A 72,089-nucleotide genomic window follows, 5' to 3' on the forward strand; every position below is an offset into this window, starting at 1 on the left:
CTGTCACAGAGAGCAGAGCTCATTGCTGCCCCTCCTTTCCCTTGAGGAGCTGCAGCTGCCATGAGACCACCCCTCAGCCTCCTCAGCTCTGAGCTGAACACGCCCCTCAGCCACTCCTCAAATGTCTCGCCCTCTAAGCCCTTCCCATCGTTCTCCAGCCTCTCGTCCCCCAGTCTGTACATCAGTCCAGGACTGCCCTGTATCAGATGTAGAATCCAGACCTTGCTCTTTTTGAACTTCATGTGGTCGGTGATTGCTCAGCCCTCTAATTTGTGAAAATCTTTCTGCAAGACCTCCCTACCCTCATTCATCTTCTAATACTCCCATTCATCTTTGAATGTCTTCTAGTCCAAAGCAGTGCAGGACCAGCTTTGAAATCAGATCAGTTGCTATGGTTTTGTTCAGTTGATTTTATAATTTTTTTTGTTTGAGACTATAATGCTTGACAGATTTTAAATGGGCATTTTGCAGAGAGGGTTCTTTCATTGCACTGCTTTCAAGGAAACTAAGAATATTTTTATCTTAACATAATCTGAGGGTGGTAATCTTAAAGCTTTTCTTTTTTTTTAATTATAAATGCTGTAGTCATTGTTGTATTTGGCAGGGTCATAAGGAAAGACAAATATGGCTGTAAACAAAATTTATGATAGTGTGTGAAGGGGTCAAAAAGAGCTTGGGATCCATTTAAGTCACTTGGCACTCTAAGACACCAAAGAGCCCTTCTGCTTGCTTAGAAAAACACTGCCCAGGAGTCCTTCCTTCCTTCCTTCCTTCCTTCCTTCCTTCCTCCCTTCCTCCCTTCCTCCCTTCCTCCCTTCCTCCCTTCCTCCCTTCCTCCCTTCCTCCCTTCCTCCCTTCCTCCCTTCCTCCCTTCCTCCCTTCCTCCCTTCCTCCCTTCCTCCCTTCCTCCCTTCCTCCCTTCCTCCCTTCCTCCCTTCCTCCCTTCCTCCCTTCCTTCCTTCCTTCCTTCCTTCCTTCCTTCCTTCCTTCCTTCCTTCCTTCCTTCCTTCCTTCCTTCCTTCCTTCCTTCCTTCCTTCCTTCCTTCCTTCCTTCCTTCCTTCCTTCCTTCCTTCCTTCCCTCCTTCCCTCCTTCCCTCCTTCCCTCCTTCCCTCCTTCCCTCCTTCCCTCCCTTCCTTCTCTGTACTACCATCATGACATTTAGAGAGCAGGTGACCAGTTTTGTCTTCAGTCTCTGCTATCATGTTAGTAGACTAATAGGTGCAAAATTCAAGAAATTTTCCAATTGTCGTGAATTCTCCAGAGCTGAGACAGACCACACCTCTAAACTACTTTGATTACTTTGAGACAAACCTCAAACTGAGTTGTGTAGTAAGAGGACAAATCCTTTTCAATGAAATGACATTTAAACATAGGATAACTTTCGCTCTACATATAAAAACACTTAACTCATAGCTACTATAGCATCAATTTTTTTGGCTTTTAGCAAAACTATTTATAGAAGAAAGGTTTTCAGGAGAAAAAAGAATGAATATAATATAATTCACTAGAAAGTTTGGGTAGGGAACAGTTTTAACAATTCTACTGCTAAATGCTAAAGCACCAGCAAGACAGGCATTTGTAGAAACTTAGGAGTAAATATTAAACATTGGCTTTACAGTATACAGTTGATTTTCCTGAAGGTGGGGTGACCATTTTCCAATGCTTATTCATATACAGTTGGCTTCTAAATTGATACAGCAGTAGAGAACATATAGAGTTCAAAAGGTTACCTGAATCTCCTTTTATTCTTTCTATTTGAAAGGATTTATGGAAACTGTCACTGACAATACAAAGAAGCATTTTCTCTGGGTATGTCTATGGCTTGTTTTGGCTTTCTCAAGATTGTGTGGGGAGAAAAGTAATTCATCAGTACTTTCTAGCAGAAGAATTACTGAAGGCTAGACAAAGAAAAAAAGAAAGGCTTTGAATAAAGTGAGACATTTCTTAAAGGTAGAGGATTAGGTCAAGTATGAAAGGAAGCAATCTTAGGCTCAAAAGGTTATTAGAAGATCTAAGAAGCTTGCTGCCAAAATCTCTGTAGCACTATTAATAAACATACTTCAATGGGTAAAATATGAAAAAAGATTATAAGGATCAACGTAGGAGAGCACAGATCCTTTGCAATAAGTTGTTTAATTAGAAGTGACATTACTCTTGATTCTAATGCATTGAAATTGAACATGCATGATGATAGGAAGTAGATTTTGTTGGTGTCAGGAAAGCTTTTTTCAAGAGATGTTTCATGTTGGCCTTTAAGACAGGAGTGAGGAAGTTTTGCAGTTCTGTTGTTAGTTACAGAATTTGAAGAGGAGATATTCTTTGATTTTTAGGTCTCTTCCTCTGACTGGTTTAATAGGACTTATGAAGTACAGTTAATAATGAGTGACAACTGCATTTGTTAATATTTTTAGCCCTATTTAAAGCAAGAGGCAGATTTTATCTGTTTAAAAGTCCTATGATTTTTCAACAGCAATACAGATCTATAATGGAGGAGACAAAAAGGAATATTTCATTGTATTTTAGATTTATTTCCAGCAGAAAACTTCAAATAAGTCTGTGATATTGCAAGATTGACTTGGGCCAAATTTTGGTTGAATATGAAGAAACTGGAGGGAGGTGGGAGTGAGGGAGATGCCTAAATAAAAATCATTAGTGTAATTGTTTACTAAGCTTGTTTTGTCAGGTATTTAATTAAGCTTGAATCTATGCTGAACATTGAAATGCAAAGTAAAACTTCAAGGATATTGAATCCATGTATGTTAAATTGAGGAATATCTGAGAACAAGGAAGAAGTCAAAATGTAGAGAAAAAAGTGCAAAGAAAAGTGAAAGAAAAAGTGGAGAAAAATTTTTGACTTCTGGAGCTGAGGTTTAGATATATACTATGTTTGCTTTTGTTGACATAAGTCTTGCTGGAAACAGAAACTAATAGATAAAAAATAAAATGCATATGTATACTAAATGCAGTGCATATACATTCATATGTGAGGAAAATAATTATTTAATCATAATTAAGAAGAAATGTATATATATTGGTATATACATACACAGAGATATGTGTGTGTTTGGATTGAACAGGGACAAAATCCCCTCTTCTCTGCACCCTATCTGGCTAACCAGTTGCTCAGAACAGGAAACTTCAGGCTTCTCTTCCATGAACCAAAAACTGTGAAGTACAATTGTTTTGATGGACGCTTGTATATAAAGAAAGATTAAGTTTAATGGAACCATTATAAATAAGGAAACTTTAGCTATGTGTAGGATTGATTTAATGAATTCTTGATATCTTTATCCAAGCAAGTTGTCTATACTTCTTTTATAGTCAGTGAAGAGCAATGAACAAGCCTTAGAACATGATTCATCTCATGCCAAAGATGCACTAGCCGTGCAGTGCAATGTGAGCTATAACTGGATAGATTTGCATATGTCAATCTGTCCTTCTGTCTAGGTTTTTATGTTCTTGTGTGTATGATTACTTTTTCTCCCTACTATTTCAATTGTCTGTATCAATATGTACAAATGACTGCTGTAAGGATTTACTTGGCTTGGTATACGTCCGTGGATATCATGCGTGTCACTGTTCTTGTCTCTCTCTTGTGGCTCTTTTGCAGCTGTTTCCCTTATCCTGCAAGAAGTTACTCTGAGTTCAGGAACAATATTCCACAGGTTAAAACCAAAACAAAACAAAAACTAAGCAGATTTCAAATTGGCAGAATAGATAGTCTTGAGAATCCTGTTCTTTCACTTTTTTCCACATTATGCTGTTAATGCATTATATAAATCTAAAATATGGTGATAATTCAGGGTAGAATAAGAAAAGAATAAATTCAATTCTTAGCTAAACTGAATCATTTCAAAATGAGATTGCATGAGAGTATTCATTCCAGTATAGTTAGGGGACTGGCTGAAATAATCTCAAGTGCCATTAGTAATATATATATATATTTTTTTTTCCTGAGAAACTGATGAAGATAGAAGCAATTCCAAAGACTGGTAAGCCTTGTAGTGTACGCTAGACCAGTCCCTGGAAAAAGTCAGGAACATCTCAGAAAATAAATCAAGATACTTCAAGAATACAAAGAGGTGAATAGCATCCAGGGTGTTCTTGTCAAAAGCATGTAACATCAGAACAAGTAGATTTATTTTTATGACAGAATAGTGAGTCTTGTGCTTATGTTACCATCTCAGACTTTACAATGTCTGAGATGATACAGATTTAAGAAGGAGAAAAGTGTGGTTTGAAAAAATATCTTCTGTAAAGTGGATGCATAGGGATCTGGAGAAAAAATGTTCTGAAAATTGTTAGTGGTCCACATTTCCAATCAGACAAATGTGTCAGATGGTTTCTAAGATATGTCTGGTATTATTCATTATTAGAATATGAATTAGATGATAAAGTAGGTTATAAAGTACAGTGAAACAGAGAGTACAAATATTACATTACATGAAAGATGGGGGATGAGCTGCTGGAGAGGAGCTCTGCGGAGAGGGACCTGGGTGTCCTGGTGGACGACAGGCTGGCCATGAACCAGCAGTGTGCCCTTGTGGCCAAGAGGGCCAGTGGCATCCTGGGGTGCATTAAAAAGAGCATGGCCAGCAGGTCGAGGGAGGTGATCCTCCCCCTCTACTCTGCCCTGATAAGACCTCATCTGGAGTACTGCGTGCAGTTCTGGGCTCCCCAGTACAAAAAAGACAGGGATCTCTTGGAAAGAGTCCAGCGGAGGGCCACAAAGATGGTGAAGGGCCTGGAGCATCTCTCCTATGAAGAAAGGCTGAGTGAACTGGGTCTGTTCAGCCTTGAGAAGAGAAGGCTGAGAAGGGACCTGATCCAGGTCTACAGATATCTAAGGTGTGGGGGGCAGAATGGCGAGGCCGGACTCTTTTCAGTGGTGAGTGCAGACAGGACAAGGGGAAATGGCCGGAAACTGCAACATAGGAAGTTCTGCACAAATGTGCACAAGAACTTCTTTACAGTGAGGTGACGGAGCACTGGAACAGGCTGCCCAGGGAGGTGGTGGAGTCTCCTTCTCTGGAGATGTTCAAGACCCATCTGGACACCTACCTGTGTGACCTGGTGTAGGGAACCTGCTTTGGCAGGGGGGTTGGACTCGATAATCTCTGGAGGTCCCTTCTAACCCCTACAATTCTGTGATTCTGTGTGATTCTGTAAGTCAAATTGTGAAAGGGTCCTAAGTTAGAATTTAATGTATCTTGAAACATAGAAGAAACATCCTGTTATATTTCACTGTTGACAAAATGATAATTAAAAAAAAACCAATGTGAAACTCCGATTTGTGCAGTGCTTTCATACATGCTTGGAAAAATTATGAACAAACACATTTTAAAACAGTACTGCTGTAATTATGTTTCTTTTAAGTCACAGAATCATAGAATCACTCTGATTGGAAAAGATCTTAAAGATCATTGAGTCCAACCACTACCTAACCATACTACCCTAACTAACAACCCTCCACTAAATCATGGCCCTGAGCACCACATCCAAACAGTTTTTAAACACATCCAGGGATGGTGACTCAACCACCTCCATAGGGGGCGAATTCCAGTACTTAACTACCCTTTCTGTAAAGAAGTGTTTCCTGATATCCAACCTAAACTTACCCTGGTGCAACTTGAGGCCATTTCCCCTTGTCCTATCACCTGTCACCAGTGAGAAGAGACCAACTCTGCTCTCGCTTAACCACCTTGCAGACATTGGAAGAGAGCAATAATGTCGCCCCTCAGCCTCCTCTTCCCCCAACTAAACAGCCCCAGTTCCTTCAGTCTCTCCTCATAGGGCATATTCTCCAAGCCCTTCACAAGCTTTGTTGCCCTTCTTTGGACCTGCTGAGCACCTCTATGTCCTTTCTGTACTGAGGCACCCAAAACTGATCGCAGTACTCGAGAGAATGTTGTGGAAGACAGTGTCAAAGGCTTTACTGAAGTCCAGGTAGACCACATTGACAGCCTTACCTTCATCCACTAAGCAGGTCACTGCTTAATCAACATAAGAATGTTTTGGCAAGGTATCTAATTTAGCTTTGTTTCCTGTGCTTTTGTGTGCTCTTTGGTTTTGAGTCTTAAAATAGAACACTCTAATTATAATCTACTATGAGCTTTCTTACTATGGAGCAAATGAAAATGTCTTTCACTTCAATTTGTAGATTCAGTGAAAATAAAATGTATAGATGATCTTCTGATTGCTTTCCATGGCTGTATAACAATGTAAATGTGCAAGGTTATGGGTTATGAAAATATGGAGACCATAAACTAGGTTTAGACAGCCTGGTAGGATGCCCAATAAAGCAAATGAGTTTAAGAAAATTATAAGTAATGCAATTCCTAGGCTTGCTAAAGAGATGTAAATCAATTGCTTTCCTAAAACTGTTACAGCAATAAATGTAAGTAGATGGAACATTAATAGATAGGTCCTCAAATTATTCCTTTCATAATAAGAACTGAATTTGTTGCCTCATTAAATAAAATCCGGTTAAAAAAAATAAATGATCAGAGATCTGACAGAAAACACCTATTAGTATGGGAGAGGAACAGTCTTCGTGGTTTTCTTTTTTTTTCTGCTTTGCTTTTTGTTTTTTTCCTCTCCCCCCCAATTTCAAAAGATCTGAAACACTTTGAAAACTGTAGAAAATCTATCAAAAATGGTGTTTTTGTAACTAATTCACATGAATGTTCGAGGGTATAATGTCTGATGGTGTTGGAGATCTGTGTCAGATAAGAGAGGAGATTTAGACTGGATATGAGGAATTTTTTTTATTACTTTTTTTTTTTTTTTTTTTTACAGTAAGGGTGGCAAGGCACTGGAACAGGCTGCCCAGAGATGTGGTGAATGTCCCATCCTTGGAAACATTCCAGGTCAGGTTGAACAGGGCTCTGAGCAACCTTATCCAGCTGTAGGTATCTCTATGGTTCCCAATGGTTCATTGAAGGGGAGTTGTACTAGATGACTTCTAAATATCCCTTCCAACTCAAACAATTATATGATTCTATCCTAAAAAGAACCAGTTTACTTTAGTTTGTCTAGATTGCCTCCTATGCATAATGCTTTGCATCCCATGTAAAAATGTTTGCTAGGTGACACAGAACAAAGCCATGCTAGGAAAGAGCCTTAAAAGGACTATCAAATCAAATTTAAAAAGAAAAAGAAAAACAAAAACATCTGGCCATATTTTTCTTTAGCAGTAACTCAGGAAACAGCATAGATGTAATCCTTAATTTGAAACTGAAGGTATATTGTGAACACACCACTATGTGTTATTGTGGTACATGCATGTGTGATGTTGTTGCACATATGTGATATACAGCACTGAAGAGAAGAGATGCAACTCAACAAAGTAAACTAAAACTTTTTATTGTGGGTTTCATTTGTTTGTTTTCATAAACCAAAAATTTAGTCTGGCTATGCTCAGAACAAACTGGGCCAAAGTCCAATTAGGTCAAAGACATAAAATTCCATGCTAGAAAACTATGTACATCTACTCACGACAAACATTTGAGAACAAATACGTTAATTTTACACAAATCTGCTTTGCAATTATCATTATTTAAATGTGAATCTCAGTGAAATTGAAAGTGAATGCAGAATTGCTATTAAGCATGTTGTAAAAACAAGGGAAAATTTTAAAACTTATCTTAAGCCTAAATCCTACTGCCTTAAATAGTGCCTATGGATGTAATAAAAATACAGAAGAAAGCCTCTATTTGACTTTCCCTACTGGGATCACTGCTAACTGTCAGACTTCATGCCGTATGCCAGTTTTGTTCTGAATGTTTTCTCCCTGCCACATTAACTAAACTCTTGCACAATTATTTCAAAGAATGAATCAGAATTTCAATCACTTACATGCTGTATTTTCAGAGTGGCTAACTGCGTATTCAGTTGGACACATTAAATAGATACAACCACATCTAAAAAGAATGCTTTTTCCTGTGACCTCAACTGTCAGAAGAAGAAAAACACAGCTGGGAGCAGTATCACAAAGCAGATGATCTAGAGGAAGAGAAAGCTGCAAGCTGTGCCTCGGTAGGGCATGGACAGCTGCAGAAATGGAGCTGCAAAGCAGCCGGTTGGAGAAAGCCAAGCCAAGCAGCAGCGTCGCTATGATAAAGCTGTGGGGAAGCTTTTTGAAGCTCTGACATGACTCCCCAAGCTGCATGGTCAATTGAAAGAGTAGCACTGCCTAGGGCATGGTGGACTGTAGAAGCTCTGGGGAGGAGAGGTAAAGCACGTGCATGCCAAAGGGCAGGAGGCAGCTGGGCTACAACAGGCATTGAGAGGAATCACTAATGGTCTGCTGACCCAAATGGCAAAGAAGCAAAGGCAGGGCTGTGCTCAAACTCAGGGTATGAAAAGATTAGTAAGCCATTTATGTAGCTGGTGTGAATGTCATGTGGATGCAACAAGATAACAAGAAAGGGAGCAAATTGAACTTGACTTTTTTTTCCTTACTTTTATTTATTTATTTTTGCAAGGGGGAGTGTATTTCCACTGAAGATCTCTGGATGAGACTGGATAGGGACATGGAATACATGTCTGAGAGGAAGCATTTCAAGACTCAGCAGGGCAGTTTCTTTTCAGCAGTACACTCTCAATATCATCAGACACTAAGATCTAGCACTGAGCCAAAATCCAATCATAATACATGATAGTCCTGCCAGGCTTGATTTCTACCGTTATTAGATGCAAAGGTCCTTCCTATACTTGTAAAGAAAAAACGAGAAATGCAGAATGCCTTGAGGATCCAAATGGACAAATGTAAAAAGACTCTCCATGTGACTAGGATGGCAAAAATGTATTCAGACTAGCAAGTTCTGCTCAATGAAATTATAGAGATCCATGTCTGACTCCAGCCACTATAACAGGTGCATGTAACCTTAGCCAAACTGACCACGGAAAGGGTCAAACTCAATCTAGTAAAGAAATTAATCATTAATACAGCTATTCAAAGAAATTTTCTCTATCCATTCTTCTGGAGTCCCATCCCTGCTGATTTCTCTTCCTCATTTACTGTATAAACTGTTCAAAGCATGTTGCTTCATGTTTTTTTTTTTTGTTTTCTTTTTTTTGTTTCTTTGTTTTTGTTTTGTCCTGTAAAATACTGCATTGAAATGACATTCCGAAAGCAACAAATAGCAAAAATAATACCTCACCACCCTCTGAGTAAAAAATTTCTTTCTAACATCTAACCTAAATCTCCCCTCTTTTTGTTTAAAGCCATTCTTCCTTGTCCTGTCGCAAATCAGACTGTTTAAAGTCAGACTTCCTCCTCCTTGTAAACTCCTTACAAGTACTGGAAACTGGAATGCTGCAATGAGGTCTCCCCTGTGCCTCCTCTCTCCAGGCTGCAAAAGTTCAATGCCCTCAAGACTTTTCTTCATGGGAGAGGTGCTTCATTTTTATCATTTTCATGTCCCTCCTCTGGATCTGGTCCAACAGCTGCACCACATCCTTCCTGTACTAGGAGCCCCAGGCCTGGATGCAGTATCCAGATGGGGTCTCACAAGGGCAGAGTAAAGGGGGACAATCACCTCCCTCTGTCTACAGGCCACCCCTTTTTCACTGCAGCCCAGGCTACTGTTGGCCTTCTGGGCTGCAAGCACACACTGCTGGCTCATCTTCAGCTTTCCATCCAGCAGGACCCCCAGGTTTTTTACTTCAGGGCTTCGGGGCTGCTCTCAAGGAGTTCTTCTCACACTATGTATTCATATCTGGAATTGCCTCGACTCAAGAGCAATGCCTTGCACTTGGCCTTGTTAAACCTCATTAGATTCTCAAGTGCTCACTTTTTAAGCATGTCCAGGTCCCTCTGGTTGGCATTCCTTCCTTCTTATGTGTGAACTGAGCCACTCAATTTAGTGTCATCAGCAAACTTGCTCAATCCCACTGTCTATGTGGTTGATAAAGATGTTGAACAGTTTTGGTCTGGAGACCAAAATCCCTGTGGGATCCCCCTGTCCTCCTCTCATAGTTGTTATTTCAGTTGTGGGCTAGACAGATCACTGTAAATGAACAGCCTTTGAATGAACTCTGTATACTTACATAACTTTTAGAAATTTTTCAGCTAAAGTTCTGAGGGATCATTTTTAGTATAAAGTATAAAATCAAGGCTGGATATGTTAGATAGTAGCTTTCCCCTGAATTTCTTCAGTTTTTCTTTAATTGTTGTTAGAAAGTATATGACAATGAGACATTCCTTGTTATCTTTGCCTTAGATTTACTAACTTTTTCAAGTGTATTTTATACTTGACACATTTTTCTCTTTACCCATGGAATCATAGGTAAAATCAATGAAGAATAATAATTAAAAAAAAGGCCCAATCTAGGAAGAAAAAAAAAAAAAAGATGAGAGTTTAGATGGTGAGTTTTTTTGTTTCTCATATTTTTTCTCCTTTTTTTTTTTCCAGTAGGAATGAGATAGAGTAATCTATCATTTCCCTACTCACCTTATTATCTGTTGCTCTAAACATCACTGAAGTTTACACTATCTGAAAGCACCATCCTCTTGTATATTAATCACTATGTATTAAATTCAAAAATAAGGATTTAGAGAATATAGTTAGACCACCTAGAGAAGTCTGACAAATTTCATTCATAGCCTACTATGGCAACATGGTCAAGACAGGCTAGAATAATTGAATTATGTTTGCAAGAAAGTTTTTTGGAGAAACACCCTTAAACCAGCAGACCAAAACAGTCATTGTTGAGTCACCTATCATCGTTAAGACTATTTATATTTTGACCTAGATTAGGTTTAGTGTAGACATCTGATTCTAACATTTACAACACACATGTTACTTGAAACTGTCCAAAGGACCTAACAACAGATCAGAATTTTATGAGAATTTGCATTTTGCATGCACTTCAAGCACAGATTTCGATCTAGTTTCCTCTGAAAAGAATTGAGTTATTGCTCACCAAACACATGCATCTAGTAGACACTATTGGGGCATTTGCTTCAAACTATGCTACTAATGTGCTCCAAAATACCAACATATATGCCATCTCAAGCTATCTGTTTCTGCAGTTGTCAAATGTCATTCCTCATGCAATCAAGTAGTTACAAAGTCTGACTTAACCTTTTATAGAGGGCTGTTTAAATGTAGTTTGGTTTCTTGATATAAAAGATAGCATCAATATCAAATATATATAAAATATTTGCATCCTAACTTTCAAGTCTTAGTTAATTGCTAATCTGTATTTCCATTTCTATCATGAAAATTGTGTGCTGTATTAACATAGACTTCCTCCTTCAGTGTTTCTTACTGGTTAGCTTAAGTGGCTCTGCATACTGGCCTCTGAACCACATTCACACACATATACTGTTATGTACAGATTTTCCAGGGAGCCAATGTGATTCACTCAGATTTGCAGATTTTTCTTTGTCAATTATGCACTTATATCAGTTAATGGGTCTTGATATCTCCTAGTGTACTGGATTTCACTGTAAAGCAACCAATTCTTCTTCTCATCTTCAGATCATGTATGGCTGATTTAAGTCTGCAATAGCTGTGAATTGTTGGATTTTCAAGTCCAGTATCTTGTTTTGTATTGCTGTAGCTAGCAAAGACCTCTGTTTCTGCCATTGCCTTTTTCAATTCCAGTTTCATTCTTCAAGACATCATACTATCAATCAAACTTTGGATATTAGATACATCTGTTTGTTTTTAAATCCAGTGGCTGAATGTATGTAACTTAAGCTGCACTTGATATTCCAACATTCAATGAGTAATTGAAATTAATCTTTATCTTGAGGAATTTTTGCAAGGTAAGCTTGTAGCATATTCCGGAGTTCCTAGGTGATGACTGGGCTTCCACAAATATGTATCATGATAATAAAATGATGATGAAAACTGTTTTGAGAAGCAGTTTTCACCCATAAATGGTGTATTGGATCAGTTTGCTTTTGTGCATGTTTGGAAATGGAAAAGTCCCTTCCATTCCCATGGTGAGTACTAAATGGCAAAACTGATGTGTTGTAGTTCAAGTCATGTTTAGGGAAAAATCCACTCTGGATGATGTAATCTAGATCTATGTCTAATGAATGATGACAGCGGAAGCCATGCCAAGACTATTCTGCAGCAGATGAGCAAGGCAGCCAATGTTGCAGAAGTCTATTTTTACTAGACTATATCCTACTGAAAAGTATTCTGTAATAATATATACTGGATCTCTATATGTACATGTGAATGTTTATTTAGTTTTGTAACCCAAAATTGCTAAATATAAGCAAAGCCAAACATTGGTCTGACTAAGGATAAGAAAAAAACATCCAGAGTGCTTACTAATCATATTTGCTGATTATGAATTAAAAAACAATTTCTGTATTTTTTCAGATTATATATTCAAAGCTTCTGAAAAGAGATCTTCATATTATTAGAACATCTGAAGACAATTAGAGTTAGTAAAAAGAAATAAAGAATTGCTCATAAATCTGCTTGTGGAAGAAATATAGCCAAAAGGAAAATGTGCTTATCAATGCAGACTTACACATACTGTATGTACATGTGACAAACATTAATATCAATCCTACACAGAGATTTGCAGATCACTAACTTATTTTTATAATCTGAATGCAAATGTAGCAACCTTTTTTCAGGTTATGCATTAGCTTTCAGGACTTAAATACGCGTATTTTAACAACCTTACTTCACATAGTTTGTTTGTTTTTTTTATATATCACAATGCTATTTTACATTTGCTAGTGTGCTGTAAGAGCCCAGGTGCTGGCAGAAGTGGCTGCAGACTCCTCTGAGGTGAAGCTGGAGCTGCCTCATGTTAGACACAGCTTGCTCCAATGGCTCCACTGTGGAGCAGAATTGTCCCCAGCTGCCAAGATGGTGGCACCTCTAGGAAGTGTATTTAAAAAATGGCAGAAAATGTTGGACAAGCAAAAGTGGAGAAAATAAAAAAGAGTGAGAAACAGCCTGCGGACAACAAGGTAGAGAAAATGGAGGATGTGTTCCAGGTACCAGAGATGGTATTTCCCTGCAAATGGTAAAGAGCCCAATCTGGACAAAGGGAAAAGTATGATGAAAAAGGAACAGCATCAAGGAACAGTTATGGGCTGACCACAACGTCCCATTTGTCATTTCACTTGTACCACTCAAGGTGGGGAATGAGGAGCTGGAAATGAAGGAGTGAAATTGAGCACTGAGAACAAAAACAAGGGTAGGTGGTAGGAAGGTCTTGTTTAAGCTTGTTGCTTATTTTCTCTGGCTAAATCTATTTTACTTGGCAATAAATGCAAATAGTTTTCCTCATGTTGTGTCTGTTTTGCATGTGAAGGTAATTGGCAAGCGATCTCTCCATCTTTCATAAAATCATAGAATGGTTTGAGTTGGAAGTGACAATAATTCTGACCTACATCCACTTCCACTTCTGTGGGCATGGACATCTCCCACTAGAATTCATTGCTCAAAGTTTTTCCACTTTATTTTTTCAAAGTTTTTCCATTTTATTTTCTCCACCTGTATAGTTGAGGAAGCAGAGTGGGAAAGTAACTGTCTGGGCATCTGGAAGTGGACCAAAGTACACCCCCCATCTCAGGTATTTCTTTAACTGAATAGTTCAAACGTTCCGTGTAGTTAAAGAAAAAAACAAAACAGCTTGCAAGGATGAAGAGAAACTATGCCCTAGACTATCTGCCAGGGTTCAGAAGTAAAAAGGCACGTACAGGAATATGTATAAAACATCTCTTGTTTTAAGTGATTTTCAGTGATAAGGTAAGATCTGAAAATGAATGAATGAAGAATGCGTCATTATGCTCAGATCAGCCTGAGGACAGAGCTTGAAGCAGTCTGGAAGTTAGGACAGAGCGGAAGAAAAATACAGAAATAGATGTATGCATTAGACACCCAAAGTAGCTTTTTCTGTCCTTCACATTTAGAAATTTCCTTAAAATCACACTCTTCATGACCGGTATTGGAAAACATCGCTGCAATGAGCTCCAGTGTCTACTGACACTTAAACACTATGATAATAGAATCATAGAATCCTTAGCGTTGGAAGAAATTTCTAGGGCCATCTAGTCCAACTACTCTGCAACAAACAGGGACACCACAGCTAGATCAGATCGCCCAGAGCCTGATCCAGCTTCACCTTGAAAGTCTCCAGGGATGGGGCTTCAATGACATCACTGGGCAACCTCCCATCACCACCCTCACTGTAAAAGATTTTTTCCTTGTATCTAACCTAAATCTACCCTCTTTGATCTTGAAGCCATTTCCCCTTGTTCCGTCACAACACGCTCTGTTAAAGAGTCTGTCCTTTCTTACAGCCCCTTTAGATACTGAAAGGCTACTATCATGTCACCTGAGAGCCTTCTTTTCTCCTGGCTGAAGAGTCCCAGCTGTCTCAGCCTCTACATATAGGGGAGGCACTGTGGCACTTCTCTAGACGTGCTCTATCAGGCCTATGTCTCTTCTGTACTGAAGACCCCACATCTGGACACAGTATTCCAGGTGACATCTCACCAACAAAGGGTAGAGGAGCAGGATCACCTCCCTTGACCTGCTGGCCAATTCGTGAGTCCTCACTGTGCAGGAAATGCTAGTTTATTGCTCATCCAAAGCGGGAGTGAGAATACTAATTCACATGGCCAACAGGCAAAATTAGGAGTACTTTAAAACTGTTTTGACACAATCCAGCACATTTTAAGCTGTATTTTAGCCAAGACTTTGCACAGCACTGAGTTATTATAATGTCAGATATTCTAGCGAGGGTCCCGACAGGATTTGTCACATATATTCTATCATCAAAATACAAGGGACTTGTGTTTTTACACCTGCTTCCTAAGGTCACAGAATCACAGATTTCACTGTGTACTTCAAGGAAAAGAAACAACATAGATATCTTGCTGGAATCCAAACAGAAAGCAAAAAGATAGCTTTTAAACTGAAATTAAAAAATCTTGGTAAAATGTTAACATATCGAGGATGGAGAGAAATCACGTGCTGTTAAAGAAATGGAAAACTTTCAGAAACAAGGCTATGTTGAGAAGATGATATTCTTTACAAGCATTCTGGCCTTTGTACATTTTTAATAGATAGTTTAAAAAAAGAAAAAAAATAAATGCAGAGGACCCGTCTGTAAACCCTATAGCATCTGTTTAAGTTGTCCACAATATCTTTTATTATTATTAAAGGCTTACATCAAAGATATGCCTCATTTATCTTTGCATATTTGCATATTTGCATAAGTGGCCAGACATACCATTTAAAAGCTTGACTGGATATGTGTCAGATTCCACTTGGAGGAATCTTTTCACTTCCTGTAGGGGCATGTTACACAAATCTCTAGCCTGAAATCTTTCTTTCTAATTTTTTTTTTTTTTTTTTTTCAAAATAGCTTTCACTTAAGAAGGCTGTAAAAGTACTGTAGCAGTCATATGGTCATTGCACTTTTTAATTCTCTGCCTGTCATACAGTGTTGCGTTAAAGCTATACTGCAAGACCAAAAGTTCATAATAAATTATAATACGAAAATAATCTCATCTTAAAGAACTGGCAATTGAGATTTTTCTCCTTAGGATGACTGAGCCATCTACAGGAGAAAAACGGCTATCTGCTATTCTCATTTCAGATAAAATCCCAACTCATTTAATGGGAAATGTGTTTTGCAACCAAATGTGTGAAAATCAAGACATTCAGAGAAGATTACTTGGGAAAAAATGAAAACAAATTAATCTGAAAACACAGTGTAGAACTGAGTTTAAAAGTATGTATTAAAGCAGCTATCAGGGAATATATTTAGATTCCTTTCATTAAGTGCGTTTTCTTGTAAAATGATAGTGTAGGTGGTTGAACAATAGGGCTTATATGTAGCATTTCAGCATAGCTGCAACAAATAAGTAGTGTACTGTCACTATTAAGTGGATAGATACTGACGCAGGAATACCTGAAGATAACAAGACTGATTTCAGTGGGAGTTGGCATAGACCATTTCTGTGTTTCAACTGAAACCTTTAATTTAGCACAGAAGACTGAAGTTACTCAAAAGAAGAGTAAGGAATGTGTTGTGTATTACGTATCTGCTAATGACATTGGGAGCTGTTGCTCTTTTGTAGTTTTGAAAGAGAGCAAACAGAAATTAAAAATGCCATAAAAATATTCAAAGAAACTTAGTCAACCAATAAAATAGATTTAAGTCTTGCTTCTTCTTTGCACAACATTAACTTCTCCTTTCATCAGTAGAAACCATGAATAACTTCTTGGTAAGGGCATCTTAAAAGAGAGGAAATCCAGGAGAAAGACAGATAGAGCGTTGTGGTGGTTTCACTCATCTCTTTATTATTACTACTGACAGGTAACTGAATTTCTCCTTTGCCCGAAGCCATACCACCGGAGGTTCTAATCTTGTCAGATTTTATGTGCTAAGCATGGTTGAGAGAGCTCTAAGGAATTGCAGGTATAGCAGGAAATGGTTATTCTTCCTCTTGAGTAGAGATACTTGCCTGTGCAACACTGAAACTGTTCTCCAATGCAGCTTTTCTTCCCAGTGACTTATGCTCCTGAGAGTATAGTAGTAGCATAAAATAGTTTCTGTGATATGATCCAAAAGATAGGCCATCATATTCAAAATCGAAAAGTATGAGTTTATCTTACATTTCTGCTAATTCTGATTCGGTGCATCAGGAAATGACAACGGAGGAAGATCAAGGACAGTCACCCCTGTGTCTCACCATGGATGCCCTCAGATCTACTTTGGCATGCTACATAATATACCTACCATGAAAAGCTTATTTTCTGTTCTTTTTTGTTAAACTTTTAATGAATTTACAAACAAATACTGACTTTCTGCACTATGATCAAACTGATCAAAGTATGGACAAGTGAGTTCATAAAGTTATTTGGACAATGGGAAAGATGATTGAAGACCTGCAGTGTGATTTAACTTATTTTACTGCATCACTGTGACAGAAATTATTAAATAGACTTTTAATGATATTGATGTTTTTCCACCATGGCAAACAGGGATGATGTGTGTCGTTTATGTTTTACCAGGGTGACTACATTTGATGACAAGTTATCAGAAACTTTAGTTTGAAGCAGGGAGAAAGAATATGAGGTACTGTTTCTTGGACTGGTATTCTTACTGGAATCATGAACTCTGCTTTTCCTTTCCCCAGCTTTTCTCCATCATCACCTTTTCTTTCACACATTTTTATCCGGTTCTAAATTCTTCTAAGAAAATGGTTAACAAACCAGTTGCAAGTCTCCCATGAATCCTACTTCAGATTTCCACTTAACCTGCAAACCAGGTTTAATTTTTACTAGTGGGTTGTAAAGCATTCAAGAAACATTCACATAGTTCTTTCCACTAGCTTTGCCTTCAGATCAATAAACTCAGTAAGAGAGACTGTTATAAACAGCTGTAAGATATTTTAAACATCATACTTCTTCTTGCAATGATTATCTACACTCAAGCATGCTCCACTACCCCAACTTTTAGGATTTAATAGGAGAGCTATAAATCTGGAGTTCAATGGAGCCAAAACTCAGTTCTATTGATGGAAATAAAAGTGTTTCTGTCCTGAATTTTCTGACTATATTTTCTTTGGCTTAACTGGCCCTTGCATTTTAGATCACTTCCTTAAAGCTAATGAATATCATGTAATCTAGGAACAGGGAGAAATTTTACCAGCCCATTTTTATGTAACCTCTCAATTCCCACATGTTCCTTACTCAGTCTTCCTTATTCTATGCCTACTAGTGTCTCATAGACACCTTGGGAGTTAACTAAGATGCCTTCACACTCCCCTTTCCTGAGCTGTCATTTTGGTTAAGTGGTCAGCTCAAGTGATACTTACATCTTGTCATTTGGTTATTTGTTTTATACTATTTTGCAATAATTCTTGTCATAGTCTCATCAAAGACATAGTTGGCTTTGGCACTCCAAAGTCATTACCAATTCAAAACAATAAATACTGAAATGTTGGATCTCAAACAGAAACCAGTAGTGAGTATATACTATCCACAACTATAACTTCTTGTGCCAAGCTATAGGTATTGAATAAAAAGTGAAGATCTGCTGGAGATCCAATGCAGGATTTGAACTGTTGCAGCTAAGAATAAAGAGTATTCAACCTTGATGATTTGCTGAAATTAATTACTATTAAGATACAAATATCCCTCCTTGGAGAGAAAAAGATAAACAAAACAATAAATGAAGAAACAGGATATAAAGACAGGCCTGCTTTCCCAGACGTGAAAAATTCATACAAGAACTGAATCCTCAGCCAGAAAAGCATCTGAAGGATGTACAAAGTAGGTCTGTCTTAGTAGAAAGGAAAATATTTGGTGATATCTGTTACTTTATGATCTCTTTTTTTTTTTTTTTTTTTGTAAGCTTAAGAAAACTATTTGTACTGAATTGTTACAAATAACTTTCACTTACTTTTAACAAAGCTGGTGTTTAAAAGGAAGTAAGTGCAAGTGGTAAGTTCAAAGTTGTGATGATCCTAAGAACTGGGAATCTGAAAACAGATTGTCATGGCCCAGTACACAAAACATTTCTGAAGCATCATCAAAAGGTAACAGTACTTTCCAGAGTGGGTTATCCACTGGTAATGCAAGGGTCTCTGGAAGGATCTGCTGCAAGTTCAGTAGCTTCTTAGCATACAACAGGAGAGTGGGAAGACATCTTAAATCCTGAAGCAGTGTAAGTAAAAGCTGCCCACATAACAGTTCAACTATTCAACTATTACAGTAATATACAGTTTTATAAGCTCTGCAAATACAGCATGTGCATAACTGCTCTTTTATGTTTTGCACTCTTTACCTATGTTAGTAATTACAGCTGGTCTTCAGCTTCACAAAATGACCCAGACCCTACAGTCAGATCAACCCTGGCACATCAGAGTCCCAGAGGGGCTCCTCACTGGCACTACTGTGTGCTCACATGACTCCAAGTGACAGAATTAATATCATAATCTCATTGTGTTAGGTTCTTTCTATAACTGTGTTCCAATTCTCATCTTTCTGTCAAGCAATATCAAATACTTGGGACGTTGGAAAAACTGGTCATTAATGTAGAATTCTGTGATGGAGCAGTTGGGTAAACACAAAGTAGATTTTATTTCATTTAGGCATGCTCAACTCCTTTAATAGGGTTACTTACAGAGAGATACAGAAAATGCTTCTTTCAGGAAATGTTAGCTTTTATATTATTGCCTGGGGGTAATTCTGCAAAATATATTAGCTGAATGTAAAAATTTTAATGAAAGAAAAGCGTATGTACAAAGCAAAATTTTCTGCTGCTTAGACAGCTTTTCCTTCCATAAAGCCTAGCACCCACCCGTCTGATTGAAGCATGTCTTCCCCACACTGAAACCTTGTTCTCCTGCTAAAAAAAAAAATAAAAAAATGTAGATGATTATGTAACAGTGCCACCTGGTGCTACCTGCCAAAACAAAAGATTTAACATGGAATTACAACACAAACAAAAGGCATCAATATATTTTATGACATTAAACATATAATAATATGTGATTTCATCCTTTATACTCTGCAACAGACTCGTTTTCCATTTGTTATATGATTTACAGTGAGACCAATTTTAATGTCAATTTATACATTCTGAGGGAGAATTGCTATTAGTGTGAACTGCAAACAGACAGGAAAATCTCTGAAACCTCATAAATTTTGAAATTATATACTGTACTCTTGAACCAGTAATTATGTGTTCAGTTATTCCTAATATCTGAAATTTATTACAGGCCTTGATATCTAGTCACCAATTTATAAGTATACACATGGCTGGTGATAAAACAAAGGTATGTAAAAGTGTTTGGGAGGCAAATAACAGCGTGAACCAATTCAGCAAAAGTTTCTCATCATTTGAAAACAGAAACTTTATTTTTTCTGTTCTGTTTTAGCACAGTGTGGCAAAGTTAAAAAATGTTTCTTTATAAAATGTTTCTTACAAAATTTCTTGAAAAAGTAATTTCCTCTACGATCAGCTACCTTGGATTTACTTTTCTCTTATTTAAATATACATATTTATATATGCACACATAACCACACATGCACATGCAGAAATTTATATGCAACAAATGACCATTAGCCATTAAAATGTTACTACAACTCCTATTTACTTGACAACCCTCTTGACCTCCCATGGAAGCACCATCAGAACCACAGTAGATTTTTTTGTTTTCAGCCTTGGCTGTAATAACACAGAAGCACAGAAATACTTCATTCCAGGCACCAGATGGGCTGGTAAGTTTATTCTAGTCTCTTGCCACCAGCTTGCAGACACAACAGGCTACAGATAACTGTCACTAAAAAATACTTATTGGCTTTCAAATGATTGTACAAAATCTGTTACTGCAGTATGTTTCCATTTGTCCATAATTACGTTAAACCTTTAGTTCTTGTAATTGCAGAAACTTGAAAGGATTACATAATAAGGTCTTCCCGGGCCATAAGCTCCTGCTCTTGTCTCCTTGTATTTACAATGTTCATCTTGCATGGCATCAGACTGAAATGAGCAGAGCTCATTAGAAATGGCAAACAAGACATACTGACCTTAAAATAAAAGTTCTACATAGAGATATCCCAGCAACTTCCATATCCTGAAGGATTTTTTTTCTCTCTTTTTATTTTTTTAACCTCTGTGACAATATTTTCATCCACTCAGTCTATTGCTCTGATCTTTTTGAAGACTAACACCCTTTCCACACCTAGCATTCTCACTTTTGTCCTAATGTGAAAGAAGAGTAAAATGAAGTCAGCTGTGGAAGAAATATCCTCTAGCAGCTGACAGACTTGGGTATGTCCAGCAGCTGATCTATGTGCTAAGAACCAAGTCATATAGATTTGATTATCCCAACTCTACTGTTTTCTACTCCCAAATTCAAAGCTGACTGAACAGATATGAAAGTTGCATTTTTCAAAGACATTAGTAGCCTATATCCCTAAATTGCCCTTTTTATGATGAGGAAGGATAATGATTATATCATCTTCCCTGAAAGAATTGGTTTCGCCATTTTTCTTACTGGGGGTTAAAGCCAGAAATTCAGTGAAGGAGACAGTGATTGTGTATTCTTAACTCTTTCTGGATTAATAGCAGCTGGGGAGGCCCAACATCCAAGTATTTTTTTCTTCTACTTATAGACTGTATTCCTATCTTCTATTTTTTTTCACTGACTCCTGAGTTTTCATTATTCTTATAAATGGTTGTTGTTGTAGGATTTTTTCCATTTGGAATCAGTACTGGAAAATCACACTTAATTTTAAAATAACATTACGAATTTCAAGTCACAGTTGGTTTATGTAATTATTAAAATGGTCTAGTACTAAAGCTGAAAATTTTGGAGAAGGAAGAAAAACAACAGACAAGGTTGAAAAATGGGTTATTATTCAGGGATCACAGACCTCTAAGGGCTAATCACTGACTGCTTTTATTATGCAAAACGGCATCTGGTGTTCAGCTTCCACATTTGGAATAAGTGTTGTCTAATGAACCTGCTATTCTACTCTTGCTTTCTACTTTTAATATCCTGTTAAACACACTGATGGCTTATCTGCAGTAAGAATCAGGGTTTTAAAAGGAAATAAATGAATCCATCTGATGGTACAGAAATGTAAATCTAGTTGTTATTTAGGTCATTGACAGACTACCTATTAGTTTGCTTCTTTTTAGGAAGAGCAAGAGATGCACAGATGTGAAAGGGGAAAAATGTCACAGTTTTTATTTACTTTCCTTTCAGTCTTTTCAGCATGGCCTGTGGTGCTCTGTACACAGAAGGGCCAGGAAACCCAGTCCAATGAGAAGAGCCTAATTAAAGACGAAGATTGTAATGTCAATTTCCTTAAGCTTAAAGTTTGGGGTTTTTTTTTGTTTTTTTTGTTTTGCAAGACTTGCCATACCTACATGAGCTGTTGCAGGGGAGATAGGGGAGAGAGCTACTGACACTGGTGGTGGATTTTGTGATTTGATAACTCCAATGAAGGGCTTTCATACTTATCTTTGTTCTGCCCCCTCCTTCCCTCTTCTGATGTACAAGATATTGGAGAGCAGCGTTGAGAGCCAAGTGGGTCTCTCGTGTAGGACAGTAGGAACATGAACTGAATATGAGACAGATGAGCCAAGAGCTGGAAAGGAGATGCTGTGGCAGCACATGGCTTGCATGTTAAATGTTCAAGCCAAAAGCATCCACAGCACGGCTAATGTGAATGACTCTAGCTTGTACTTATTTGTCTGCCAGTGGGACAGTTTGCAGGAACTATTTCATGGAACGCACAGACAGGTCAAAAAACGATGTCAGACTTCAGTACTGTCCTGTGAAGACAAGTGGAATGTTGTTCTTGGTTCCTTTGGGAACAATTCTACTGAGCATGTACCTGATTACCTACCAGCATTATATGGGTTTCAGGTAAACTTAAAAAAAGGACAAAAGACACAGTGTACAACTTGAGTATGTAAGTTACGGGATGCAGGGGAGCAAAACAACTCTCTTTCTCCCTACTGACCAGTTTAGTAAAGCATCTAGACAGAGGTCTTGAACTCTCAGTGGGATTCATCTGACCAAATATAGATAACTAAATGCACTCATCTATTCGCGAACTGGTTGTTTTAATGGGTGCCCTGCTACCAAGTGACTCAAGTAGGTCAGCCAAATCCCCCTTTAAAAGAGTTTATGTCTCTCTATTGACTACAATTTAAGTCTCCAGTGTCTATTTCAGCTGTAGAAGTCTATATGGCAAATATCTGAAGTTAATGAGATGTATCTCAACCATAGGTGTCCTACCCAATTGGGAACACAAAAAGAGTTTGAAGGCAGCTTACTAAAATATACAAATTAAAGTGTTGTTCACATCCAGCACTCCAGTTCCAAGTGCTTCCAGCAGCAAAGATGTAAAGGATGTGAAGATCTGGAGAGGGCTAGTTTAACCCTTCCTAAAAAAAACTCTCACAATTTTGGACTGTTTTACACTGTGTTTTACACTTTTATTACTTGCAGAGTTCTGACACAGGGACAAGATTAGAACTGGGGGAATCAGCATGCTATTCTGACAGTCTTGATAATGTCACCTGATGGATTGAGATCTAGAACATTTTAAAAGAGGTTTTCAAATTAGGGAGAATTAACAGTATGTGATGTAAGCTAGCAGAGTTCATTTTTCCACTGGTTTCTTGCTAATCCTAGCTTTTTAAAACAGAGGAAATGTGAAGTAGTAGTTTCAGTGGTGTCTAGGAACATAGTTTAGTTTTACATTGGTTGTTAGTGGTTCAAAATTACCGACTTACTTGTGTTTTATTTAGTGGTGCCAACAGCGATTTTATTTTTTAATTAGGGTTTTTATTTCATTTCATCTATATTTCATTTTCCTAGTAAATTGAGAAGATGGGAAATTTGTTATAAATCATTTTGTGCTTTGGGGAAAGCAAGCTAAAGTTATATACCTTTTCATGAAATATATCCTAAAAGACAATTCGGTTACTGATGAGGCATAAATGTGTCTAATGGCATATTCTGTAGGGTGATTTGTTTTAATTGTCACAGTGGGACCTGTTATTACACAGTGGTAGAATGGGTCACTGCATTATAAAATTAAAGTTGATGCAAAGCATTCATTTTTAGCTTATTTGTAAATTTGAGTATTTGTGATGAAAATATGCTGCATATGGAGACAGTGTACGGCAACATGCACATCAGTGGCAAACGCCTCTTAATAATAAACAGCTGTGTGAGGTCAGATGTTAAAGAAATTCAAGGGACTGGCACACTGGGATTCTGTTGTATGCACATTAGCCCAAATGAAGTCAGGAGAAAAGTATCTGTGGGTAAGAGTAATTTCTATTACCAGAGGTTACTTTTCAAGGGCAATTAAATGTGCTGGCTCATATTAGCATCGCTCTGCCGTAGGATATGAAAAATAAGCCAGAATACTGCTGCTGATAGTAAGAATTGTCATTAATTCAAGCTGTTGTACCATCAGCCCATCAGATGACAAGCAGCCATTCCTGCACAGGCATCCCAGAGGGACTCACAGATGTATTGAACTGTGCAGAGAGAGACAATGACTCTTGGGGATGTACTGAGACAAAGAGGCTCAGCTAGAGTTTAAAAATTAATTGTTAATTGTTGTAGCAATGACAAAACTATTGGCTTTTCTGTTTTTGTGTGTCTGATGTTTGTGACTTGTGTTTATGCTCACTGATGGAACACAACACTCTGCACCCAAAGTCACTTCAGAAGAACACAGTTTGTTCAAGAGTCTCTTTACCTCAACTACACAGACTCTTTTGAATAAGGACCTCATATCTCAGTACCTTAAATGGTAGCACTGGTTCCTGTAATATCGCACAGGAACACTGTTTCATGCAGTGTTCAAAATTAGCGAAGATACTGATTTAATTTAAATCTTTTCAGCTGGCCTCAGAGAGGAAGGTCTTTTGACCCAAATTCAATCATTTTTTTTTAATGTATCATGACATGAGAAGCTGAAAAAATACCCTTGGAATTCATTTTTCTTTCAAAAAGTGAGTCTTGATTTCAAGTGTCTTTTTTACTCAGGTACAGTAAAGCTTTTGTGATAATTTATCACTGTTCAAATCACTTTTGCAACTGCTATTACACCGTCTCATTCAAATTCTGTCATTGAGTGCTATAAAGGAGTAATAAAAAAAGAAAAATGTTTCCAGTAGTACTTTTTGCTGGCCTTATTACAACTTTGGGTAAGAAGTAAGTGGAACTGGGCTGAGCAATGTAAATGTCACTGCAATCTGTGTTACGCCCTAAACAGTAGTCTGCAAATATTGTCCTGAGACTGTAAGCAATAAGTTAAGAGTAAGTCTCACCATTTACTATCAGGTGGTGGCTTTTATAAGGCACCACGAGTTCTACCCAAACCTGGAATAGAAATTTTGGCATCATATTTAAGCTATAAGTAGTATAGTTTCTTTATTTTACAGGAGTGCCGGGACAGCACAGTATAGAAATTATTTTCTTCCTTTGTTCTTTGTTAAGTAGGCTTGAAAATCAGTTTCTATAATTTAAGAGCTCCCAAACTCTACCAACTTCTTAGTTTCACTCATGCAATCTTGACAGGAGATACAGTTCTTAGTATTACAAATACTTTCAAAAATCTCTTCTCCCTTTCACATGAGATTTAATGTGTGAGAAGTGAACCTCTATTTTCTTTCTCTTCTTTTAATTGGGGATCATTTAGAAAAGCTGTGATTTCATTCTCTGCAATCCCTCACTTCAGTCTTGTCACAGAATTTCATTATCAAATTCATTTACATTTAGATTTGTTAAAATGTTGTTGAGTTCATTTACTGCTTTGTTGATTTCTGCTCATCTTTTTTTCTATGAAAGCTTCTCTGCCATAGCTAATCTTTGAAATTATTATTGCTTCTTCTAACATTCAGTATCTCAGCTTGCTTTTTCAGTTCTCTCCAATAGAGTAGAGAAAATTAAATAAAGGAAGTTACAATGATAATAACTATCTAGAATCTTCAGATAGAAACACTTTCTCGTTTTATATGACCTACTCATTGATGCCTACTTTAAAGGTAACTGACAGCTCATCTATTTTTTTTCTGAAGCTAGGTCATCAGACAGACATTACTGCCATGAATTTAGTCAGCTTTGTGGAACTGTTCATTGTGTCCACTGCACATATATGTATGTCTGCAGTCACCTTCTGTTTTCTGTCCTCACTTTCACTCATATTTTCAGGGGAAAAAAAAAAAAAAAAGATTAAATTTAGATATTCGCTGTTTCATTTTCATGCCCATATGCTTTTATTATTGCTCTATGTGGAGGGTCCAAAGTAAGCCTTTACCTTTTGTTTCAGAAGGCCAGAATGTATTCAGAATATTTAGAGGACATCAGTGACAACTAAATCAGTGACTTTTCTTTAAGGTATCAACTTCTAATCTTTCACTTATCAAACACTGGAATCTTTTACAGTTTAGTTACATATATTTAAATGTTAGTATAAATGTACAAATATATTTAATGTGCTTTTTTTACTAATAATAAATCAGACAATGTATGAGGTACATTTTCTCAGCGTGATCCTGTACTATACAGCAGTTGACATCATGGATGCAAACTGACTCCTATTTTCGTGTCTGTAGCAGAACAGATTATGTACTCCATAGTTAGTGGGAAAAAATAGACAAGTGCAATGCCTGATTCACATGCACTACTCTTTAGAAGAGCCTGTAGGTCTCTGCTGACAATAAGGGAAGTGACTAGCTTAAAGGTAAAATTTTACATACATATCTCCAATCAAATTTGGTATGTCTCATTGTGAAAAGCCATGTGCTGTCATGCTTTTCATGCCACCATTGGATTCCAAGCCATTGGTTCATTCTAAGAAATTCTGTAGCAATCCATTCTTCAAAACTGTGCAGCAGGATTTTCTCCAACCTACTGCACTCTAAAGCACGTGTTTTTTGCTTCAGTTCAATATGCACAATTATAAAAGCTCAAAAGCAGAAGTATGCAGGGCTTCTCTGTCACACCATCCCCCACGATTTAAAGCCCAGCTTGTATTGAAAAAGCTTTACCATTTTAATAACATAGAGAACAGAATGACATGTTATGCTGTAAGGTAAATCAACATGTAGCTTCTACAAATCCTTTCTCAGAAATACCCTCTGGAAGGATTGATAGGGAATCGCATTTCTGTCTTAGTAGTGTTTGCCTCATTTCCACAAGGCTCAGTAGCATTCTCTCATCCTATTCAAAAAAAATAGATTAACTCCATTCAGAAAACCATAAGCCATAAATTTTGCTGACAACAGTAATGCAGGTAATTGTTAGTTTTATGCTTTCTTCATAGAACCAGATAATTAACATCTGGCTGCAAAAAATCCATACAAACTAAATGTATATGAAGTACAATTTTGGGCTGATAGAGTTTTCTGAGGAGTTTGTCTAAACCACTACTTCATATCGATTGTAATGATTGTGAGGAGATTGACTGACACAAGTGAATAAAGCAGTGATCCTTCTTCACAAGACCAAGTTCATTATCATTTGCCCTTCCCATTTAACATCTTTTATCCCTTCTCTCTATCTTGGATTGAAGAAAATTTTTAAAATTCCTCCCTTAACACTTTTTTGATACAAAATCCTTAACAAAGATTGATAGCATGGAGAGTTCTTGAGTGTTATTACACTCACATCTTTTTTTCTTATATCTTTGGAGGTTTTCACTTATTTTAAAAGGCCAGTGATGCCATCTCCATTGGTTCTGTTCCATGTTGATTCCCAGTTAGTCTCACAGTTTCTTTCTCAGTCAGAGTTTCTGAGTCAGAGCCTTTGTGCACAAAAGATATTTGCCAAGAATAGTGCTAAACAGCTAGCAATTCCACAGCAGTTCATAACTAACATATATACTGTTTAGAAGAACTTAATTTGGAGCAAGTTTAACTTCAGCTTGTGTGAGGGCAAAGCAGTTAATAGCTGCTCATAGTTAACTTGAATGCAGTGATCAATGTGAAATAGTTAATCATATGAAATCTATATTGAATATGTCCAGAGAATGAACACTAATAGTGATATGTTCTAGAACAAAAAGTATGGTTCTTTGCTTCAGGCCCTTTCTGGCATTTAAAGTAATTGCAATAGTGGATATGCTTAGTCTGCTACCAGATGTTGCTCCAGTAAAGACAAATGATAATTAAAAAAGAAAAATTAAAGATAAAGCCAGTGAACTTAATGCTGTTAGAATGAGAAGAAACTGAGTAAATCCCACATTCACAGCAACAGATAAACAAATGCTGAGAACTAGCTGAAGGCTCTGCTTTTAGCTGGTAAAGTGAAATTTCTAATACCCATTGAGCTGTTTAAGTGCAAACTGGACATTTTCCATCCTTACAGACTGAACCAGCATACAGCCAGGACAGAAGTAGGAAGAGAAACTGCAAGTAGGCTGTAGTTATAGCAGTACTCTTCCCATGCAGAAGGGTAAACCTGGGTTCTTGTTGCTCTTCTTACTGCTTATGCTACATATTTTTTTTTTAATTTTTTTTTTTTTAAACTGCAAATTTCTTAAATAGACTCTGAAGCAAACAGTCATAAGGCCTCCCTTCCTCTGTCCTAGTCATGTCATTTCTTTGATGTGGTGGAGAATCAAGTTCCCTCTTGTGTGTTCACTCCCTGGTTTCCTGTAGTGATAAATCTTTTGGGCTAGCTTCAGCTGTGGTGTTGGAGGCTGTTTATGCTGCACTCATAGCTATGTAACGTCTGTGTCTGGATCACCAGTATGAGGTGAACTTTTGATTATAGTGATAGCAATCCTTTCTAACTTTAATTTAACTATAAGCATCCTGCATGATAATGGGGAAATTGCTTCAGGTTAGATGTTCAAAGATATTACTGAAATCAAAAGTTATATGAGATTTAGACTCTAAAACTGAGGAATTTCGTTTTTTTTTTTTTTTTTTTCTGTGATTCCATTTTCTATGCATGATGTTATAATGATAGAGGCTGTTAAAGAACTCAATCTGTAGAGCTTTCTAATGAACAAATTCTGTTTCATTTGTGACAGTATTTGGATTGAGTTGTTGTATCTCAGCTATCAAAGATAAATTGGGAAGTATAAGTCAGTGTCTTCCCCCATCTCCTCTCACGTTTGCCTCTATAGACTCATTTTAACAAGTTGTGAAAGCTCTTTTTGAAGATCATGAATTTTCATCATGAATTTTCAGTATGTCTTCAATGTAATCTGATATTTTGCAAGGTTGCTATCTCACTGGTTTTATGACAGTGGTGAAAAGGTTTCAGCCTGGAAGAAAACACCAAAAATATTAAACTATTTTTTGTTGTTCAGTACTTGCCTGTTCTTTCTCACATTAGAATATATGTCAGTTCTGTGTGTTTGCTATTAGCAGTTCCCAGTCTTTTAGCTGTCTTCTCTTCTATAACTATCATTTTCACCTCTCATTTGTGGAGAAATACTAAGTCTACTTGTATTCTTCTTCACCAGTCGTGATATTTCAGCCTCTACACATCATAGCTTATGTATTTTTTTTCTCTTTTGTTCTGTGATTCAGTGTTTCTGATTTCAAAGCGAACACTTCCAATAAGAAGTAAGTTCTTTCCTCCCTTTACGCTTACCACCCCCTTTTCTTAAATCTGTGACAAAAGTAAAATATAACTTTTTTTTTCTCCTGAAAATGTCCCAACAATGTCAGAGCAGTTTGGCATTTTTCTGTTTAAAATGTTATGAGTCTTTGTTATTACTGGCTCAAATTTAATATTGAATTAACAATAACTTCATATATATCCATTATTTTCTCATAGCTTAGAAAATCAGCATATAGATATAAATTTGAAATTAATTGCATACTCCGTGTTTTAAATAATCCACCACTTAACAGCCACATACCCATGCCTAATTCATATTAATTTATTACATTTGGGGAATCCAGTAACTCACTGGTTCAGTAGCAATGTTTATGGTACTGTAGCTTTAGCTGACTGCCTCTGCCCAGACTTACGTATTGTGAATGGAGGCATAAATGAGAGACCAGGGGGATCCTATGATCCTCACAGCACTTGAGGGGAGCTTATAAGCAGGAGAGAGACCAAATTGTTAGCAGTTTGATAGTGATAGAGCACGGGAGAATGGCTTTAAAAATATTTTAAATGGCTTTAAAATATGAGAGGAAATTTAAGTTAGATGTTAGGAGGAAATTCTTTACTCAGCTGATGGTGAGGTCCTGGCACAGGCTGCCCAGAGAAGATGTGGATGCCCCAACCCTAGTCATTCAAGGCCCTGGGCAGCCTGATCTGATGAGTGGCAACTAACCCATGTCAGGGGCTGAAAACTAGGTGATCTTTAAGATCCCTTCCAATCCAAGTCATTCTGTGATTTTATGATGTAATCTTACCTGCTTTATGCTGTTGAGAAACCCTTATTTACCTTGTTGAAATCCTGAATCACCCTCATTAGGTAGCCAGCACTCTGAGTTATTGACATATTCACCATTTGTCATTCTGACTCATCTTGCTGAGACAGATGCCTAATTTTTAAGTCATCTCAGTTCCTAAATTGGAGCCAGAGCTGGCAGACAGCCTGATTCCTTCAGTACTTTTCCCATCACCTCAAAGTCAGGTACTTTTCAGCTTCCACCTACCATGGTGATTTAATTCTATCACTTCCCCGTTTTCCCTCAGGCCACATCTCTCAGGATGGACTCAACCCTTATTGTAGTACCTGGTAGTCTCAAAGCAGAGAACATGAAAAGGACACAGTTATCATGTAACAGGTACAAGAGGCCCTGAGAAAGGACTGCATAGGAAGAGGCCTGCAGACAGATAGCAAAGGTATTTCTTTGGAGAAAATAAGTCTTTTCTTGATCCAAATCAGCTTGTTAATCTTCTAGAAAACCCATATATAGAACCTGTCTAGTTAAATATTCTTCCAGTGGTGAAATGTCATGAGTAGTGAAGGAAGAAGTTAGATTGAAGTAATCAATGAGATTAGCAAATAAGGCAGAAAGAAAGAATATTGTAGAATCAGAGATATGGTTGTTATTGTTTGCCCATGATCACAAAAGAAGAAAAAGAAGAAAGGAAGAATCTTCACTGCCCATGCCACTGCCAGTACAGAAAGGATGAGGACCTGTTGGAGCAAGTCCAGAGGAGGGCCATGAAAATGATCAAAGGGCTGAAGCACCTCTGCTATGAAGATGGTTTGAGGGAGTTGGGTTTCTTTAGCTTGGAGAAGAGAAGGTTCTGAGGAGACCTCATTGTGGTTTTCCAGTACTTGAAGGGAGCTTCTGAGGAGCAGGGGGACAGACTTTTTATGTGGTCTGACAGTGACAGGACAAGGAGGAACAGCTTTATACTAAAAGAGGGGAGATTTAGATTAGATGTTAGGAAGAAATCTTTTACTGAAAGGGTGGTGAGGCACTGGCACGGGCTGCCCAGAGAAGCTGTGGATGCCCCATTCCTGGAGGTGCTTGCAGTCAAGCTAGATGGGGCTATGGACAGCCGGATGTGGTGGGTGGCAACCCTGCCCATGGCAGGGGATTGGAACTAAATCTTTAAAGTCGCTTGCAACAATTCTATGATTCTATAATAAATCTGATACTTCATTAAGATCTACAGGTCATTTGTGGAGAGAAGGGACCCAAATTAACATACATACATATATCTATGTATGTATCAATTTTGAATATATTTTCTGTCAGAAAATGGAAGAGTTTTAAATAATCACCAGGACAGACTGTATGACAGTGTTTCTTTCCTGCTTTATTTTCTCCACTCAATCTCTCCCTATGTCTCCAATGTGAATACTATTTTTAAAACTCCTCAAATATTATTTACCAAAGGACTATAAAAGTGAGAAATAGGCTGGGGATATTGCTTGTTCATGAAGGAAGCAGATTCACAAAACTGTGACAAGAATGGTGACAGTTCCTATCCTCATTCTTGTTCCATAGCATGCACAGGAGAGTTCACTGAGCCACACATACTGCAAAAAATGTGATCACATGGACCAGGACAGGGACTCATCTGAGGAACAGCTATTCACACATATCTGTTTGACTACTTGCTTGAGATTACAACCTGAAATTTTAAAATACGTAAGCTGTCTCATTGCAAACAAAACATTTTATTCAACCTATCTCTTCACAACTTTCCTCAACCAGATACCTCTTGGACAGGTACTAGGGAGGTATTACAAAGGTGTTAAAATAGAATAAATCAAGAAAATAGCCAATAAAAACAATAATAATAAATAATTTTTGTCTGTGTTACTTGTTTTTTTGTTTCCCACAGAGCTGAAATAACATGACTTAGTTAAAAACATTTTTCTATTTCTGTCTCTCTACCTTCACTTGCAAATTGTGTCATTAAGTATTAATTACCAAAATCCACATATTCACACCTGTAAACCAGATGTTGCTGAGCATTCAAGTGTAGCCACAGTAATTCACACATTGCTACCACATTATATGCTAGTAAATCATTACACTCTAATGCTTAAAAACATAGTAAGGTGATAATAGAAAACCTTTCAACAGCTGTTGTCATGGCAGGAAAATGCACCATTGCTAGAGAGCTCTAACAGTCTTCTAAATCTCAGTGCTTTGGACCCCACCCAAAAAGCTTACATCACCACTTTTAGCTGTTCTTATCCTACAGCTTTGTTACTGTAATAATGTCATTAACAAATCATCAGTATAGGATCTTCCTTTTTATCTTCTTTTTTTTTTTTTTTTCTTCCTGGAAAATAAAAGCTGAGACAGCAGTCTCTGAAATCCTCTACACACTATAGCATAGAGTCAGTTAATAATGTAGCATGCAAATAGACAGAGTTAACCTAAAGAGACTGTTATTGAATTACACTGCATCCCTTGGCAGGGAAAAAAAGGTAGATCTGAAGTCCCTGTTGTGGTGAATTAAGTCTCATTTAATAAAACCTTCATTATTTCCCAACTTTATATGAAAAGAAAACTAAATAGATTGCTTCTGGGCACATCACTGGAAATAATCTTTATTCTCTGAAAGTGACAATGCCCTGAATATGATTAATATTTTTAGATTTGTTAAACAGCTCCTGTAGAAAAGACTGAGGTTAATCCCTTGCTATTCCAATATCACTGAAGACATTAGTAGCACAGGACTATTTCTGAAAGTACTGTGTTTAAGCAGCTAGGATGAATAACAAACATCCTGATTATTGGTTAAAAAAGAGTTATTACATTTTATGCCTGAAGATAGGTGAAAATCTCATCAGTCTACGTAGTTTATGACAGAAAATTAGGTCAATTTGCAGTTAAAGTGTTATAAAACTCTTTTGTGATCTGTACTATTAGAACCTACCATGAATAATCTCTCCCTTTCAGTAAGCCTCTGTCTTTCTCTCCTGTCAATCTTCTGCAGGGTTCCATCATGCTTTTTTTAATTTTTGTTTGTTTGTTTCTTTGATCAAAATAATCTTGATGATAATATTTTAATACACAGTTTATGTTTATATGCACAAACAAATAGAAAGAAAGGAGAATATCTAGGCGTATGCAAATAATGCCGTTTAGTACTGAGATTTAGTCATTGGGAGTGAAAAATGGGGATAATCAAGGTACAGTAACACTATGCTATCTTGTGGAACAATGCAGGGAATGCTGAAAAATTTTACATATTTACCCAGCATCACATTTAGTAAAACCATCACACTAATACTCATTTTGCTGGCTACAGGAACTGAGTAACTTGGCATGGGGTCAAGGTTTATACCACAGTTTTATACCAAAATGTGGAGCCATCAGAATGGCTATTGTTCATCAAGCTCCCAGGTGGCATGATGCCTGTCACCCAGCTTGTGAACCAGCCTAATTCTTGCTAGTCACAGTACATAACAGTGTGCACGTATAGTGAGTGGACATACAGCAGTTACATATTTTTGACCTTTGCAGAGTTGATGATCACTAATTAAATCAACCTCTAGTGACTGTCTAAAAAACACACTGGACATCTTTTGAGTAATTCCAAGAAGCATTGCTTGCAGAAGAATGTGTGTACCAGAAGCTGGCAGTTAGGTCTCATCTGAGCAAAAAGAACAGATTTCAACATCTACATGAAAGGAGTTTCCACAGGAATGCTGCAACTGCCACAAATGTTGTGACAGAAGTGATAAATTTTCTTAAATAAAACTGGTGCCCATAAGACTGAAACAAAAACAAAACAAAAAAAAACAAAAAAACCTTTTATCTTAGGACTTACTTATGTCTGAAATGTAACTGCCATCATGCTTTTTCAGGGTTGAAATCTACGTTGATATTCGTAAATATATAAAAATTGTAGAAAACACAGCATGGAATGTAGACAACATGGTATTTTATTTCCCAAAACGAGCAGAATCTCACTCAAATATTTTCCCTTGTGATCAAAATTGGGCACATTTAAATAAGATGCTAATAACTGCGGTGTCTGTGGAGAGGTCACAGTTCACAGTACAAAGAAATCTCTATTTTCCATAAAGTCTGAATTTAAAACAATTGTAGTTCTGATTCTTGCAGTTTCTAGCACTGTACAGCAATATCATAGTTAATGTCCTCCTGAGTTACCCACCTGGCCTTATGTGACTTTCTGCCAAACTTGCTTTGAACAGAGAAGGTTGAAATAGTGATTTTCTGAGGAGGTTTCCTTCCAACTTAGTTTTAGCTATCATCTTATGTTTGATGTTCACTATTTAAGGCAAATAATATGGCTTAGATTACTGTAAATTAAGCACAGAAGTGCATGGATGATTAAGGTCTTATTCTTCTCAAAGTATCTGATGCTTGCCAGGGATTGAAAGAAAGGCTGAAATTCTCAGTGCTGGCTCAGTCCTAAGGTGTTACAAAGTTATAAAAGCATTTTGAATCCATATGTATTTGTGAGCATGTTGAGTGTGGTTCATTTCACTGAATAAGGTAATTATTTCACAGTTTTCCATCTGCTTTATTGGTTATAATTAAGTGAACATCTTCAGAAAAAAAAAAAATCAGATGTGGCTTAATTAACTGTGTGTCCCAAAGAGTGGATAAATGCCCGTTATGTAATGGATAAATTTGCAATTTACTGCTGTACCTAGTTTTTTGCAACATGCAAGTTAGTGGCTGCTTTGTAAAATGGCTCCAGATGTACAGTAGGTGGCCAGAGCTTAATCATGAGACATTTTAGTTAAAACTGAACTCTACTGTTAATTTGTGTGGCACTAGATAACGTGAGACCTTGCTTAGCTTGTTAAATTGAGATGAATTTATATATTACCAGCAGTTAGCCTTATGTCAACATCTTGCAGAGTCATGAAACATTTGCTTGGGTGAGTGTCTGCAGATCTTATCTCCTGCTGAGGCACTTTCTGGAGATGTCACTCTTTACATCTTACAATTACAGTTTTCATGCATAATAAAATCAAACATTTATTCCTCAGAGCACATCTGCAAAGCAGTGTGAAGATTTACTCAGTTTTAGAGTTGGAAGCCGTAAAGCACTTTTGGTGCCCATAGTTTAATTGTATAAAGAATTACCATAAACACTTGTCATTTTATTTGGAAAGATGTTTGACATCAACTATTGGGAAATAAAGGGCAGGAAAAGAAGAAATAAATATCACAGTAGAGCAGGGAACACTATGAAATGTCCTTTTTGTCAGACTGGTAGGAGTCAGGGTTGAATTAAGGCTATTTCTCAGTACAGACTGCTGTGAGTATTCTATTTTTTAAGTTAAAAAAAAAAAGAAAAAAGATATAATCAGAGGGTAGTATGGCAGAAACAGTCTAAATGAACTGCAACACCTGAGTAGCATTTCTATACTAAAATATATATTAAAAAAATAAATCTAGGTTACTTTTTCCTCTTTTTCTGGATGGAATACAATTTGCTTCAGTCCTTCTCATTCAGATTTCTTTCTCCTTTACTTTATATGCGCATTGGAAAGTGAAGGAAACATAGCTCCAAGACTTGCATATTTACCAATATTTTTTATTCCTTCTCATTTCATCTGTGTGGCAAAAAAAGAATGCATCCTAACTCAAAATCCTATCTAAAATCCAATTGGCTGTCCACAACTGAATCTGGATTAAAAGTCAAATTTTAAACACTCAAATCTGTTGGAGAAAAAGTATCTCTGTTTTCTCAATCCATCATAAAGGATTTTCCTTTTACATGGCAGGAAGGTCACACAGTAGAGATAAAGAAGCCTATAGAGGCTGTAAATCTCAACTTTTACAAGGAGGAATGTTAATACTCAAAAATATAAAAATGTCAAACAATTAAAAAAGGAGAAAACTATTACAGCTTAGGCAGACAGCCTGATTTTGTCATTCAACAATGAGAGATCCTGTATGGAGAAAACATTGCTATCTGATGTGCCTTCCTATCTCCAGGTTACCTTTATGACAACCTGTATAAGCAGTCAGCCAGAGACAGACATGGACAGAAAACTGAATGCTCTGCTGGCTGCCTGCCATTCTCTGAATGGCAACTGATAATAATACTTAATCAAATTCCTATCTGGGGCTTTTATCTTGCACCAGAGTGTGCATTCATTCACTTGTTATTTGGGTCACGTCTCCCTATTGCTAGCAACAGTCTGAAAATGATAACATTTGCAGCTATTTTTATTTCTTTTCCAGGGAAAGATAGGTTTCTTTCTCCTTACCCTCCCCTTTTCCTCCCCCAGCATATGTGTATTAGATTATTGGCCTTTAGTTGAACTCTATAACACTGAACAAGCTCCAGTCTTTTCCTTGCAGATTAACATTTTAACAGAAACACTTCCTGTTTATGAAAATGGTGAACTTATATGCACAGCTGAAATTTGTGACATAAAGGACTGATTAAGAGGAAGAAAAATACTCATTTACTAAGTTCTGGACACAGATAGATTTCAACAAGTATTTATCCCCACAGTAATAAAATTGATTCCTTAGTCATGAGCATACGAGACAAAACCCCTCATATAGATACAGAAGGATAGGAAATTATGAAGGTGGATATTTAGAAGGTACTTTTAGCTAAGCGCTTCGAGATCTATGTAAGGCTGTCACTTTAAGAGTCTTTTGTTTCTCTCCTTGGAATCTAGTAGTCCAAGTTCTTAAATTTTTTAGTCATTGATGAGACTGCAGTAACAACTTGTCTCAGTTTAGCACAGTAATAGCAAAAGAATGAAGTAGTTAATGAAATATAGTACAAATGTAACCATACTAAGGCTAAGTATAGGTCTCTGAGTGTGGTTAGAATGACTTATGAATGTCCTGAAGACTGAAGTTTAAGTTGGCTGCTCATTATATTTTATAAAAGCTTTGAGTCTGACTGTACTAACTTCTGTTTATCATTACTCCCCGTAATGTACTGGGATGGATAGCTGAAGGTCAGGTAGTGTAAATATCTCAAAGTCAAGGTTTAATGGGGAAATAAAGCTGCAGAAACACTGCCAGGAAGGAAACACAGAAATACAACTTGCTCTCTTTCTTTCCATTTCAGTACTAAACAAAGCCAACATGGAAAGAAGCAGGCAGGCAACGTTGAAAAGGCCCCATCTCCAGAAGGGATGGAGAGTTGTAGTGGCTGTGTCTTCCGGAAGCAGGAATCTTTTCTCCTTTCTCAGTAATTAAATTTCACTTAATTAAATTTAAGTTTTTCAGACCTCACGCTGTCCTTCGAAATTCTAGGATTCTGATTCTGATTTATTTCTGAAAGATTGCTGTGGTTTAACCCAACAGACAGTTAAGCATCACTCAGCCATTCACTTTCTCCCCACAACATGGGATGAAGGAGAGAATTAGAAAGAAAACCTTGTGAATCAAGATAAAAACTATTTACTAAGACAAAAAAGAGGAAAAAATGTGGAAACAAAAATATGATGCTAACAGTATATATATATGTATGTATATATGTATGTGTTTATGTCTATATGTGTGTATGTATACATATATATCCTCAATGCAATTATTCCTCAATTGACACCCATCAAACAATACAACTGTCTGTCAACTGACACCCTGCTTATGAAGCAACATCTCCCTGCATGCTGGCCCAAAAAACTCAGCAGTCCCCAAGCAGTGACTGCCAACTGGCCAAATCTCAACAGCATTATGATATTCTGCATGATCTCAGGTGGCATGAAATTACCCCTTGTCCAGTTCAGGCCAGCTGTCTTGCCTTTACCACTCTACTTGCTGCTACATCATAGAGACAATGGGTTTTCCCTCCCAAAAGGCACGGTCCAGCCTGGACAGGCCAAGTTATGAGTGCACTCTCATCACCCAGATGCAACCCAAACAATGGTATGCTATTAACACTATCTTGCCTGAAACTATCTAAGTAGTATCTAAGAGAATTTTTATCCTATCTTCTTAATAGGAGACCGATCTGCGTGAACGGTGTTTTGTAGAAATCTTTATTTTCTTATTCAAGTATCTCAAAATTAGCTGCATCTTTTGTAGGAACTAGTCCTGACCCTAAAGTTTTTAATGAAATATCTGGAGGAGAAATGTGAGTCCATCCACATGGCATTCAACAGCAGCAAGAGTGAATAGACATATTTTTCGCAGGAGTAGACAAGATGGCTGGAAAATTCAACAAAACAGTGTGAAAAGCAGGATTTTGCCATAGATCAAACATAATAGTTGTTTAAGATATCAACTGGAATAACTGTTAGAGTCAGATATTGAAATATATTTTTCTGAGCATCATTTATCATTTAAGTTTCAAGAGTCAATGGAAGGTCAAATCTGGACTCAAAGTTATGGAAATGTGACTTCTGAATGATTTAGAAATGGAAACCAGGAGCAGATAATCAGAATACAGTGAAGTGAAACGGCTTCTTTAGCCTTACCAGCAAACCGTAGCAAACTGTGAAAGACAAACAAATTTTATAAAACTTAATTATTACACAAATGTAAAATAAATACTTTGACATTATTCTTTTGTATTTATGTCATATGTGGATCTTCCCCTTGTTAATTCATATTGTCTGTGTCTAGTGACTGCGTTGGTTTTCAGGTGTTTTTCAATAACAGCGTAATTTTCTCCATAATTTCTCCAGCATTGAAAACAGAGGCAAAGAAAACATTAAACATCTCTGCTTCGTCTGTGTCCCCACTGTAAGGTGACCATTATTATCATGTAACAAACTGATGTTCTCTCTGGTCCTCCTTTTGTTGTTAATGTCCTTCAAAATGTCTTTATCGTCCTCCACAGCATTGGCCAGCTTCAATTCTAGCAGCTTTGGCAGCACAAATTTTCTCCTTAAAATGGCAAGCAGCATCCCTGTAGTCATCCCAAGTTATCAGTTTACTATTATCAGCAAACTTGCTGAGGATTCATTCCACTCCTGCATCCAGATCTGATAAAAACATTAAACATGAAAGATGATAATAACAGAAAAAAAGTAGAAATGAAAGTTTGTGAAAGCTAGCATAGCAGATGTAAGGATAAGAATCCTAAGATCATTAAAGTCCATTACTGTGACAAGAATCAGATGAGTTGGAGATGAACTCATAAGGTAGCCAGGAGATTGAATTGAGAGTTCAGTAAGGGCATTTCACTAAATATCAGTGATAAGAATTGACATTTGCATCAGTGGAAGCCAGTTGAGTTCAACTTAAGAAATCACAACATCTGAAGGGAGAGAAAATCTGTAGATACAGCCTCAAATTTGCCTTTAGAATTAGTTATTTAAGGAACACAGCAAAAACATCATGTAGCAATCATTTGATTACATCCAAATGATTTATACTTCCAAATTTAAACTAATATTAGTATTTTTTCCCATATTTCATTATTTTTATGTGAGACTATATTTAACATTACTGATCTCATCATCATTTTTCATCATATATAGTGGCAATAACACAAAAAATGAGGTTACATTAAAAGCCTCTTGCCATTCATCTCTATAATTTCAAGTAATAATTAGTTTTGCATGCATTTTTGCAATTTTGCAATCATTTGATTGCAGAAATTGTCATGTGTATGGAAAAGTGTTCATTATCAGTAACATATGAAGTGAAGCTGACATTTCAGACATTCCAAAGTAGTAGTTACCCAAACATTAAACTCATGGCAGATTTTCACTCACATATCTCTCTAGCAAGCAAAGTTTTGAAAACACAGTGCTCTAAATTATTAAAATATGTAACTAAAAATTGTATATATCTTATCTATCTCTTCAAAATAGCAGTTTGTCACTGTGCATATAAACTATACAGCTACTTTTTTCCCCAGTTTCTTATTTTGTATCATTAATACCTAATCCGTTCTCATTCTCTTCATCTAAATATAGGAATTTCCACTCCACCCATTCAGATCAATGAGCTTGATATCTCTTTCTATGGATTCCAGAGTTGCTAATGGAAATTCTAATTTTGATGCCTTTATAAGATTACCAAAGATTACTAAAGCTAAATGGGGTGAATCCAATGCCTGAAGCAATAGCAACAAGAGGTCTATTGCATTAGTCATTTTACTCCATGATCATGGAATACAGTGGTATTAGACTAAAGTAAAAGCAATTTGAGTGGAAAAAAAATAAATCATGCATCATAAAAAAAAAAAATAATTTGTCAATTAAATTGAAAATTAAAGTTCAACAAAAAGAGAAGAATGCAAAATAAGAAATAACATAAATGGTGCACAGTAAATAACCATAATATAATAATCCTGAATAAACAAACTATGAATTCAGATACCACAACTGGATTCCCATCAGAAATATTCACCAAGTTTTAATTCTTCTGAAATGTATGGATTTGATTACTAGAATGCAGACTAATCTGTGTACATTATCATTGTGCCTAAAGTCAAATTTTAGTTAAACTGTCCCCAAAGTGTATTCCCCCTAGAAAAGTTCTCCTTTACCATCTCACTCTCCTAACATGTCTTTCCACTACCGTTTTGTGGGGTTTTTTTCCCAGGATGGTATGAAGCCAAACTCTGAATGTAAAATAATACTCTGGCAATACAAATGTCTGGTAGGCAACAACAATAATTTAATAAAAACCTAAATGGATTATTTCTTCTGGAAATGGTGATTGGTGGATTGTGTTAGGCATTATAGTCCCAAATAAATGAATGCAGTTTTCCCAGGTACTCCAACAGATACTTAATTTTTTTTGCATATGGAAACATGCAAATATGTTAATTCATGAATATTTTTTAGAGTTAGTAGAAATTTATTTATTTAAGATTTGTAGGAACTGAGCATTTATCTTGAAAATAATTGCAGATATTATTAGTATCTCTCGACTCCACAGTCCATTTCATCTAAAGCATCTTTATATAATTTATTGAGTTAATATTAAGAAGTTACCTCTGTCGTCAATCACAATGTTCTTATTTCATGTAGAGAAACTGATAGCTATGTAGACTGTTCTGTAATATAGTGCAATACAAATAGGAAAAGTAATAGAATGGGCTGAGATAGAGTGAGAAAAACAACACATCTAATTGAAACAGCAAGGACTAAGTGAGCAGAATGGAATTTATCTCATCTGTGTTTAGCCATCTTAGCCAAGCTATTAGTAAGCATGCTTATTCATCCAAGTTGTACTTTGCTCACAAATAATCGAGTCTATAGCTTCATGCCTCACTGGAAAATACAAGGCTGATCTGATCTGTGATCGCCAGTGTAAATAAAGAATAGCTTCATTTAACCTGGTTGCATTCCAGCAGTGTAAAGCCAAGTGAGATGCAATGAGCTCACCGACCTACCATATCCCTAACATGGATCTCTGCTGTGAAATTGCAGGTACAGTTGTGTAACTGTCACGTAAGATTGCAACCACTTCCTTACATATTCAGAAATATTGAAGAATTCCTGTCTTTGTGAGACTCATTGGACTCCAGTCAGATTCTTTTCAGATGATTAATACAATTCTAGACTAAACACTAGTGGTGCTAAAAAATCTTCTCAGCTCTCATTAAAAAACAAAACAAAACAAAACAAAACAAAACACCACCACCTTTGAACAAACTTTGCCACCAGTGTCCTACCCTAGAAGTTGTATGATATTCTGCTTCATGGATGTGCCCTAGTAGATAAGAAAATCTGAGGGAAGATAAAATAATCTGAAGACTGCAATCTTTCTCAGGAAATCCTACCATTACACCTTGCTATAGGCTGGAGAAGCACTCTCTGGAATTAGTGTTATATGCTTGCTATTCTTTTATATGCTCACTGAGCATTCAGTCTAACACAACCCAGTAGAGAGATTCAAGCTTTTTACTTTTATGAACCTATACAATATTACAGGAATATCTTGCATTGGGAATTACTGGAAGAACGGGTTTAGCCTGGAACAGTAATTAGGAAACTGTATATAGATCCAGCCCTTACACTTTTTGTGTCCATTTTTTCATTTGTAATATGAGAGGTTAACTTTGAAGTACTGTTAGAGTAGTAGGTCAGAGCAGGGAGAAAATAATTAAGGAATCTTCACTCAACCCTCTGAAAGTTTAAAAGCTTTGTGTAAGCATAAGGCCTAAAATGTATTACTGCTAAATACCAAAGCATTTAGGGATACATTTTCAGTGGTCTGTGCAATAGAGTAATTTGAGCAATAGTCAGTGATATTTTGAAAGTGAAATTATTGGCTAAACATTCAGTACATGGTGATGAAGGCAAAGTTGGTTATAAGAAACCTTTTATATTACCAATATACAGACAAAAGCTTATTTAGTTCTTGTTAAAGTGCTGGCCCTAACTAAAGAAAGTATTTTGATTTTAGAAAAATAAATTATGAAATGATTACTGTATTGGAAGAGCATATAATTTGAACACTTTCAGATAAAGAAACACATATCTGATATCTCTTTTTATGAAGAATCTTTTTTCTTTTTTTTTTTTTTTTTCATGTTTTGATCACACAATGTGGAGTGTGTGATAGAGGAAATTCAAGATCTTTAGGTCAGATTCACTGCTGATGTTACTCCACAGATTTCAGGGAAGATACACTTGGGGAAAATTTGACCCAGAAAATTTGAAACTCCTTGTGTATAATGAAACTGATTAAGGTCAATACCTGAAGGCAGGGTTTCTACACCACAAATGAAGCTATTCCTATAGCTTTTTTTTTCCTCCTGAAAAATTTTATTTCCACCAAGGAATCCTCTTAAAGTACTCTCACTTCCTGTATTCCATTCAACCAAAATATAGAACGTTTAACCACCGAAATATAAGAACTCCAAAGAACATATTATATGGACAGCAAGATGTCAATTTTAACTTAAAACTTGGGATCCTACATGCCACCCTTCAGCTCAAACTATGCAAAAATTTAAGATGCACAAAGCATAAGAAAGAACATGGCCTGGTATTTACAGTAAAGCATCTTTACCTTCCTCTTAGCCTGTGTGGGCTGGGTCTCCAGCTGGCACAGCTTTGTGCAGCTCCAACACACCTGAGAATCTGATTCAGTGCAAATATATAGGCACACACACGTTTCAGATAGACCCAAAGCATTTCAAGAACTAGTATTCTGTATGGGATGCAATAAATCATGGAAATTCAGTTCACATTCATAATACTAATGGTTTATTAGCCATTTTAAACTGCTGCTGTTTTTCCTTTTCCTTTTCCTTTTCCTTTTCCTTTTCCTTTTCCTTTTCCTTTTCCTTTTCCTTTTCCTTTTCCTTTTCCTTTTCCTTTCTTCAAAGCATTAACAAAAGATAAATACTAAAAAACATATTCTGGAAACACATTGGCATTTATTTCCCTGTAAATTAAATTTTGGACATTTAAAGTATATGTAAATGTAAGGGTTTTTTTTAATCTAAAATCTTTTCTTTAAAGGTAAACTTAAATTTCTGTTATAACTGCCCTTTTTTTTTGATATAGCGCATGAAATTCTACTAGGAGGAATGCTGTTACCTATTTACACCCACTTCACACTAAGAATATAATGAGATCTATCCAAGGTATTGTTATAACATTTGGACAATGCCAATTTTTTGGTGAAATACTACCAGTTAACAAATTCTATTCCATTTTTCTTAAAGAATATGAAAGCCATTGTACAGTGCAGTTCATTTGCCTATTGATGTCTATACTCATGCTGAGGAAAATAACAAAAAATAAATTGTTTCCAATGCTATGAAAATTATTGTAAGAGTCTTTTTATGAGAATTTTTTTGGCTTCATACTGAAGTAGCAGTGTTCTCAGAATGATAATAATCTATTTCTTTCCTCACACTACTGAGCTGAGACTGACCTCACCTGACCCAATTGAAATTGATTTTGTTGTTGAACTCCTTGCTAGTGCAAATTAATCTTAGATCTATACAAGATCAGGGAAGCAAGACACAGAGCACAAAGACCTCAAATACTGAGGGAAAAAAAATTAGTTCTGGAAAAAGTATTTTAAGTTTGGAAAGATAAATGGTTACAATGACTTGCTTTGATAGAACATCTGTAGGATAGGAGAGGAGAATGACAAGGGCTCTGTGAAAAGCTGTAACTTAATAGCCTAATTTCCTGCCTGGCCCCACAGAAATATCTGTTTCTGACAGCTGATGAAAATGCACCAGGACTTGATTTGCTCACCAGTGTGGGACAAGTTCAGTCCCATCTCTCCCTCGTTTCTCTTCAGCTACAGCAGACTGGCTCTATTACTTATTTCCACCTTCTCTATAAAAATACACCACTTGCCTTTCTTTTTTTCTCTGAAAGATATTCCCATCCTCTTTTTGATCTCTTTTAGTATTTGTGTTGTTCCAGCTACAAGAACTATGTCCCTTCCTAGCCATTTGAAACAATATGCATCTCAATGAATTTTTGTCTCAAGAACAGCTAGTGTCTAAAAAGCAAAAGAAATCTTACCTTTGCAGATGTATAATTTCATTCTCATTTAGAGCATCTGTTCTATGCCACATGGATTCATCTGTGCTGAATGCCAAATATAGCTAGCACACTGACCTTATTTTTATATGCTGTATAGGATTCCTGTGAACACTATGGGCTTAGACAAAACTCAGCTATCTGACATTAGAGGGCCTCTGTAGTTGGTAATACTATAACAGCCAATCACTAATGCCAGATTTATCAAGCTAAATATAGAAAAACTACTCACACAAATAACTTTGTCTTCAAACTTGCATGTTTGTCTTTCAAAAACTCCATGATAAATGTTATATCTTGAAATTAATTGTTCCAGTATTGTGTAAATGAATGTTAAAAATTGAAATGGAATAAATTAAGACTCAGCCATTGTGCAAAAATCATTTAATGTAGCTTTAAAAAAGATTTGAGCCTAAAAAAAAGTGTGAGAGAACAGGAGGAAAAAATCCAGCAATTTTCCTAATTTCACTGTGTGAGCTGACTGCTTCTTGATTTTCTGCTTTTGGTATTGTGCTTACAGATATGTGCATGAATTCGTACTTTTCTGTTTTTGCTTTTTTTTTTTTTTTTTTTTTTTCTCCCAGTGAAAAATAATTCAAATTTAAAACAACTTTGCAAGTAAATTTTGATTCAAGTCATTTGAAAAATATGAGGATAGAAATATAATGAAGTGAGTGTGTAAAGAACACAAGAGGTGAATACCCAGACAGTTTCTCCCAGTCTCATCTGGGAGACCACTTGAAAACCCCAGGAGCTATAGGGACAAGCTAAGCAGTCATAGATGAACACATATTAAAAAGCAAATTGGAAGTTTCTGAATTAGTCAGAAAATTCTATATAGTTCCAAAGTCATGACACTGAAGAAGTTGTGATGTGTTCGTTGCTGTGTTGAAAGAAACTTTAAATTCTAGTCTATTTAATCCTAATTTATCAAAATACTTATATTACATAACATTAGATGTCCATAAACTCCACTGGTCAAAAAACCTAGTAAGTTCAACTAGGTCTCCTGCTGTCATCTGTTATCTATCTTGCTTATTTAAACATGCACTCTTATTGAAACTGACCTGCTATTTCTTCCTATTATTCTTCCAGAGCAAAGTCATAGGTACCTTTATGTGTTCCTTTCACTGACCCAAAACGTAAGAGTCAATGGAAATGGGATGAGAGGACTTCCAGGTGAATGTTTCCTGGGAGATCTAAAAAGGAAAGAGATGCACAAGAGGGCTGCTCCTTTCCCATTACTAGCAGCTAGGGACATACATCTTGGAGACAAGATGTGTTCCCAACTACGTAACTTCACAGCTTCCATGTGTAGTGGCCTTAGAGAATCACATATATGGCATCACTGCAGTTACTTGAAGTATCTTGATCTGTCTGGTAAGCTCACACTAACTCAATAAGGTGGAAATGCTCAACTAGTAAATCTGAGAATATCAAAACTTTCCAGGAAAGAAAGAGACAACTACCTACAACATACTAAGGAAGTTATTTTGGTTGATACAAAAAGCCAAGCCTTCCCATAGACAAGGCTTCAGCTACAATGCATATCTACACATTTTCATTATTCTACAAACTCTGTTATCTTACTATTTATATTTCTTAATAACTTACATAGTCTTTTGATTTAAAAGAGATTGGAAGCATTATCAAGATTTTCTGTACATTATGACAATATATATGACAAATGGATTATGTTAAGAATTAACAAGAAAAATAGGCTAATTTATGTCTAGGAGAATTATTTTTGCAATAAATGTATTTAATTTTACAGACTTGAAAACATTAGGAGAAAAGCATTGTTTATGTGAAGATTTCTAAATCTAACAGCAGTTAGATGCACATTTAAAATATAATGACACCTAAAAGAGAATTGAAAGTACCACACAAAATAGCAAGAAAATGAAAGGTATTCATATATGGATATCTCCATTCCATGGCAACACAAGGCCTATTAAAATACTAATTTGGTAAGCCACAGAAATCACCTCTGTCAGGACACATGAAGCAATTAAATTTAATGTAATAACAAATCTAAGAATTCATTCATGAGCCTTTTAAAGGTATTTTCTAACATTGCACCTTTCAAAGGGCTGTATTCATGAGTAGTCAAAGCCTAAACGTGATGACTAATCCAGAATTCATTGAACTATGTCCAATATCTGAAAGGAGATGAAGTTTAAAATCAGAAAACAGCACCCAAATATTCATTATGTCCACAGAAGCACAAAATGATTTTGGTATAGATTATTTTCTAATGAATACAAATACAGTAAATTCTCCCTGACTGCTGATTAAAACAGCAAAAACAGGTTATGTTCACTTAGTCATGAACTAATTACACAGAGTTAATCTATACTGCAATTCCAGTAGATAAGGAAGGAGAGAAGAAAAGTCATAAGTTGCTGCAAATATCTTTTTTTTCTCCAGAATATTTCCCCTTAAAATACTATATTTATTTTCCAATCTATGGTTTTAGTGTACATGACAACAAAGACACCAAATAACATCAAATTCGGAGTTATTTATCATAGTTTGAAAAAGAGTCAAAGTTTCAGCAAAACATTTATGTAACTTCAGAGTAGTAGTAAAGATGAAAGAACTGTGGAGAAATTCTCAAGACTAAAAAGATGGTTTTGCCCATGAAAATAAAAGTCAGCTAGGTTTTCAAAAACTCTTGCATTCAACCTTTCCTAATCTAAATTTTCTATGGCATCTAAGAAGTCATAAAATGATGAGAACTTTTCAAGAGGACAGTTGCCATTTCTGTTTAAAAGACAATAGTAAATTGCTAAGCTGAGTGATTAAATATGTATTTTGAAACAATCTCCATTCAATGGGGAGTCACTCTCCAAGAGTTTGCCGAGAAAGATTTTTCAGGTTAGCAGTAAAATCAGTTGGGCTCAGAGCCCAACTTCCTTTCAGATCTGCTCTTCCTGAATCAAATGAGGGCCTTGCACAAATTTCATGGGACAGTCTGTCTGTCCACACAACTGCCAACACATTAAACTTTAATGACATTGTAACAGAGCATTTTAGTGCCAGTCAAAGATTGCTCATTGAAGAGCTAAAAAGTCTTGTCTTGTGATACTCCAGGATCATGGTAGCCAGTACCAGCCAGAGAGGAGAATGCATTGCATAGCCAAGTTCAAAACCATGCCGCAGGACAAATACTCAATGTAAACAGCACACAAACATGGTTTTGTCACTTAAACTCCTCAGTGGAGGGCAGAAGCCCAGCTGTACACCTTTATCTTGTGACAGACTTCACTGGCAGAAGTGAACCTAACTATTGGTGAAAATGGAAGTATTGCAAATGGACCTAACCAAGATGGGTTCAGTGCTTGAAGCATGGTGATGAAGGGATTGTGACAGTAGGGGGAACAATTTGATGCCAAAGTACAGCACTACAAACAGCTTGAAGTGGCTGATAAGAGAAGGGGATATCTGCCATCAGAGAGTAGATATAACAGGATTAGATTTTCTCAGCTACTTCTGCAATTCATTGCATTATGTCTCAGGCATACAATGCCACTTATGACCTGCTTCAGCTCTCTGGTGGGTCTGCTGGAGACCTTTCCTTTATATCCATAGGAATATTTCCGTTGCTTTTAAAGTGGCCATTTCCAGACACAGATAGGTCTGTGTCATTTGTCTGTAATCAAGTATAAATTTGTTTGCCCTCCTTCCATATAATTACTATATTTCTGTATGGTAGGCACTAGTGATATCAGATGCCATCCTTAAAGGGTTTGCTCTGCTCTAATATAAAACATACATGTTTGTTACCGCATGGCATGTAAGTATTTTTTTCCTTGACAAGCCTTCAGTATATCAATGACTGTTAAACATACTTGTGCCAAGAACCTGCAAGGCATTTAATTTATGGTCAATGCCTAACAGACTGTTTAAATGTTAATGAATCAGGTAGCTGAATTACACACATGAATAGCTGCATGTAGTTATTTTAGACAGGCTCCAAAGGAAGAAATTACAAATGCAGCTCACCTGCCACTAATGCTAAAATGTGAAATTTGTTTCTAAGTTACACATACATATATTCTAGCTTCAGCATCAGTAACATTTGGTAAAATTATGTGGTTGCCAAGTTAATGAATTTTGTCTTGCCTCTTTGTGTAAGCCTTTAATCCTCTGCTAAGAGGGAATTGTATGCAAGGGAATAAAATATTTTATCCTTCACTTTCTAAGATGGAAGCTGTTCACTACAAGCAGTACATTGGGTATTAACCAAATGCTCACTTTTAATAATCTTATTGCACTGTTAGTATCTCATATAGTAAGGTTCACCCTTGCAAATAGGAAGCATTCTTTGTTTCCCAATTTCAACACCTTTTAAAGCAAATCCCTAACTAGAAGGATATGTTCCTTAATCATATGGAAATGTAGAATCAATTTGTTGATGAGGGACCTCGAATAAAAGTTATGAGTTTTATGGTTGATCGAACATTAAAAATATTTCTGCAGATGGCTCAGAGGTCCAGAGCAATTATGAGATTCTACAGGATTTCAATTTGAATAGCTACTTTGAGAGACAGTTTTAAAATACTGTGTATTCAATGAATGCAAACAATTGCATTGCTTTTGTTCAAGCCCAGGAGGATTAAAAAAATAAAATAAAAAAAAATAAATAAAAAATGGAGAGAGAGAAACATGGAAGTTTATGGACTCTCTTAGAATACAATTATTTTTAATACCTGATATAAAATAATTCGAAAACTTATAATCACAGTTGACAAAAGTAGTGTACCAGTTAACATAAAAGCCTATTAAAAAAGAAAAGAAAGATTAAAAAAATATATTCTATATAGACAATAGATTAATAGCAGGGTTTACTCACATTAGTCTTGAGTTTGTACATGCAAATCAGGCACTTCCTCCTATCATTGAAAGTATGCTTCACTATAAGCAGAATAATAATTTAAACAAAGGCCTAAGAACAAGTACTTTATTCAGCAGGAAAAAAAAAAATTATAAGTATTTTGTGATTGTGGTCAATAGCCCCATCTGTCCCTTAAATATCACGGATTAAAGAGATATACAGCAGAGGGAATATAAAACATGCATGTCCTCTCTTCCAGGTTTTTCAGTGTTTTGAAGGCTTCTGTGCAAGCAGTCATTTTTCTTTTCCATCTCCAATTCCCTCTTCTTCACATCCACTGCTTTGACATATTCTGATATTAATCTATTTCAGTACATCTCAGACAATGCTGACCCTTTTGTGTTTCCCACTTTCTCACACTTTAACTATTACAATGCCTCATCCATCAGACAGTGTTTCACTATGTTCTCAACTCCCATTCATGCATTTTCATGCCTATTTGATTTACAAAAAGAAAGAAGGATTGATAACATAATAATTTTCCACTAAAAGAAAAAGGAAAAGAGCAGCCTAATATAATTGTTAATTTACAGGTCCATCTACATATTTTTATTGTCTAATGGAGTTTGCAAATACTCCATATATAACAAAAGTAAGTGTAGTGTAGTTTCTTCAGTCATACAGTAAATAAGGCATCTGTAGTCCTAAAGAAGATAAACAATAAGCTGCTGTGTTACTGATAGAGGTTGCGGACCCATGAACATTGTTACATTAGCAATGTCAGCAGCAGCCTCATTCAAGATGCCTGAGGAATTAAGCTCTACTCATTCTGTTACCTTGTCAGCCTATTTAAACCCTAACTTATAAAGGAAAAAAACTCTTATTTATCAGGAAACACTAGACAGTGGATTACATCACTTTCTAGATCCTACCAGAATGATAAGTGTTAATAATCCATTATGCCTCAGCCCCGTAGGATGCATTCATGTGTTAGGTACCTAGCAAATGTCTCCTCAAATAAGTACCTGTGTTTTAATCACCTGAGCAAATTTGGAAGTTCACATCAAGTCAATACCATAGCTCTTGTTACCTATGGGCTGAAAATTTGCACACTGAAAATTGTAGGTGCCAAAGAAGCAAGCTGAATTTCATCCATGTTGTAAACATGGTGGTATACAAAAAAATAAAAACAACTATAATTTTCAAATTTGGTGAGATCGAGAAGCAAAATACTCTTGTTTCATTGCTCATTTTTGGTGTGTTGGAGAACCAAGTAAAATTTAGAAAATCTTTTGCAGATACTAAAAACAGATGATTGAATTTATACTTAAAAGCAGTTGATCAAGTTTGTCTTCAGTGTTACTTGCTGTAGAAATTGCTAGATGTATTGAAGAAAAAATAATAATAATGTGAAAACTATTACCCATAAAATCTCTCCCTAATTTCATTTTCTTCACCTTTTCCTATTGCCTTTGCCTCTCATTTTTAATAGTCTGTAATCACTGATTTCAATAATGCTTCCTAATTTCACCAAGATTCTTATATTCTCATCCTCACCATGCTTACTGCACAATCAATTTCATTCATGTGAACATGGTTACAAGATTAAAACCAAATACATATGGATAATCTTGCTTGTTCCATAAATATTCAAAATATCAGACTAATCAATAACACCCTTCTGATGAAGTTTTCTGCCTGATTCTTGGCTCAGGATCAGTGACATAGCTTCACTGTTCTCACTGGAGATAATTCTGAATTATTTTGGTTTATTCAGTAATTAATTTCCTCCTGCATGACCATAGATCTAGTATAATTTTACATGTGACTTGCAGGCAGAGAAGATCCTCAAATTGTTTTTGCTATTTACGATGATGAAATAACTAATTGTGAGAACTATAGAAAATAATTTTTAAAATAAAAATCACAGTATTGTTTAACACAGATTTCTTTTCTTACCTCATGCTTAACACAGTGTGAAATTAATTCTAGATAATTGTTTCTCATATTTCCCATCTCAATGCTTCTTAAAATGCTAGAAGGATATCATAGTCTCCACTCACTTCCTCGTGTGCCTGAATTTAAAAGAGGACAGATGAACATATGTAGAAAGAACAGACTTGCTGTAGTCAGCAGGGAGGTCAAAGGGCCCAGAGGACAGGAAGATGGAGCTCCCTTCTCAGTGGTGTACGGTGGTAAGAGCCAAAGAGTGGTAACAAGATCTGCACATGTGCATGGAATTCACTTTCTCAATTTGATAAGCTTTCACCCTCACCCAGAAAGAGGCACAATTCCTTCTTTGTACAACCTGTGTGAAAAAACCCTATCTAAATTCCACGTTCAAACTCTAAGTTTTCATATAAATAATTAAAATAATATTGGAGGGAAGGGAGAAATTGTCACTAAAGAAGGCAAACCTACATATGTAGGTCACTCTGAAAGTAATGCCTCCTATTTGGAAACTGTGATGGATAAAAAGAGCATAAGAACACTGTTTATGTACAAAACACAGTGTTTTGTAGCTGAGTACTTGTATTTTTCAACATAGTCACTACCATTAGCTATGCGTTTTTGTCAGTAATGAGCAAGAGCGTCCATGCCATGCATATAAAATTCTGCACTAGCAGAGATGATCCCTTAACAGTTGCTCTGACAGTGTAACTGTTAGAAAAATATTGTTCATGCAGTACATCTTTCATTGAAAGGAGGCACCAAATACAACAATACAATGGGTGTCATAGGACAGTCAAGCCAAGATTGGCAATGTGCTCCATGGTCTTCATGCTGGTATGAGGCCCGGTTCTATTGCATTGGAAGAGAAATGCTGTCTTCCTCTCTGATCTGACTGAGTCTGCATTGTGATGTAGTGGTCAGAGCTGATGGTTTGTCCAGCTTGCAGAAAATTAAGAAAGATCATCCATTTGCTGTCCCAAAAGACAGCGTACATTGCTCGACTTGGTGAGAGCTGCATCTTAAAGTTTTTCTTCAATGGGGAATTCACATGTCACCACTCACATGTCATTTTGACTCCAGCTCCTATTTGTGACTCCGCATCTCATAATCGCTAATGATGTGATCCAGAAAATTGTCACCTTCAGCCTCATGTTAATTCACTATGTCCTGATAAACTTGCATCTCTGTTCCTATGTATTTGTGAGACCCATCTTATGCAAATTTTGTGATATTCCAACGTTGCCACCATTGCTTCCAATGCATTGATGCTGATATTCAGCTCTGTACACAATGTCCTGCTTGCAATTGGCCAATTCATGCATACAAGCTGATTGAGATGCTCTTCATTTTGCAGAGTAAAAACTGTGCATGGCTCTTTGTAATGTGGCTTTTTACTCTCACCACTGCTGAAACCCACCACCACCACCTCTCTGTGCTCACATCCTCTGTTTGGTCTCCTTCAACATTCAGGAAGTGTCAACGAATGTCAGTGGGTGCCATTTTTTCTACGTGAAATAATTCAATTCCACACCTTTGCTTCAACGCACTTCCATGCCAGACACCATTTTGCCAGACTGTCTCTCTGCTGCCATCTGTCACTCAGCAACAAGATATAACCGAATATTGATGGGAAGCTTCAACCTCTACTACGCATCTACTATAGCATCCGTATCTGGCATTATGGGCCAACATAATAAAATAGCAGGCATTATTTTTGGAGTAGCCCACGTAAAACATACAAAATTTGTGAGCGCTATTATGAAGTTCATGTTGGTGAACCTTTTGAAGTAGGTAACTGTACATGATGTCAGTCAAGCTGAACATGCATAAAAATCTGTCTTGTAAGCATATATCAATTCAGTTAAACTGTACATAGCAAATATACTTTCTCAAGGACAAATCTGCTACCTAATTTCAATCACAATGTAATGCAATAGTAATGCCAGATAACACTACACTCAACATTCTCACCACTCAAGACATACCACAGATTTTTTTCACACAAGAGATATCAGTCAGAAGTATGCATGAAGCCAGACTACTTGGAGATATTTTAATGTTAAAAACATTGAAATGTCACTTCACTCTCACTTATCATCACTCACTACACTGTATTATCAAAATCATAGAAAGGAAGCTGCACACCTGACTATTGAATTTTGTCTCCTTATGTCCTTTTGATTCCTCACATTAACCAACAGGCAATTAAAGAAATCAGCAGAATAGACATGTTGCAGACAGCCAACTTTCATTTCACACTGCTGATTAATTCTGAGAAAATGAACACCACCACAAGTTTCATTTTATTGTCCTATCAAATCTTCACGTTTAACACTATTATGCATCTATCATTCATTCTAACATGTGTTTGTTCTTTGTACTTGACTATGTCTTAAACTTCTGTCTGCCTGCTCAGAGCTACCCTTGTATTTTTTGGAAGAATACAGTATGGGCATATTTTGTGTACATGAAATTCAAGGTCCTATATTATTCAAGTCTATATCTAACAAGACTTGTCAAATTGTAAGTCTTTAAATACAGTACAGGCAGCCCATTTACTCACTGTAGTCAGGACATTTGACAGAATAAGTCTCTAGGCATAAAAGAAAAAGAAAACAAAAAAAGAATATTTACTGTCTGCTCATGGAATGACTTCAACTTCCACTGCTGCTTTAACACACAGTAAAAAACAATGTACTGGAAATAGTCCAAATTCATGGAAAATTAGCAGTGGAATCATGCTATTATTATGAGTTAAATGACATCTTATCCTGATTGACAGAGGAACTTGGTTGATATCAAATAAGAAGGTTAGAAACAGCACTGTGATGTTTCCATCTTACTAGCAGCAAGCAGGTCTCCAAGCCAGGGCAACACTGACTTTTTTTTTAAGGCCTAGGAAAACAAAAAGGCATTCTGCAAAACATGTTAAGAAAGGTGCCGTTCAAAATCAAGGTATCTCAGTACTAAGTTTCAAGAGATTGAGAAAAACTTTGAAAAGAGGTCACCTACAAATGTGACTTTCAGAAAGCTGAAAACAGAAAATTCCAGACAACAAGACGCCAACAGGATGATATTCTTAAATGGGTTCACAGGTGAACAATGTATTTGTAAGACAAGTAACTTGCAAGGTAAAACCATTGAGAACGAACACAGAAAAGGTTTAAATAATGAATTATTTTATGTTAATCAGGTTCTAGTCAGGAAATGTGATATTTTGATTGAAATAAAGACTCTGATTGATGAATAATGACTTATTTTCATTAGTAGTTCATTAGTTAATTTGTTAGTATTTTTGCATTTTAAAATAAAGAAAAAAGGCGACAAAGCAGCTTCAAAAAGCAGTTTTCATTCAAATTCATACATTTTAATAGAGACATACTGCATGTAGGAATCAGGATTACACGTTACCACCACTTGCTAGGATGAACTTTGAAAAAAAAAGCAATAATTCAAACAACATTTAAGAGTTCTGCTGGATAATAAACTTGACAAGAACTTACAATGGAGCAGTTCAGACAGGAAATAAAGTGCAATCAGTAAGTGAGAAATTACACACAGGATTAGGGAGATGAAACATCTTTGCATATGGGAAAACCATTACTGGAAAGCAATGTTTATCTCTGCTAACTACTACTTGAAAAGGCTGTTGACAAACAGGAAAGTCTGCAGAATAAAGGAAAAGAAAAGGTTATGACAAAAGCTGCCTCATTAAACTCACTCTTTTAAATGAAGAGGATATCAAGAGACATCTTGCAAAAGCTCTATAAATTGATCATGAGAGAAAAGACATCATTTAACAACATCTTTTAATTATCAACTGACAACATCTAGAGGCTGGAATCTGAAGGCAGATCAAATCAGATTGGAAATAAAACAAACATATTTAACATTAATAGTAATCAATCATTAGAACAGTTTACCTAAAGATGTGATGGATTAGCTATCATTTGACATATTTACTACCAAGTGTAACGTTATCCATCTACGAATGAAAAAGAAGGTCAAACAAGGCATGCAGGTCAAACACAGATGATAGAGACTCTATCTGGCAAAACTTTTAGGGATCTCAGTGTATTAGCTGAATGACACGAGACTCCTGTGCAACGTGCTGCAACAAGAAACTACACATAACCATCAATTTTGTAAGCAGGACACAAAATTGAAAATTCTGAAAATTGAGCTACTACCTCTATATTTGTTATTGCTGCCATGGCACTGCAGTGCTTCATCAAAATGGCAAGTTAGAGAGTTTAGAGAAGTCATGTAAAATTTGTGAATTATATTAAACATAAACATTTCAAACAAAAATGGCACAATTCTGTACTGAGATTAAAAAAGAATTAGAATTGTTTTATATTGATTCCCATGAATTAATTCTCTGTTACTGAAGGTTGTTTTGGATTTCCTTCTACATCAGATATTCAGTGCTCTTTTTTTTCTTTAAAAAGGGATGGATTAGTTCATATGAAAACGACAATAGGAAAGTTCCATGTACTGCATTATACAATAAGTGAAACTAAATGCTTGTGAAAGACTGTGTTATTTTGAAGTGATAGCCCTCTGAAAGTTAAGCATATGCACACAGTGGAATTCCATCTCAAGTAGGTCAGATAAATTGCTTTTGACATCCCTATCAGATTTTATTTAAAAAAAATCAAACAACAAATTTTAAAAAAAAGAAAAAAAGGAAAAAAAAAAAGAAAAAAGAAAAAAGAAAACACAGCCCACTATTTAAAAAAATAAAGTTGACAAAAAAGTAGACAGAATCTCAGAATTTTTTACAACTGGCTGAAAACCCTTTATCAAAATATTCTTATTGATGACATAATATGTTTCTGAAGTAGGAGTTAAAACTCATCACTGATCAAATTATGAAGTTTCCAACCACAACATTGGAAACTGCATGGTTATTTATCAGTAGATTTGAAAATATTTTTAATAAGAAAACATATTTGTAAAATAAAGACAGCAGGTGCCATTAAAAAGTCAATCTTTGCTCAAGGGACACTTAAGAGATAGCTTCTTTGCAGAATTTATTTCCTTACAAAGAGTTCAGATTCACTGCACTTATAAACTTGTATCTCAGTAGTATTTTCAACTTCCAGATGCAGTTCAGCTCACCCTGTGAGCCAGTAGAAGTTCAAAAACTCTAGTCTCAATCACGTCCAGGTCTGGCAGCATTTGTGCCCAGCCTCTCATGCGATTTCTCATAGTGCGTGTACGTATACATTGGCTGGAGCTGGTGAGAGTCCTAGCATAGCAAATGATAGAGACATAGTACTTTTATTTGCAAGGTGTAAACAAGATATCCCTTTCCCTCATAAGGAGAGCGTAGCAGACTTCATTTTGAGGTTTGTTTTTTTAACATGAAATCAGGCAAAAAAAACAACAACTGAGCAGTGTGTTTCACTGGGAAGAAGTGCAGCAACTCTTGTATTTGTGCCCTATGTGAGTTTGGGCAGCATTACACATTCATAACTGAGGTTAACAGATGAGGCACTTTATTGTGCAGCCATTTTGCTCATGTATCTACAAAAAATATATTAGAAAGATCTAGTTTTAACCACATGTATTTCAAATTATAATTTTGGCACACTTCTCACAGATGCATCTATGTTCAACCAAAGCAAGGAATCTCATGACAGTCTGGATGATTTATCTGCTCATCAGTGAGCTCTGTATACACTGAACACCTGTAGTTATTAAAATATACAATAAATTGCCTGTAGGTTTTTTTTTTAATGTGTGCATATTTGGAGACTGTCAGAGAGGTCAGCAAGCAATAGGGGAACATAAAACATCCTATTTGAAATTTGTAATAAGACTTCTGAAATGACAGCAAGAAGATATTCACAAAAACTATTTACCATTGTCTCTGAAACAATTGTTCCAAGTTTTTTACTAAATTATGCACTGAGTGAACGAGTGCTTGTCAAATCACCTTCTAATTAAATGCATAAATTTGTTCCTGTCTTAAAAATGACCACACATCCCATCTGCCCATGCAAAATGCTTAAGTATTTTCAGCCAATTTCCCAAGTAAAGCTGTACAATCATCTCATGCAGCACACTTCACTGTTACAAGTGCTACAATTACAAAGCAACATACTCAAAGCCACTGAACTATTACCTTTCCTTGTCCTTCCTTTCTATACAACTCTGATGCAAACATTTCAAAACGAGATAGGTTCAGATCATGTATTATTTTTACAGAAGGATTACTTTCCCTTCCTCCTCCCCCCTACCCCTCCCCAGTAACTAACTGGATTCATTTCATTGGTGGCTCTGAATGCAGTCCAGGAACTTTTTTTCTGTCATTTTTCTAAATAGGAAACTGGTCAGGGAAGGAACAGAACTGGTCCAAGTTACTTTGTACTACACACAGTCATAGAATTGGCTTGCCTTGGAAGTGACCATAAAGACCCCCTGCTATGAGCAAGGTTGACACCCACCAGATCAGACTGCTCAGAGCCACATACAACTGGCATTGCTTCCAGCAATGGGGCACCCACACCTTCTCTGGGTAGCATATGTCACTGCACCTTGTGTAATCCTGAGGCTTTCTTCAGTGCCCCAGGATGCTCAGCCTAAAACTTCAAACTGATCAAAAGTTCTTATTTAGGAGGACTGTGAATCCTACCACTTTCTTATCTGGATTTATTTTTTACAAACACAGTTTTTCCATACTAGGTGCAGTTGCAAGGACTCTTCAGAAACTATTTTTCTATAGGAGCCATCACTTCAGCTGCAGATCCTTCACTTACTGATGCTGTAAAAGCTAAAAAAAGCACAGAAACTTCATCTGCCTGTTGAAAACTTCAGGAAGCACATCTGGCAGAGAGGCAGTAATGGCAGATCCTGGATGGTCTGGCCATTTACAGAGTATTGTCTGGAGAAAAACAAACAAGCAATCAAAAAAAACACCAAGGAAAATCCAAAAAGGAATCTGTGAAAGAAAAATCATTTTTAATGTGGTGCCAAATGAACTCTGATGCTGTGTGTAAGGATGAAAAACAATTATAGAAAGCCTTGAACACCCTGCTGAATCACTGAGGGTTCTCATCAGCCAGCTGGGAAGAAGTGTTGGTCTGAACTGTTTCCAGATGCTAGTCTGGAATCATATTGGCACCACGGGCCAGCACCTTATGGAAAATCCTTTAAAATCTGCCCCAGTTCTGTTTTTTGTTTTGTTTTGTTTTTTAACATATTAATCCAGTTGCAGTGAAAGTCTAAACTCAAAATTTCTCAGTGGAAAACAGGGAAATGACAAAGTGGATTAGTTTCACAGAAGGCTCCTCCGGACATCAATCAATCTGAATGCCACTGCTGAAGTCAGCCACAGCAAGCTGCTCAGGAACATGCCCAGTCAAGTACTGAATATCCTCAAGGATGCAGACTCCACAACCTCTCTTGGCAACCTGCTTCAGTGTCCAGCATTCACTCCCACTGCAAAAGATTCCATCAGAGTCACTGAAATACAAAAAAAAAAATATTGAGCTGATCAGCTGCAAGTTGTCTTCTATAGGAAGGACTGATTCACTCTCCGAGCTCCAATAGAGCTCAACACATATATGGTTCAACTAGACAAAACCAGCCAAAGCTATCCAGTGCTTGTTACACTGGAACAATTAGAGGCTCCTGCAAAATCTCTTCTGATTCTGGAAGCGTGTTGTACAGAAGACGGTATCAAGAATAAGATTTAGTTTTCCCAGGTATTGCTTAAGAAAGATTAAGGCGTAGAGCTGGAAGAACTTGAAGCAATCTACTGTATGATTCTGTTTGAATAGTAGATTACTTATATTTGATATGATTTTTGATGAATTGTGCAAAATAGTACATAACAAACATGTAAACCTGCATGCAGCAAATCCACTTTCCTCAGCTATTTTTCTTTAAATAAGCGTTTGCTTTACTAATCTAGAACAAATATTTTCCTATTATGTTTCATTGGCCAAACATACCTCAAACTTTTATCTTGCTGAGACAACTGTTCTCTGTCTTGCAATACTTGTTGATTGGTCAGAAGGCAATTTCTCAGGTACAAACTATTAGGTTGACAAATTGTTGACAAAAAAGACTGGGATGTAGGGTGGCAGACTGCAGAGGGCACAACAGAATGAGAAACAGATAGGCAGTGTAACCTGCCAACTGGCAAGTTTCTGAAGCGTGAAGGTTGGTCTCACACTCATTCTGACACTCAGTGCTGCAAATCCAAATGCTTAGCTGTGAGGTCATCATTTGCCAGGAGTAGCAGTTAGCCTTCTAATTCAGATTCACAGCACTAGTATAAAGAGGTGGAACAGTCAAAAGAGATGAATTCTTCCAGCACTAAGAGATAGGGAAGGAAGGGATTCAGCATAAAAACAAATAACAACTGAAGCAAAGAAAGATGAGAGATACTTGCATCTGTGTTGACCTCCAGTCTATATAAAAAGAGAGAAACCAGTAATGAAAAATGTATAGTTTTTTTTTCTTTTTCTATCAGAATTGTATCATTCTGCAGAATTATCATAGTCTGATGTATCTGACACAAAACCATATGAGATAAACTCAGAATAAATGTAAGGTACTTTAGCACAACGGTGGTGATTTTAAACAGTGAGTTATTAGTTTTCATAAGCATGTTTCCAAGTTCATTAGAGCTGATGGGAGTTCAGCCATCAGGTCCAGAAAGCAGTGTTGGAATTAGTCATGAACTGAGTTAGCTTGCTTACTGGGTTAGATAATGACAATCAAATGAAATAAATTACAAGTAAAATTATACAATTTGCCAAATATATATGGCAAAAGCCACAGGTTTATTTTAAAAGAGAAGCTAATCAATCAGTACTGGTCAGACACTTCTCTGTGAAATGATGCCTATTTGTTGCAGTTTTGGAGCTAGCTCAGAATATTTTTGATGTAATCAGCACTGGCTATTTATTGGAAGTTACACACTACTGTGGAAGTCTAAGAAGGAGAGGAACAAACTGATGTTTCCTAACAGGTAAGATTCTATCTTGGGAGAACTAATTTATAAGGTATAGATAAAGGACATTATAAGACGAAGCTCTTCCAGAGATAGTGCTATTTTTTTTTTTTTTAACTTTTCTTAAATGTTTTGCATCACATCCTTCTCTAGAGTCATATAATAAAGTACATAGCAATAATTGTACACAGATAACTTGGTCAGTAAATTGCCTACATGTGCCTGAGATAAAGGGTTATCCTAATCGAAGACCAAAAGAAAAGTGCAAAAGTTGGCACCTGGAAAATGATGGGGGAAGAAGAGGTCAGGGATTTGTATAAAGGTCTCTTTAAAGATGTGAGAAAAAAGATATCTTCACAGGAAGTGGAAAGGCAGAAAAAGTAACCTATGAACATCAAGTGAGATGGAAGAATCTCAGCGTTCCAATACTTTCTGTATATTTCTAAGAGTTGAAATATCTAATAAGCAAGTAATTAACCCAGCATTGCTGTTGTCTGTACAAGAAATAGACTGCTGTATCGTTAAGAAGAGCAACAATTAATATTTCCTACCAGGCATCTGCGGTTTCTACTCTTCTTTTAGTGAATCTATCGCTTACTAAGCCATGTAGCCACAGGGATTGGACTCTATTTCTTGAGGTCCCTTCCAACACCTGTGATTCTGTGATTTAGTTCTGATTTATTAACAGGAGAAAACCTTACTCCCAGGCAGCTGAAGTGAAGGTGGGTACTTGAGCAGGCATTTTCCAGCAATTCTGTTAAATCAAACATAGTCTGTCCAAGTTTCCAAAATTTGTTTTCCTGCTTTTAGCATCCCGAAGCAGCCGCTAAAAAGCTTGTTCTCTGCTTTTGTCATGCACCCTACTACTGGCTATCCAGTTTTACAAAACAGGCAGAGCTGATTTAACAACCAAAAGGAGTTACCATCTCTGCATTTCTCCTGCTTAAATGGTTCTGCTCTTTTCTCCAGCTGCACTAGCTCTGCTTGTACTCAGCAGATTCTTTGCTGATTCAATTTGATTCATTAAGCCAACAGAAAAATATTTCCTTCTTTCTGCTTGGCTTATTTTTTGTCAGCCCAGTAACTTAAATTGGCTTGTCAAAGGGTCAAGCAGTGCCAGAGCAGACTGAGTAAAGTGGCAGGAGTACTCTGCTGGGAGCAAGAAAATAGCCCTTTCAAGAGGAAGAAGCTATTAGACCACTTCAGCCATCTCCTCCCGTGGTACCCACACAGTTGCTAAGCTCCAAATCACAAGCAGGAGCAGCCTTAAACAACATAGTACTGAACTTACTGCAGTATATGTGGAGCTGAACAGCTGCAGCTGAGGGGTCCATAGAACTGCAGATGCAGAACTCCTAACTCATTTCAGTGTCAGTTACTTTTGTGGGTGAGACAAAACCCTCACATGTAAACACAGAGAAAAGAAATCCATCATGACAGCTAATCTTTGCTGACCATCTCTGTGCATGAGCTCAAGCTTCAAGTTAACTCAATTTGGTTGAGTCGTCTTTTATTTAAACAGCATTTGCATTTGCTGGGGCTTAGGGCATAAACAGTTACCACAAACCTCCTGACACACAAAAGTTTGCTTGTGAATTCAAACCCACATTTTTCTCTTCCCCCCCACTACAATTTTGTCACCACCTTTCTCTGCTCCAGTTATTACCTATTTTTGTGGCTGCTTCTCTGCTACCCTTCATCTCCTTCCCTGACTTATGCAGAATATGTATTTAATAGCATTGTGTCTGTCATAGGACACATACCCAAAGGCAACAGTGACATAAAATATTTAGTAAAGCTGGGCAAATATTTCTGGTTGGAACTTTTCCCAAAAATAAGCCTAGTTCAGTGTTAGGCAATCCGCATATATTCATCACTATTTCAACTGACTGTACTTTACACTGTGAGAAGGATATCTAAACAAACATGCAATGGAACCTGAAAAGAAAATAAGTCTTCTTGTACTGTGGTAACAGTGAACTTGATTCTAATCTGTGCACTTATTTTAAGCTGTTATAACTTTATACAGAAAACAATGCTAGCTGATATACAGCAAGATTTTTCTGCAGGATGAGCTATAGCTACTGAGTAGGCCACTGGTTGTTTTATTTGCTTGGATGCTCATTAAATGAGGGAACTTAAACAAGAGAAAAAAAAAAAAATCCTGGACATTAAATATGTTGACAAGATACAGAAGTCACTGTATCTCAAGTAACTAAGCTGTAAAAGAAAGCAAAGCGTAAACTTTCTTTACAGAAAGGAAATACCATGTCACCAGAACTGAAATCTAATGCATTTAATATAAAAACTAAAAAGCCATAATATGGTTGAGAAGTAAATATTGCCATGCAGTTGAAATTAAAATCCAGAATTGGGAGTCACTTATGTGGATGGAGATTGTTCCATAGAGAACTCGTAAGTAACAACTTGGGCTTGATCAGCCATTTGTTGTAACTTCTCATTTTGATTAGATATAGACCTTGCAGTTTCTAGGCCTTATACAGACACAGCATGCCTTGAGACAACATAAACGCAGGTACTGGATGCTAAAGCTCAGGAATATAGGAATAATACACAAGTAACAAACAGTTAAATTGCTCTGCAGAGATTCTATCTTTTCTCAGTTTTACCTTTCTTTACAAATGAATTTGCTATTGCCTCTAGTTCAATCATTCTACATAGCTCTGCAGCACTTGAAAGCCTGACAGATGCTGTATGGAAAATATAGAAATACACAGAAACAAGGTGATGACCCCCAAGCTTGTTACTTGAGTACAAAACAGACCCACACAAGAGCTACAAATAACAGCACAGGGATTACAGACTGATAACAGCATACTTGCTCCCATGTGACATGGATGCTGATCAAAACCAGGTCTCCAGACATCGTGATGCAAAGCCTGATGGTGCCTGTTACATTTCCTCAAGCTGTGAATTAGAGTGATAGGTTTTCTTTTCCACTGTATGATCTGCAGCAGGTGCCAACATGCCTATCCTTTGACTAACAGCCAGAGGCTCAATATCCTACTTAGCATCCAGCTCCCTCAATTCTCAAGAATTTTTCCTGCTTAATTTTGTTTGCTTTTGTTCTTCTTTTTAAGCTTTCTGCCGGCTATGATTGCCAGGTGGCTAGAGACAAGCAGCTGAGATGTTTTGCTTTTCCCTGATCAGTCATTTATTCCATTCCTCCCCTTTTTGCCAGGAGTTGAAGATAGCGAATGCAGTTTGTAGGAAAATTGCTCTTGTGTGGTTTTTCCTCCCAAGTTTGACCTCAGCTGAAGGCAGCTCTTCATCAGTGAGAAAACAGGAGGCATGACACAACATACTTTAAGTAAAATAGGTGTTTGGAGCTGGAAATCTTTATTTGAAGCTAAACAAATCCAGCTCAAGATGCTGAGAAGTGTAATTTATTTGCCTTTAATAACAGAGCAACATACAGCTGAAGACAGGGTGGGGAACAGAGGAAAAAAATCACAGGCATTTCAGTTTCAGCTGATAAGCAGAAATGTGCAGGTGCTGTACATTAGATGACCTTCCCTACGTGGGTCACCATACATCAGTGCACTGTTAGCAGCCTTACCTAGGGCAGCTTGATGCCTCTCATTTCTCATGTCTTCATACAGGAATGATTACGATACCTAAGTATGTATAGGTTGGCTTACAGACTACTGAGCAGGGAAATAAATCTACAAGTATTTGAAAGGTGTAAAACCTATCAAGAGAGAAGAATTATTTATCATAGTGATGGGATTAATTTAATATGATAGCAACATAGTGGAAAGTCAAATCTTCTTAGTTGTAGTCATAGTTTCTCTCCTCACAGTATCCCTGTGACTTTCTCAAGAATAAGAGGATGTAATGTCGGTACATTTGCTGTTCATTCCAGACAAAGCCTATAAAGAGGTTATGGTGATATGGCATTTGTGCTTGTGTATGCATGCCTGTATGACACGGACTTCTTTTGTCTTGACAACAGATGTTAAGTGACTTATAAATGATGTTGCTGATTTAGAGCACCCCATAGTTCGAGCTTGCTTTCATAGAACTGAGGTTCTGCTGCTGCCTGGAAATACCTGTGACTAGACAGCAAGTATCTTTTCTTTGAGATGTATGAATGTGCTCCCTATTAACAGTTTGAAAACTTGTACTCCCACTTTTAAACTGTGCTTTTTAACTAGTCTACTTTGTTAATGGGAATACACAGAAATAAACTTCTAGTTCATTTCCAAAAACTCAAAATATAGGATTTCTAAGTGGACAAAGCTTGAACTCACAGTTCTGTTTTGATTTTGGGACTTAGGACTCTAATGTGAAGGGAATTTAAACAACTATATTTTTATTTAGACTAAGTGTTCACATCTGCTGGAGGAGCAATAAAGAAAAAGTACTAATTCAGAAGTAGATGTTAATAAAGATTAAGAAACACAGCTGAAATTCGTCACAGAATTGGTATTCATGCAGGCATAATAAAAGTTAAATTTCATGCAACAGATGTGATGTAGAACCAGGACCTGAAGGTGCCCTGGCTATTTCCTAACAAAGGAATAAGAAAATTTCACTTAAAGAAATATCTGTTGTCCTTCACACTGCATGTTATGTGGCTATCCAGGACAGAACTTTCACCTCTCAATACTTATCAGGAAGAATAAAGTCCACAAAAGCATACCAAGTCTTTTTTTGTTGTTGTTTTAGCCATTAGATTCACCTAAAATGTAGCTGAACCTGAAAGAATGCAGTATCTTAAACTGTTATTACAAAGCAGTAGGGTACTTTCATAAAAAGAATGCATCTGACTTTTTTCCTTTAAATGCCTGTTCTTCACTCATTTTCTGTGCATTTACCTCTCTGGTATTTTTGCGCAGCTCTGTAGCAGCCTGACTGCCCCACCCCGAGGGACTTGTGAAGCATGACACTGGGCTCCAACCTCACCGACTGAAAAGCGCCTTTGTTTGCCTGTAAGTGCCCTGCCTGGAAGCTGCAATGTTTTACCACTGATCTCTGTCCCTCTGTCCCAGCAAGTGCAGCCGTACTGCTTCCTTCCCTTTTCCTGGAAATAAAAAGTAAATATAAAGCAAACTTAATATATTTCTTAAAAATAAAAACCTGGAAATGCTATCATGTGTGAGGGCTGCTCCAAAAATTATGCATTCTATTTTATTATGTTGGCCCACAGTGTCAGAGGCAGATGGTGGTGGTATGACAGTAAAGGGTGAACCTTCCTGACAATATCCTGTACATTTTGTTACCATGTGACAAATGTCAGGAGAGGAGCAGTCTGACAAAATAGCATCTGACGTGGAAGTATGTATGAAGCAAAGGTGTGGCACTGAATTCCTCTGTGCAGGAAAAGATGGCATTCATTGACATTCATTGATGTCTGCTGAATGTTTATGGAGAGCAAACGGTGGATGTGAGCACAGTGAGGTGGTGGGTGGTGCATTTCAGCAGTGGCAACAGCAACATGAAAGACAAGCCACATTCTGGATGGCACTGCTCAGCTGTCACACTATGAAATGAAGAGCATCTTGATCAGCTCATACATGTAACCCAGCAGACTATGACTTTAGTCTGGGAACTTTGTGCAGAGCTGAATGTCATCTTCAGTACGCTGAAAACAATGGTGGCAACATTGGATGCCACATAGTTTGCACCAGGAGGATCCCACAGATCCTCACGCAGGAACAGAAAGAACACTGTATGCAAGTTTGTCAGGACCAAATGAACCAATACAAGGCTTAAGGTGCCAGTTTCCTAGATTGCATCATCAGAGGTGATGAGATGTGGAGTCACAAATACATGGAGCTGGAGTCAAAACAACAGTCCATGGAGCACTGATGTGAATTCCCCATCAAAGAAAAAATTCAAAACATAGCTTTCAGCGAATCAGATGTACACTGTCTTATGGAATAGCAAAGGAGTGATCCTGCTTGATTTTCTGGAAATCAGATAAACCGTCAACTCTGACCACTACATGACAATGCTGACTAAGCTGAAAGCTCAAGCATCCAGAGTCAAGGGAGAGAATACATCCTTTCATTTGCAACACTGTAGCATCTGGCCCCATACCAGTTTGAAGGCTGAGGAGCGCATTGCCAATCTTGGCTGGAATGTCCTCTGACATCCACTGTATCATCTGGATTTGCTGCTTTTGAGGCTTTCATTTATTTGAGTCAATGAGAGATGTACTGCGTGGACAACCTTTTCCTAGCAGTGAAGCCATCATAGTGTCTGTGAAACAGAGGGTGGCCTCCATTTGTTCAAATTTTTTTGTGAGCACAGGATGGTGATCATCGCTGACAAAAATGTATAGCTAATGGTGGTGATTGTTAAAAAAATAATGTTTTGTAGCAGAGAATTTGCTCTATCAAATAGCATTATTGTGCTCCTTGTAGCTGCTGTAATTTCAGTGGAAACAGATAGGAAATATTTGAGCAACCTAAGTGCTATTGAGTCTAACACACTGTCTGATAAATTGAGCGAGCTAGGTACCATCTATAGGAAATCTGTTTATTGTGTTTATTTTTATAAAGAGAGATGGCTTACCATTATAGAGAAAGTTACTAAAAACTGTGGAGAAAACATCCTGAACTTGCAATGACCTGCAAATCTTCCAGACTGGCATCACTAGAATTAAGCTTCCAGACCTGGTAGAGGTTTTCTGGATAATTCTGAGCAACTCATTTATCAGCATTTCTCTTGTCACTCTAGAGAAACTTTCAAGCTCTTTTTCTGCCTAGAAAAAATAGAATTTATGTTCAGCTGCTACCAGAGGAAGTGTGGGATCAGCCGGGGCCTCAAGCAAGTACTCTGCTGGTGACAGGAATGACATTTGGCCACGAATAACAGACCAATTTCAGTTTAGTGCATTTAAGAAATAATCCTATATGCAGTTAGGAGGTGTTCAGACAGCATACTGAATGTTCACAAATATGTTTGTGAATCCTGGCAGTTTCAGGAATTTGCAATGAATGTCATTGCCTTCCTATTCATTATAGTCTGTTTGCAAGTCTTATCTTACTGTCTGCGAAGTCTGACAGCCATCAGACAGAAAAAAACAATCAGACATTGCCAGAAGTAAAAAGGTGAGGTGAACAGTTCAGAAACAAATTGCAGTCTGGCCAATTTGCTAAGGCTGAAATATGTAGCAAATTACTTACCAATACCAAATGTATTCTCAGTTTGTGGAAATGGTTTGGAAATTATTCCAGAGTAAACAGAAGAAAAGCTGAAATTTCAAACATTTCTTTGGTTTGACAACTATACTTTGAGCAACTCTTGCCATAAGTAATTACAGATGTCTCAAGAAAAACAAAAGTCACTCTTGTTGCAGTTTCTTTATTGTTTTTACTCAGTTCTTTTATAACAGAATGAAAAATATAAATTTGTCTACTGGATTATTACATAACTTGAGCTTTGATCCTGACTTTCAGTTCAAGATTGGTCTTGAATAAAGTCATTTAACCCCCTGTACCTCACTTTGGCCAAATAGCAGGGCATGTTCCATGTTCAAGTGACATCTGTGGAGACTTATAAAGTCCTCAGAAGTAAAATAAAGAGACAACAGTTGCAAGTTGCAATAGTGGAAATTCCAGTAAATGTATAGGGAAAAAAAAGTTTACATATGAGTGACAGAATGCCACAAGATTCTTTGGGAACACCAACCATTGAGATTTTCAGTAACTACCTGGAAAGCCCTATAGATTAGCCCTGCATAGCCCAGTCTAACTATGAAGTTAGCCCTGCTTTGGGAACAAGGATGGATTAGATGGCCTCAAAAGGATCCATTCCTATCTACATTTTCCACCTTTAAGAATTTAGCACTGTAATAAAGCTTTCTATGTTGTTGATTCTCCATTGTCACAAGAGCAGACTAGACATTGATTTTCAGGGACTCAGTCATGCCCTAGAATGTATCTGTTGAACAACAATAAAATAAATGTGAACCTAGGTGATTCATGAATACCAAAAGAAGAAGTAAGCTTAAGAATTTAGAGAAAATTATGTCTCCTCAGTCAGTGCCATGAACTGGTTGTTGCTGATATTCTCTATGTACCCAGCCAATCCCACTGTCAGTTATCTTGGTTACAACTTTATTTCAGCCACCTTGGCTTGGGAAGTAATAAATAATAGTAATTAAAAGAAAATGGCCAAAGAACTGTTCTAAGTATTGCTCAGAAGAAAGACAGCCTGGAGAATCACTTGTATTTCTCACTCCCGCTGTTCACAACAGGTCTCTCTAGCATCTGATTTCTGTTTGCTGATAAAAAAAGCCTGCCATCAAACAGTACAACAGACTAAATCTTATGTCTAATGGACCCCAAAGACTTGCCACTTTACAGCTTATGACTGAGAAACAGTGTCACTGTTTTTCAGGCATCTTTATTCACAGGTGTGCTCTGCAATAACTTACCTGTGGCTTTTGCCTGGGATTGAGCTTCTCCCAGCTCTGGATCCCATTCCTCAGTCACAAATACACTGCAGACTACACACACTGCAAGGCCAACTGCCTCACATTGCCTGTGGGAAATCTGAGGGGCTGGAAGTTGTGACTTGGCTCCTCTCATAGACTTTCTGACTAACAGGAATTATCTCATTATGCTTACTGCATTCCTCAGAACCCTGGGAAGTTCCCATCAGATCTGTGGTCATCTCATACAGACAGTGATGGAGTTTAAGGAGGCAGGCCTAAAAGCAGCTACCTGAAAACAGAATCCTGGGGAAAAAAAAGAAGAAAAAAAGAAAAAAAGAAAAAAAAAAAAAAAAAAGAAAAAAAAAAAGAAAAAAAAGAAGTAATCAACCTGCAATTTCTCTGTTTCACTTCTCTCCCACAAAACGGTTGCTTACATAAAGGTCTCTTGTGTGTGAGAGTAGATCTCATTATGAAAAATAGTGGGAAGAATCCTTATCCTATCTATCATGTAATGACAAATAAGGACATTGATACAGTGATGTGAAGGGGCTATTTTCTTCAACAACTCATATGAATGATCAATACCAGCTACAGTAAATCTGAAAGACAACACCCAGACACACTTTCATCCTTGGAAGACTATTTCATTTATAGGCCAACCTCTTCAGGATGTATTGTTCTCTCAAATCTGTAGTCCTTCCTCAACATTGGCAGTATGACTAAAGGTTCTTCCTACATGCTCCCAGTGGAATAACCGATTAGGCAGGTGACTTTTTTCCAGATGAAATACAGTTTACATGAATAAAACCATTTTCTGCCTCTCAGCTAGTGTACCTTGAGGTAGAGGGTGTTTCTACTACACTCAGTGGAGCTAAAGCTGATTTACATGAATGTGAGGGATTTTAAAAATCAACAATTTTGCAAAGGAGCAAAGATGGGCAGCTCACCTATTAAATATCTTTACAAGGCGATAGATCTTCCTCTCATTGGGAAGTCACCCTGATACTTGGACTGAATTTACAACCTTCTGAGGTCTAAAAACTCCAGATTTTTTTTTTTTTTTTTTTTTTTGGCTTTTCATACATGGAAATGACAGGCAGAGACACAGTCCATTTTTTTTTCATTGTATCTTCTACACATTGTGTTGATAATTATGTAAACTGAAAATTCCATGTATTTGTTTTCTCCTTTACTTCTCACATACTTAAAACCAAAACAAACTTGTCCTAAACATTTCAGTTACATTTCCTAAAGTACAGTTCAGTGTAAAGTACGATTATGGGATGCAACTTTAGGGTGACCTTTGTTCTTAGTGTTAAAGAATATGTCTTAGCTTTTTGGAAACTGAACATTACAGGGAAAAAAAAAAAAAAAGTAAATAATTTAGACTTTTGTGTCAACAACATTTGCCAGAAGGCAGATGAGAACAAGACAAGAGCATCACTGTTTCAAAGACTGATCATTAGTAGTCTCAGATGGTTTTTATGACATCATTTACCAGAAATATTCAAGAGGCACTAAAAAAAGACGAGATGACTGTAAATAGTGTATGGCACATATTTCTTTTAAAACCAGAAAATATTTTCTTTATTAGTGGGTTTCTCTGAATTTGTGAGGTCCTAAGCACAGCTAATAGGTGTGACAAAATTCCAGTGTGGTCTGCAGCACACATGAAATCTCCAAGATACTTTTCCTTTCTAGAAGTAATTCCAGGAAAAAAAAAAAATCTATGGCTCTGGAATAAAATATTTTAGAAGCAGGAGAAGAGGGACAGTGCCTATTCTCATCTTACTTTCCTTGAAAAAAAAAAAAAGAAAAAAAAAGTTTGGAAATTTTAGTTGAAAACAAAGTTGTGCAGGAAAGTTCAGGAAAGCTGTAGAGTTAGTCCAATAGAACTTTTCAAGGCCTATTACAACATTTACAGGGTCAAATGATTCTTTGTGAGCTTTTGGATCTTTTAAACTAAATCAAGTAAGGGACAATTGCAACAAAAAAAAATTAGTACCTTTCTTCACAGAACTTTTAAAACCAAATGTTTGAAGTACTTGAAGAACTACATCTCTATAATATATATATGTGCATATATTAAAAAGCCCACAAAATAAGATTTACTAGACAGCGTGACAAGTCAGCAGTACTATTTAATTACTAGTGCTGTCAATGCATTCCCAATTGAAAAAATTAATTATGTAGAGAAAAAGATCCTCAAATTTGCATTCACCAACTTTCTTATGTATTCTTTTTATACTATCAAAGCATAATAAAAATGGAGTCTGAGACTGCCTTATGTTAAGTATGTGACTGCTGCAGAAGTCCATGTCATTACTTACATGTTTAAAGATACATGTCAGTTTCAATACGTTCTTAAACCACATAGCAGGTTTCAATTAATATACAGGAACTAATGTATTGATCTAAGCTATACTTGCTTAACTACGTGATTTGTATGAAAACCTGTGGTAATACGATTTGACACCAACATATGTGATGCGATGTGACTTACAGACCTTTGAAATTGGCACCTGTGCCCTCTTATTTAGTATTGAAAGAAGATCAATTAAGTGGTACACACCTGTTAGTGGTGAAGTCTTTGTCCATAAACTCAGTAGGAAGAAACAAACTACTGCTTTGAATAATCATTTGTATGAAATATGAGAGATTCATAAAACAATTAAAATAAGATTTTTCAAGAAAGAAAGAAGGATGTTTGTATATTTTAAGGGAAGAGAACAGGAAATCAAGCTAAACACGCCAGAGACTAGAAAAAGACTGACAAGCCGTTTTAAACTGTTGCTATTTGTCTTGTAATAGCCAGGCTTTTAATGTCTTTAGTGGTCACTCCTCTGCTGCTGAACTGAGGAACAGAAAATAAAACACAACTTAAGAGGTCTAAGAAACAAAGAAATTATACTCAATGGATGATGCAAGGGATTAGCCTTTTTTCCCTGCACATCTTGGAAAATATTCAATAAAGACAAAGGATGATTTCTCTTGAATTTTTGAGGTGATTATTCCTTTTTTTTTTTCTTTTTTTTTTCCCTCCTGGCACTCCTGGTTTGTCTAGAGCACTGAAGCTTGACACAGAAACCACCTGTAGACAGCTGCTACCTTCGCTGCTATTCATGCAGTTCAAATTTCCTGTTATTCATCACCTTTTCTCCTCCCATGCCCAGCCGTCCATGCAGTTCTCCCCCTTGATGTTTTTAACAACAAGCCAACCTCTTTCCTCTTTTAATTTCCTCCTTTACCAAGAGCCAACCTGCAGGATTACAGGGGAAAGCTTGAGAAGAAATTAGAGAAAACAAAACCACTGTGCCTATTTATAGAAAGGGAATAAGGAGTGAATGATTCAGCCGATGACTGCTGAATTACTCCTTCTTGCCTTCCTAAGTAGGCATGTAGCATAATGATTCATGAGCTTATGGCCTAAGGGAGTCAGAGCAAAGCTCAAATGCAGGCACCACAGCCTGGAAAACCCACAGCTCTGTAAAATACCTGTGGGAAGTATTTTGATAAGAGGTGCCTCAAAACCCAGTGTAATGGCTTGCACTTCTAAAAGAGGAAATTAGTGTCCTTTAAGAACAATCTTGAGAGG

Source organism: Tympanuchus pallidicinctus, unplaced genomic scaffold (assembly GCF_026119805.1).
Source record: "Tympanuchus pallidicinctus isolate F22 unplaced genomic scaffold, pur_lepc_1.0 scaffold1, whole genome shotgun sequence".
Taxonomy (NCBI): Eukaryota; Metazoa; Chordata; class Aves; order Galliformes; family Phasianidae; genus Tympanuchus; species Tympanuchus pallidicinctus.